The sequence below is a fragment of the Spermophilus citellus genome, assembly GCF_964194105.1.
Source record: "Spermophilus citellus genome assembly, contig: SCAFFOLD_238, whole genome shotgun sequence".
NCBI lineage: Eukaryota > Metazoa > Chordata > Mammalia > Rodentia > Sciuridae > Spermophilus > Spermophilus citellus.
The window spans coordinates 132,758-204,846 of NW_027672789.1; the positions used below are offsets into that span (position 1 = coordinate 132,758).

Below are 72,089 nucleotides of genomic sequence, written 5' to 3' on the forward strand. Positions count from 1 at the left end.
CATATAATTTAGTCTCCAGGTGTTGGAGAATCTTCTATTTTTATCATTGATTTGTAATTTCAATTCATTATGATCTTATAGAATGCAGGGTAGTATCCTTACTTTTCTGTACTTGCTTAGAGTTGCTTTGTGGCATAATATATGGTCTATTTTAGAGAAATATCCATTTGCTGCTGAGAAGAAAGTGTCTTCACCTGTTGAAAGATGAAATATTCTATGTATGTCAGTTAAATCTAAGTTATTCATTGTATTATTGAGTTCTATAATTTCTGTGTGGCTTTTGTTTGGAAGATCTATCCAGTGGTAAAAGAGGTGTGTTAAAGTCACCCAGCATTATGGTCTTGTAGTCTACTTGGACCTTGAACTTGAGAGGATTCTGTTTGAACATAGATGCTCCATTGTTTGGGACATAAATATTTATAATTGTTCTGTCTTGTTGGTGTATGGTTCCCTTAAGCAGTATGAAAGGTCCTCCTTTATGCCTTCTGATTAACTTTCACTTGAAGTCCACATTATTTGATAAAGTAAAGATATTGTGTCCATCTATAAAAAATAAATATTAAAAAACATACCACTCACATGGACTGTGAAAGCAAGCAGGGCTTTCCATCCTTATTTTATCTATTTATTTTTATGTGGTGCTGAGGATCGAACCCAGGGCCTCAAACATGCTAGGTGAGCACTCTACCACTGAGCTCCAGCCCCAGCCCAAGTGATATATATTTTTTCCAAACTGTCACTTTCAGTCTGTGGGTGTCTTCCTATGAGATGAGTCTCTTGGAGGCAGCATCTTATTGGGTCTTCTTTTTAAATCCAATCTGCCAGCCTTTTGATTGCTGAGTTTTAGAAATAAACATTCAGGGTTATTATTGATACATGATTTGTATTCTCAGTTATTTTTTGTTTATTTTTGGTATTTAACTTGCTCTTTGATAGGTTTTTCATTTATTTATTTTTTGTAGCATTTATTTTTATTTTTTTCATATTTCATAGATTAGAATCAATTGGGTTATGAACTCCCATTTTTTCCCCAAATACAGATTGCAGAATCACATCGGTTACACATCACATTTTTACATACTGCCATATTAGTGACTGTTGTATTCTGCTCCCTTTCCTATCCTCTACTATCTCCCCTCCCCTCCCCTCCCCTCTTCTCTCTCTACCCCATCTCCTGTAATTCATTTCCCTCCATGTTTGTTATCCCATTCCCCTCCTAAACTCTTATATGTAATTTTGTGTAACAATGAGGGTCTCCCTCCATTTCCATGTGATTACAATTTTTTTCTCCCTTTCCCTCCCGCCTCATGTCTCTGTTTAATGCTAATCTTTTCTTCCTGCTCATCCTCCCTGTTCTGTTCTTAGTTGCTCTCATTATATCAAAGAAGACATTTGGTATTTGCTTTTTAGGGATTGGCTAGCTTCACTAAGCATAATCTGCTCTAGTGCCATCCATTTCCCTGCAAATTCTGTGATTTTGTCATTTTTTAGTGCTGCGTAATACTCCATGGTGTATAAATGCCACATTTTTTTTAGCCATTCATCTATTGAAGGGCATCTGGGTTGATTCCACAGTCTAGCAATTGTGAATTGTGCTGCTATGAACATCGATGTGGCAGTATCCCTGTAGTGTGCTCTTGGGAATCAATCTAACAAAAGAGGTGAAAGACCTATACAATGATAACTACGGAACCCTAAAGAAAGAAATAGAAGAGGATCTTAGAAGATGGAAAAATATACCCTGTTCGTGGATAGGCAGAACTAACATCATCAAAATGGCGATATTACCAAAAGTTCTCTATAGGTTCAATGCAATGCCAATCAAAATCCCAATGGCGTTTCTTGTAGAAATAGATAAAGCAATCATGAAATTCATATGGAAAAATAAAAGACCCAGAATAGCAAAAACAATTCTAAGCAGGAAGTGTGAATCAGGTGGTATAGCGATACCAGATTTCAAACTATATTACAGAGCAATAGTAATAAAAACAGCATGGTACTGGTACCAGAACAGGCGGGTGGACCAATGGTACAGAATAGAGGACACAGAGACTAAACCACAAAGCTACAACTATCTTATATTTGATAAAGGAGCTAAAAACATGCAATGGAGAAAGGATAGCATCTTCAACAAACGGTGTTGGGAAAACTGGAAATCCATATGCAACAAAATGAAACTGAATCCCCTCCTCTCGCCATGCACAAAAGTCAACTCAAAGTGGATAAAGGAGCTAGATATCAAATCAGAGACTCTCCGTCTGATAGAAGAAAAAGTTGGCTCTGATCTACAGATTGTGGGGACGGGCTCAAAATTCCTCAAGAGGACACCCATAGCACAAGAGTTAATACAAGAATCAACAAATGGGACTTACTTAAACTAAAACGTTTTTTCTCAGCAAGAGAAACAATAAGAGAGGTAAATAGGGAGCCTACATCCTGGGAACAAATTTTTACTCCTCACACTTCAGATAGAGCCCTAATATTCAGAGTATACAAAGAACTCAAAAAATTAGACAATAAGAAAACAAACAACCCAATCAACAAATGGGCCAAGGACATGAACAAACACTTCACAGAGGAGGACATACAATCAATCAACAAGTACATGAAAAAATGCTCACCATCTCTAGAAGTCAAGGAAATGCAAATCAAAACCACCCTAAGATACCACCTCACCCCAGTAAGATTGGCAGCCATGATGAAGTCAAACAACAACAAGTGCTGGCGAGGATGTGGGGAAAAGGGTACTCTTGTACACTGCTGGTGGGACTGCAAATTGATGCAGCCAATTTGGAAAGCAGTATGGAGATTCCTGGGAAAGCTGGGAATGGAACCACCATTTGACCCAGCTATTGCCCTACTAGGTTTTTCATTTAGAGGGACACTTCCGTTTTCTAATTTTCATTGTTTTTCATTTCCTCCTCATGGAATGTTTTGCCAAGGATGTGCTGTAGTGCAGGCCTTCTAGTTGTAAATTCTTTCAAGTATTGTGTATCATGGAAGGTTGTTATTTTGTCAGAAAAATAACATCTATATCAAAATTCAATTGCTAATTAAATTTAATTTTGCTGGGTATGATTCTTGGTTGGCATCTGTTTCTTTCAGAGCTTGGTATATGTTGTTGCAGGATCTTGTAGCTTCCAGGGTCTTGGTTGAGAAATCAGAGATTCCAATTTGTTTCTCCCATATATAATCTGATTCCTTTTTCTTGTGGCTTTTAAAATACTCTGCTTCTCGTGCATGCTAGGTGTTTTCATTATGATGTGCGTTGGTGTTTATCTGTTGTGATTTTGTTCATTTGGTGTCCTTTATGCTGCTTGTATTTGATTTTCCAATTCACTCTACATGTTTGGAAATGTTTCTGATATTATTTCATTGAATAGATTGTCCATTTTTGTAGATGTCTATGCCTTCCTCTATCCCAATAGTTGTTAAATTTGGTCTTTTCGTGTTATCTCATTATTCTTGAATCTATGCTCCTGGTTTCTTACCATCTTCACTGGGGTCAACTTCATTTTTTCAAGATTATATATTTTGCCTTCAATGTTGGAGGTTCTGTATTCCAAGTGATCTATTCTGTTGGAGATGACGCCTATTGAGTTCTTAATTTGATTTACTGTTTCTTTGATTTCTTTTTTTTTTTTGAAATAGCAAAATACAGGATAATTTCTTTAGTTATTTATTTTTATTTTTTTATTGGTTGTTCACAACATTACAAAGTTCTTAACATTTCATATCCTTTCATTTCAAGGATATCTGTTTGTTTTTTCAGAATTTCTATCTCCTTATTGAAGGAATCTTTTGCTTTCTGTATTTGCTTATGTAGCTCTTTATCAAAATGATCCTCTGCTGCCTGTATTTGCTCTGATATCATCCTTTAATTCACAGAAAATTATGTACCTCCTCCACTCCTTCTCTGTTTTTTTCTCCTGATGTTCTGACCATGGATTCTAATAATGTAGCATCTTTGTTTGGGGCACATTCTTCTTGTTTTTTCATGTTGTTCATGCATCTTCTCTTCCATCTCTGTGTTTTCAAGGTTTTACAATCTTTACCCCATAGGCTTAGAGTGTCCCCAACGGGTTCCAATAACTTTCTTTTTTAAAAAGTTATTTATTTTTTAAATACATGACAACAGTGGAATGCATTACAATCCGTATTGCACACATAGCACAATTTTTCATATCTCTGCATAAAAAAGTATGTTCATGCTAATTCATGCCATTATACATGTACTTATTTCTTTCTCCATTACAACCCTTATATAACACAATTTTCATATCTGTTTGTATATAAGGTATGTTGGCATCAAATTCAAATTTTCATACATGTGTTTTTGAATAATGATGTTGATAATATTCCACCATCCTTGCTAATCCCCTTCCCCATCCATTTTCCTTTCACCGTCTTCCCTATCTAGAATTAATCTAATCCTCTCATGTTCTCTCTCCTTACCCCACTGTGAGTCACCCCACATATATCAGAGAAAATACATAGGATTTGTTTTTTGGAATTGGCTAACTTCACTTAACATAATATTCTCCAACTCCATTCCTTTACTGTCACACAATGTTTTTATTCATTTTTAGTGCTGAGTAATATTCCATTGTGTATATATACCACATATTCTTTATCCATTCATCCACTGAAGGGCATCTAGGTTGACTCCACAGTTTAGCTATTGTGAATTGTGCTGCTATAAACATTGATGTGACTGTGTCCCTGTAGTATGCTGTTTTTAAGCCCTTTGGGTATAGACTGAGGAGTGGGATAGCTGGGTCAAATGGTGGTTCCATTCCCAGATTTCCAAGGACTCTCCATACTGCTTTCCATATTGCCTGCACCAATTTGCATCCCCACCAGCAATGTATCAATGTGCCTTTTCCCCCACATCCTTGCCGACACTTATTGTTTATATGCATAAAAGCTGCAATTCTGGCTGGAGTGAGATGAAATCTTAGCTTTGATTTGCATTTCTCTAATTGCTGTGTTGAACTTTTCATATATATATTTGTTGCTCATTTGTATATCATATTCTGAGAAATGCTTGTTAAGTTCCTTGGTCCATTTATCCATTGGGTTATATGGTTGTGTGTGTGGGTTTTTTTTTTTTTTTTGGTGTCAAGATTGAGTTCTTCATATACCCTAGAGATGAGGGCTGTATCTGACATGTGAGTGGTAAGAATTTGCTCACAGGATGTAGGATGTCTCTTCACCTCACTGCTTGTTTCTTTTGCTTAAAAGCTGTTTACTTTTGATCCGTCCACTTATTGATTCCTGGTTTTAATTCTTATGCTATAATAGTCGTATTATGGATGTCGGGGCCTAATTGGACATGATGAAGTTTTGGATCTATATTTTCTTCTCTTAGGTGTAGGGTCTCTGGTTTAATTCCTAGGTCCTTGATCCACTTTGATTTGAGTTTTGTGCATGATAAAAGAGAGGGTCTTAAATTCATTTTGCTGCATATGGATTTGCACTTTCCCTAGTACCATTTGTTGAAAAGGCTATTTTTCCTCCAATATGTTTTGGGTACCTTTGTCTAGTATGATATGTCTGTATTTATATAGGTTATTCTCTGTGTTCTCTATTCTATACCATTGGTTTACTTGTCTATTTTGGTGCCAGTACCACACTGTTTTGTTACTATTCCTCTGAAGTATAGTTTAAGGTGTGGTATAGTGATGCCACCTGCCTTCCTCTTTGAAGGATTGCTTTGCGTCCTCTGGGTCTCTTTGTTTTTCCAGGATTAATTTTTATTTATTTTTCTATTTCCATGAGGAATGTCTTGGGATTTTGATTGGAATTGCATTAAATCTGTACAGTGCTTTTGGTAGCATGGTCATTTTGACAATATTACTTCTACCTATTTAAGAACAAGGTAGAACTTTCTATCTTCTAGGTCTTCTTTAATTCTTTTTCTTTAGCATGTTGCACTTTTCATTGTACAAGGCTTTCACCTCTTTTGTTAAATTAATTTAATCCCTTTCAATTCTCATTACCTTATTTTTTCCCTTCATTATTTTCCCCCAATATTCTCCTTCATCTATTTTATTAATCTATTTATTCATTTATGGTTGATGCTTTCTCCATATACAGGAAGGTGGAATTCACAGTGGTATGTGTGTATTACATTTGATATTCTCCTTTCCTGTCACTCCCACCCAATCTCCTTATACTCCACTAATCTTTCCTATATATTTATGATATCCAACTCTCCTTTCCCTTTTTTTTGCTGTAGATGCTGCATGTGAAAGAAAACATTTGACCCCTGATCAGTCTGATTTATTTCACATAGCATGATGTTGTTAATTTCTGTCCATTTAAATTGTGACATTTGTCAATAATATTATTGATAGCTGACTAAAACCTCCATTGTGTGTATCACATTTTATTACTCAATTCATCTATTGGGAACTGCATCCATAATGGGAAGTGCTTCCATAATTTGGCTATGGTGAATTGGGATGCTGGGAAAAAATGTGGCTCTATCTAAATAAACTATTAATTAAAATTACAGATAGCTAATATTCATGGCTACTCGGACAAGCTTTTCTGATACAGATATGTCAGGCATAAGAAAACAATCCACTGTTGATCATTATATATAGACAGTAGCATATTCAAATAAATGTTTCTCATTATGGAAATAGTGTTATTTATTGGGCAAATATCACTTGCATTTTTGTTTGCCTTTTGAAATCTTTTATTATTTTATAATTATTATTTTTGCTATGTTTTTGACATTTTTCTTGTTCCTCTTACAAAAACTTTTCTTTTCTTCTGGCAAAATATAATTAAGATCTAATTTACAATTTTTAAGGTTACAATCCCATAGCTTATACAGTAGTCACAATGTTGTAAAATGATCACCAGTGTTTAGTTTCTGATATTTTTATACATAAAAAATCAGTTCCTTCTAACACCTATTTACATTCTCCCAAAGAATTATTTTTAATTTTTGCATCCCTTGTCAATTTTAAATCTGCTTTCTTACATTTTTAGATTTGTGTAAATTTTAATACTGGTTTGTTCACTAGACAACAACCTTAGAAAGATAAAATGTATAACAATTTGTTCCTTATGGCTTTGACTTTTAAGAATGTACTGATACATGGGCTCATCCATGGCAGGGCTATCAGTCTAGATTCCCTAAGGGGGCAGTTTGTACATTTCAGCTACAGTTCTTGGAACCATGGTGTTTGAACAGGAGGAATAATTTGGGGACTTTATGAATTCCAAAGTAAAAAAGGCTGGGCACTAAGTAGAAACAAAGAAAAGTAAAAATGAAAATTTAAATAAAAATTATGCTTTAGGTACACGAGGATCATGATTGATTGTTTTAACTTAATGACATTAGAAATTAATGGGTGTTGGTAAAAATATTTCAAGTAGAAGTTTTCAGTCATTGAAGTTTCTACTACATATAGGAGACACAGAAACCCACTAAATTCTGTGGTTTTCCAAGAAAATGACTGAAATATCTGTCAAATGTCACTATGTTATAATGGCCTTAGTGGAAACTATTGCATTTGTTTTTGTGCTGCTGTAATCAAACCCAAGGTCTTGCACAAGTTGTACAAATTCTGCACCACTTAACTACAACCATAACTCCATAAAATATTATTGTGTAAATATCTCTAAGTGAAAACCTTACAAGTTATTCTGTATTTATTCATAAATTATATACAAGTTATTAGTGAATGAATTATAATAAAGGTTTTTTAAGATATATGCTTAAACTACGTAATTCTGTATTTATATATCAATAATTATAAATCTAAGTATGTACATATACAGAAGTCTATAGAAAAACAGATGTAAATAGATACACAAATCTCATCTCCATGGATCTGTATATATTTATTATGGTTTCTAATTATATTATTCTTACTATTGCTCCTTATGAGTTTCTAATATCATTATATGTGATAGTGCCATTTTGAAACTCATTGTTTTCTTGCTCAGTGTTTTTTAAAAATATTATTTAAAAATATTATTTAGTTATCAATGGACCTTTATTTGTTATTAGTTTATATGTGGTGCTGAAGATCAAACCCAGTGCTATATATAGCAAATACTTCATCTAGTTTCTTCTCATTCAGTTTATAGCATACTTCAAAATACAGAAAGTTTTCAACAGAATAAAAATTCATTAAGTTTCTCATTTATAAATGCTGCTTCTGGCTTTGAATGTTCATGTCAAGGACAAAGCCATATAGAATTTCTGCTCTGTTGTCTGACACAAGCTACAAATTTAACATTTTCTTTCAGATGAATGATTTCATTTTTTAAAAGTTGCAAGTTCTGTGTCAAATTCATTTCTTTGCAGACAGATGCCAAGTTATTCATAATTAATTAAAAATATTATATCATCTCCAGTGAAGTCCTCCCATTTTTTTGTATTTTTTTGAGTTTCTTTCTAGATTTTGTTCTATTCCACTAATATGTTTGTATACTCCTTGCCACATATCTCACCTTTTGGGTTACTTTAAGTTCATAGTACACCTCAGCATCCAATATTTCAGTCCTGTAAACTTATTCTACAGAATTGTTGACCACTCTATATGCCTGCCTTCTCCATATACCCTTTAGAAGCCAATTTTTCAATATTTATGCAAAAACTTGTTAGGATTTTATCATGGTTGTGTTTAATCATTTATTGGAGTTGTAGATAACTAACACTTAATATTGAATGCTCCTTTCTGTGTTTGGTAGTTGTAGGGTCCACCAACTTACAGGAAGTTGATCAGCAGTGTAGATGACATTCTGGGACTTATGAGTGACATCAGACTTATAAGTGACTTATAACTGACTGCAGCTATGTGTCTGTTAACTGGTGAGAATTGTGACTCTGGAAGACTAAGCATTTCCTTTCTTTGCCAAAGGTATCTGAGGTGTGTGGACTTTATTTTCTTAGCTGTCCAGAATTACCTCACTCATTTCTTAGGAATGAGCCACAGAAGGCTACAGTGTTACAGTGAGGGTGCTCCGCAGTTTTGAAAATATATTTATTCTAACATGTCAGGATTTTTATTTTTTGTGTTGTGTGAACAGTGACTCTAATCATCTACTAACCTGATTTGTCTTCTTGTTGTTGTTCTTTCATAAAATCTTGATACCATACAATTCCAATTCGCTCAGTTATTTAAACATTTTGCTATTGAAGATTTTTAATTAGTTATTTGTGTAGATGGGGTGACTATGCTCTGGTGTCAAGGTAATTGTTCCAATAAAGTAGCTATGTTTAAGTAATTAGGATGCATCCACATGCAGAAAACCCGTGTGGACACTTCTGGTGTGTCTTACTGATCTCATCTTCCTTTTGCACACACAGATGTTGACAGTCCTGTGCCTCTTATGACTAATAATTTTATTATGTATTTCTCAAAACCATCGTTTTCCTTGGTTATATTTACTTGGTTGTATGAGTCTTAAGTAACTTATTATTACTATTATTTTTCCATTACAATTATATCAAAAGGTATTTTTTCTTTTATTAACCATTTCTTTGCCTCAGTCTTTTGAACACTTATGCCCTGTTGTCTGGGCCTCTATTGTACCAATCTTATTCACTCATTGAACTGCTTATAGAACTTGAAATATTTCAAGTTTGTCTTTTCACGAGGTGGAAGTGTCACTTTACATGTCTCCAAACGTTAATATTATATGAATATTTTACACATTGGGAATATGTCATGGATGATACTTGAAACTAATTGTTTTGGGAGCTCAATCTATCTCATGGATATAAAGCAGAGAGAATAGGAACCAGACTGTTTTCAAAATCTTTTTTACAAGTCTTTTTGTCTCCCTTGTGCACAATCTCCTTATGAGAATATCTTTGACAAGTCTGATTTGCATCTGTAAAGTCCACCAAATTTCACATTCACTGATAGCAGGAAAGTTAGGAGTGGGGCTTTTATTCAGTGCTTGGATTATGGTATATATCCTTAACTTCACTCTGATATGGAATACACACACACACACACACACACACACACACACACACACACACACACTGTTTTGCACTTATGTATTTTCCTCTGAATTAGACAATGGAACGATAATGGAAAGTATATTTTTACATAAATAAAGTCATTCTCCTGCACAACAGTCAGTTCTACTAACTCTTAATTCAAACTAAAAAGTGAATAATGGTTTGGTCCATGTGCTATTGATCTACCAATTTTTATTTCAGGAGCCATTGACATTGGCGGATGTGGCCATTAATTTCTCTGAGGAGGAATGGGAATGCCTAGATCTTGCTCAGCAGAATTTATATAAAGATGTGATTTTGGAGACCTACAGCAACCTGCTCTTTGTGGGTGAGCATAACTTTACTTCAAAATTCCTAATTATCATTATTTAATTTTCTTCCCTTGAAGTATATATTTTGGGAACTTCTCCACAAGAATGAGTTTCACATTTATGCTATCAATAAAGAAGATGGGGTAGTTCTTGGTGCTGACAAAAAAATGTTAATGATGCTTCTTTTCATCCTTAATGTTTCCTTTGTTGGCATGATATATATCCTTCACTTGACATATGGTTTCCTTAGAGGAATGCAGTGATGTCAAATCCTGTGGCCCACATATAGCAGAGGACATAGTTGAGGTAGAGGAGGAAGCCTAAATTAAAAAAGGTTGATTGAGAAGTTACTCAACAGAAAAGAATTTTGAGAAGCCTTGATTTCTTTCTCTCGTTATCATAGAAAAACCTGTCCTGTGTTTTGTGCTTTAAAATTACCTAGTCTCCTGCTTTTCCTCCAGTAATGTATCAGAACATTCAAATTAACAGCAAAACACTCCCCTTGCCTTGTGAGTGTCAATATTATCTGACAGCACTTCCATAACTTTTTAAAATATTTTTTAGTTGTTAATGAATTTCCCATTTATTCATATATGGTGCTGAGGATCAAACCCAGGCAAGCACTCTACCACTAGTCAACAATGCCAACCCTTCTTGCATTATTTGCAGGAAATTTTTGCACATTTCTCAAGACCTCTAGGTCAACCCATTGTAATACATTAATAACACAAGTAAGTTACTCTAAACTTATTTGTACATTTTTTTCCACTAAAATTTCCTTATCAGAGTTCTTTCTGAATACGTTTAATGGATTTTCTGTGAAATTATCTGCCACAGAATGAATGTCAAGATGGACAAAGATTGCTCTTCTGAGAGATGGTGTAAGTTGTAGTTGAATAAGAGGATTTGTAAAATAATACATCTGTGGATATTTACAATTTGGTTGGTTAATATTTTCAATGTTTTTAATTGTGTACAGAGGGTTCCATGTTATAGACGGGGTTTCCTCATATGAGTTAATTGCTTTACAAATTAAGATATGCATGACTCTGGTTTGTATTGCCAATCATATTATATATGCTTTTGCTTGTATAAATATTAAGCCTCCTTTATCTATGACTTTTGTATTTTATCTTGATTGGCTTTTCATTCTGCTCATGTACTTAGAAATTGAAGTTTTATATATGTAAATGTAGATTTACATATAGGGATTGATGGGATTGATGGCAGTGATACTCGAATGCTGAACTACACCCCAAGCTCCTTTTCATTCATATTTGGAGAGAGGTTCTCACTAAGTTATTGAGGATGTCTTGAATTTGCAATTCTTCTGCCTCAGACTTCCTAATAGCTGAGATTACATGCATGGCCATCATTTGTATATTGATTAGTTTGTTGATTTTTATAGGATAAAGACCTTAATAAATAATAAAGACATTATTTTAAATGTAGCTTTTTGAGAAATGTTGCAATTATCTTTTATGAAAGTTTGTAATTATTATTATAATCAAAACTACAAAATAAAACTTACTGCCTCCAAAATTTTAAATATACAGTTAAGTAACATTAATTCAAATTGTTATGCAATATATCTTTAAAAAGTTTGCATCTCAAAAAAAAAAAAGTCTCCCCATCACAAAACCATTCTCTTTTGTTCAGAAAGCTGCTTCTTTAGTTTAGAGATGTTGTCATGTTCTACAATTCTGCAGTATTCTTTCTGTGACATTTCAGTTAACCAAGTGTACATACATTTTGTAAAATATATAATTAGAATAAATTTCTTAACTTCAAAGTTTTATTGTTTCTATATTTCAAATTGGCTCATCCATTCTTTTCAAGGGATATTTGGTTTGCATCCCCCATGATGGCTCTGTTGAATAACATTGTAACAAAACTGAAGTGTAATGTTTTTAATTTGCTATTGATGTGAGGGCTTATTGCCACACTCACTAAGAACTCCGTTTACCTAACTCCATGTCTGCATTTCCAATTGAATGCTGTAACTTTTAGTATATTTTTTAGCAGGGAAAAGTCTTCTTATTTGTATTTTGTGGGATATTCATATAATTTAACAGATTTCTCTGCAAAAAAAAAAAAACCTTTTTAACAATGCAAGTTTAATGAATATTACCTGGAGCCTCTAGTTAAATTTAAGTAGTATAAACATCTTTTAATTTTTATCTTTCAATTCTTGAACAACAGCATGCCCAAGACTGTTCAATCAACTGACACATATTGGGTGATTTTTGAAAATCCCTACCACTTTTGACTTCAAATATTTATTCAATGTTGGTTAAAAAATAACTATCACTAAAATATTTATTAACCTTTTTTTAATAGATAAAATTGGTCTATCCAGCATAATATCCCATTTGTGATTAAGAACAAAGATTCTATAAGTCTACAATAGTTTCAAAATATTTTCAAAGTCTTATGCTTTGTAATTACCATTTTGCTTCACTGTAATTCCCTTTCCAGTAAGTGGGGATTGATGTCTTTCAGTATGACAGTGATTCTTGGTTTACATTCAACTCTCTCAATGTTTTCTTTGTGTGTTTGGAAAGTAGGATGTTTGTTGTGAATGTATTTACTCTTAATTCAGAACCTAGGGAAAGGTTCCTTTCCTCTATTTTACCTCTTCTCAAAGGTTATTTTTAAATTTAAAACGTCTTCTATGTCCTATTACTGTCTTAAACTATGTTTTGTGTACAATAATTTGGACAGCCCAGATTGTGTTCAGTCACCTTTGTATGTGTCCTTCTTATATCCTCTTGCTTTCCGTGTATGTGTGTTTTTATTTATTCATTTATTTATTTATTTATTTATTTATTTATTTATTTATTTATTTATTTATTTATTTATTTGCCCTGAGCTGTCTCTGGACCTTGCATGTGTGTGGCTTTAGCTGGGTGATCATGTGAACAAAATCGGAAGGATCTGTGGGCAGCTCTGTTACTACTCCCACTCCAGTGATCCCATGCTCCCTTCAATGCTGACGGGTCAGTGTCACTCAAAACTCATATGTTTGGAACCCTCATCTCCAAGGTGAAGGTATTAGGAGATGTGGACTTTTGGGAGCCCCCATATAAATGAGACCTCAGAGAGCTTTTTTTTTCTTTAAATTGGTTGTTCACAACATTACAAAGCTCTTGACATATCATATTTCATACATTAGATTGAAGTGGGTTATGAACCCCCAATTTTACCCCAAATGCAGATTGCAGAATCACGTCGGTTACACATCCACAATTTTACATAATGCCCTATTAGTAATTGTTGTATTCTGCTACCTTTCCTATCCCCTACTATCCCACCTCCCCTCCCCTCCCATCTTCTCTCTCTACCCCATCTACTGTAATTCATTTCTCTCCTTGTTTATTTTCCCATTCCCCTCACAACCTCTTATATGTAATTTTGTATAGCAATGAGGGTCTCCCTTCATTTCCATGCAATTTCCCTTTTCTCTCCCTTTCCCTCCCATCTCATGTCTCTGTTTAATGTTAATCTTTTCTTCCTGCTCTTCCTCCCTGCTCTGTTCATAGTTGCTCTCATTATATCAAAGAAGACATTTTGTATTTGTTTTTTAGGGATTGGCTAGCTTCACTAAGCATAATATGCTCTAGTGCCATCCATTTCCCTGCAAATTCTATGATTTTGTCATTTTTTATTGCTGCATAGTACTCTATTGTGTATAGATGCCACATTTTTTTTTATCCATTCATCTATTGAAGGGCATCTGGGTTGGTTCCACAGTCTAGCTATTGTGAATTGTGCTGCTATGAACATCGATGTGGCAGTATCCCTGTAGCATGCTCTTTTAAGGTCTTCAGGGAATAGTCCGAGAAGGGCAATAGCAGGGTCAAATGGTGGTTCCATTCCCAGATTTCCCAGGAATCTCCAAACTGCTTTCCAAATTGGCCGCACCAATTTGCAGTCCCTCCAGCAATGTACAAGTGTACCCTTTTCTCCACATCCTCGCCAGCACTTGTTGTTGTTTGACTTCATAGTGGCTGCCAATCTTACTGGAGTGAGATGGTATCTTAGGGTGGTTTTGATTTGCATTTCTCTGACTGCTAGAGATGGTGAGCATTTTTTCATGTACTTGTTGATTGATTGTATATCCTCCTCTGAGAAGTGTCTGTTCAGGTCCTTTGCCCATTTGTTGATTGGGTTATTTGTTATCTTATTGTCTAATTTTTTGAGTTCTTTGTATACTCTGGATATTAGGGCTCTATCTGATGTGTGAGGAGTAAAAATTTGTTCCCAGGATGTAGGCTCCCTATTTACCTCTCTTATTGTTACTCTTGCTGAGAAAAAACTTTTTAGTTTAAGTAAGTCCCATTTGTTGATTCTTGTTATTAACTCTTGTGCTATGGGTGTCCTATTGAGGAATTTGGAGGAAAACCCCACAATATGTAGATCGGAGCCAACTTTTTCTTCTATCAGATGCAGAGTCTCTGATTTGATATAAAGCTCCTTGATCCATTTTGAGTTAACTTTTGTACATGGCGAGAGAAAGGGATTCAGTTTCATTTTGTTGCATATGGATTTCCAGTTTTCCCAACACCATTTGTTGAAGATGCTATCCTTCTTCCATTGCATGCTTTTAGCCCCTTTATCAAATATAAGATAGTTGTAACTTTGTGGATTAGTCTCTGTGTCCTCTATTCTATACCATTGGTCCACGCGCCTTTTTGGTACCAGTACCATGCTGTTTTTGTCACTATTGCTCTGTAATATAGTTTGAAATCTGGTATCGCTATACCGCCTGATTTACACTTCCTGCTTAGAATTGCTTTTGCTATTCTGGGTCTTTTATTTTTCCATATGAATTTCATGATTGCTTTATCTATTTCTACAAGAAATGCCGTTTGGATTTTAATTGGCATTGCATTAAACCTATAGAGAACTTTTGGTAATATCGCCATTTTGATAATGTTAGTTCTGCCTATCCATGAACAGGGTATATTTTTCCATCTTCTAAGATCTTCTTCTACTTCTCTCTTTAGGTTTCTGTAGTTTTCATTGTATAAATCTTTCACCTCTTTTGTTAGGTTGATTCCCAAGTATTTTTTTTTTTTTTGAGGATATTGTGAATGGAGTGTTTTTCCTCATTTCCGTTTCAGAAGTTTTGTTGCTGATATACAGAAATGCCTTTGATTTATGCGTGTTGATTTTATATCCTGCCACTTTGCTGAATTCATTTATTAGTTCTAGTAGTTTCTTTGTAGACCCTATTGGGTCTTCTAGGTATAGAATCATGTCATCCGCAAATAGAGATAATTTAAGTTCTTTTTTTCCTATTTTTATGCCTTTAATTTCTTTTGTCTGTCTAATTGCTCTGGCCAGTGTTTTGAGAACTATATTGAATAGAAGTGGTGATAGAGGGCATCCCTGTCTTGTTCCAGATTTTAGAGGGAATGCCTTTAACTTTTGTCCATTCAGAATGATGCTAGCCTGAGGCTTAGCATAGATAGCTTTTACAATGTCGAGGTAAGTTCCTGTTATCCCTAGTTTTTCTAATGTTTTGAACATAAAAGGATGCTGTACTTTGTCAAATGCTTTTGCTGCGTCTATCGAAATGATCATATGGTTCTTATCTTTAAGTCTATTGATGTGGTGAATAACATTTATTGATTTCCGTATGTTGAACCATCCTTGCATCACAGGGATGAATCCTACTTGATCATGGTGCACAATTTTTTTGATGTGTTTTTGTATTCGATTCACCAGAATTTTATTGAGGATTTTTGCATCTAGGTTCATTAGAGATATTGGTCTGTAGTTTTCTTTCTTTGAGGTGTCTTTGCCTGGTTTCGGAATCAGGGTGATGTTGGCCTCATAGAATGAATTTGGAAAAGCTCCCTCTTTTTCTCTTTCCTGAAATAACTTGAAAAGTATTGGTATTAATTCTTCTTTAAAGGTTTTGTAAAACTCCGCTGTATACCCATCCGGTCCTGGGCTTTTCTTGGTTGGTAGTCATTTGATGGCTTCTTCAATTTCATCCATTGATATTGGTCTATTCAAATTGTGTGTATCCTCCTGACTAAGTCTGGGCAAATCATATGACTTAAGAAATTCATCGATGTCTTCACAATCTTCTATTTTATTGGAATATAGGTTTTCAAAATAATTTCTAATTGTCTTCTGTATTTCTGTATCATCTGTTGTGATATTGCCTTTTTCATCCCGTATGTTAGTAATTTGAGTTCTCTCTCTTCTTCTCTTCATTAGCATGGCTAAATGTCTGTCGATCTTATTTATTTTTTTGAAGAACCAACTTTTAGTTTTGTTAATTTTTCAATAGTTTCTTTTGTTTCAATTTCATTGATTTCCGCTCTGATTTTAATTATTTCTTGCCATCTGCTACATTTGCTGTTTTTTGCTCTTCCTTTTCTAGGGCTTTGAGATGAAGTGTGAGCTCATTTATTTGTTGGATTTTTCTTTTTTTGAGGAATGACCACCAGGCGATGAATTTTCCTCTTAAAACTGCTTTCATTGTGTCCCATAGATTCCGATATGTTGTGTCTGTATTTTCATTTATCTCTAAGAATTTTTTGATTTCCTCCTTTATGTCTTCTGTAACCCCTTGATCATTCAGTAATATATTGTTCATTTTCCATGTGATGTAGTATTTTTCCTTCCTTCTTTTATCATTGATTTCCAGTTTCATTCCATTATGATCAGATAAAATGCATGGTATTATCTCCACCCCTTTATATTTACTGAGGGTTGCCCTATGGCATAATATATGGTCTATTTTTGAGAAGGATCCATGTGCTGCTGAGAAAAAAGTATATCCATTTGATGATAGTTGATATATTCTATATATGTCAGTTAAGTCTAGGTTATTGATTGTGATATTGAGTTCTATAGTTTCTTTATTCAAGTTTTGTTTGGAGGATCTGTCCAATGGTGAGAGAGGTGTGTTGAAGTCACCCATAATTATTGTGTTGTGGTCTATTTGATTCTTGAACTTAAGGAGAATTTGTTTTATGAATGTCGCAGCACCATTAGTTGGTGCATAAATATTGATAATTGTTATGTCTTGTTGGTGAATGGTTCCTTTTAACAGTATATAATGTCCTTCTTTATCCCTTTTGATTAACTTAGTCTTGAAGTCGATTTTATTCGATATGAGTATGGCCACCCCTGCTTGCTTATGAGGCCCGTGTTCGTGGTATATTTTTTCCCATCCTTTCACCTTCAGACTGTGTATGTCTTTTCCAATCAGATGTGTCTCCTGGAGGCAGCATATTGTTGGATTTGTTTTTTTAATCCATGACACCAGCCTATGTCACTTTATTGGAGAGTTTAAGCCATTAACATTCAGAGTTATTATTGATATATGGTTTGTACTTCCATCCATGTTTGATTATTTATCCTTTTTTAACAAAATTATTTTGTTTCTCCATGATTATCTTTCCCCTTGCCCTCTGTCTTTACTGAGGCACTTCCCACTGATGGTTTGGTTGTTGTTTTTCATTTCTTCCTTGTGTAGTGTTTTGCTCAAAATGCTTCTTTGCAATGCTGGTTTTATGGCTGCAAATTCTTTTAACTTTTGTTTATCATGTAAGATTTTTATTTCCTTGTCATACCTGAAGCTTAATTTTGCTGGATACAGAATTCTTGGTTGGCATCCATTGTCTTTCAGTGTTTGAAATACATTGTTCCATGACCTTCTTGCTTTCAGTGTCTGTGGTGAAAAATCCGTTGTTAACCTTATTGGTTTACCCCTGAATGTAATCTGTCTCCTTTCTCTTGTAGCTTTTAATGTTTTCTCTTTGTTCTGTATATTGGATATCTTCATAACAATGTGTCTTGGTGTTGGTCTACTGTGATTTTGTGTGCTCGGTGTCCTGTATGCATCTTCAATTTGTATATATCTTTCCTTTTTTATTTGTGGAAAGTTTTCTGTAATTATTTCATTCAGCAGGTTGCTCATTCCCTTGGTTTGAATCTCTGTACTTTCTTCTATCCCGATGACTCATAAGTTTTTTTTTTATGTTATCCCATAACTCTTGGATGTTTTTCTCGTGATTTTTTACCAGCCCCTCTGAGTTGGCTAGACTCTTTTCAAGATGGTATATTTTGTCTTCCTTATCTGACGTTCTGGCTTCTACTTGCTCCACTCTGTTAGTGATACTCTCAATTGAGTTTTTAATTTGGTTTATCGTTTCCTTCATTTCTAGAATTATTGTTTGATTATTTTTTATAATCTCTATCTCCTGATAAAGATGATTAACTTCTTCTTTTAGCTGTTTATGTAATTCATTCTCAATGTGTTCTTTCGCTGCTTGAATTTGCTGTCTTGTATCCTCCTTATGGTTCTATTCCATCTGTCTAAGGTGTTCCTTGAGTTCTTTATATGACCATTTTTCTGATGACTCTAGGTACTCCTGAATATTTAGGCTGTCCTGCATTGTTTGTACTCCTTTTCTTCCTTGCTTTTTGAAGCTGCTCATGTTACTTCTTGTTCTGTTTGACTGCTTAGTTACTGTTTACTCCTATAAATTAATTTGATGCTTGGGAGGAAAGGTATTAGAAGGGAAGGAAAGAAGTTACTAAAGAGAATGAGAGTAAGCAGGTAGAATTCAAGGAAGGGGGGATAAGATAATTGAAAAGAAATGAAAATACAAAAGAAGAAAAAAATAGGAGATAAAAAAGAAAAAAATTTAAAAAAAATAATAAAAAAATTAAAATTAAAATTAGAAGAAAGAAAAATTTAAAAAGAATTGTAAAAAAAATTAATAAAACAACAAGAAAGAAAAATGAAAATGAAAGAAAAACCCAAATCAAAAAAAAAGAGAAAGGAAAAAAAAGAAAAAATAATAATAAATGCAGTCTTAGTTTGATTAAATTCTTTTCCAGTAGGTGGCGCTGTGCCCACCAGGCCAAGTTTCTTCTGTCAATAAACAGGAACCAATCACTGTGAAGCAGCTCCTCCCAGACTGGGCAAGTCTCCAATCCTGAGTGCCTAGGGCCTCCTCTTGTGTCTAGTCACTTCCCACTTTTCCTCTAGCCAGGCCCCTCTCACGGGTGCCGCTCACCACAATGCTGGCTACACGCCAGGTCTGCTGCTCCCGGGAGCCCTGTTTTCATGAACGACTGGGCACACTCTCCCTGTTTGCCATTCCGCCAGACCCTAAGTTTGTAGAGCTTGGGGCTGAGATTCCTCAGTGAATTTTACTTGCCCTCCAGTAGCCACGCCCCCGGTAGCTTTTGCAAGAGACCTCAGCTGTCAGCCCTTGTGGGAGCGGTAGTTCCACGCTGCGGGTCCCGCGCCACCTCTGATTCCCTCGGGCTGGCTATCGCGCTCACGGGAGAGCCGGGAGGGGCCCTTACGGGAGAGCTGGGAGGGGCCCTTAAGGTTTCCCCGATGTGTGGAGAGGGAAGGCTAGGGAATTACACACCTGTAGCCACAGGTTTCAATGAAGTTATCTCCTCTGCCGCAGTCTGATGACGTCAGTTCTCTGCCATGGTGGTGTCTCTTGCAAATGGCGACAGTTCGTTTCCCTTTGCCGGGCAACCAATGCAACAGGTGGGTCCTTACTGTCTCTCCCAAGCCCCGTTTCAAACCTGTGGCCATTACCTATGAAGGCTCGGTAGGCATTTACCTCCGTAGGATGAGAAGGGCTGACCAGTTGTTTCAGCCGGATGGATTAGTGCTGAGTCACAGCTGTTTGTCTGCGGGAAGCAGGCGAACGGGAGCTTGAATTCAGCTGATCCGGGCTTAGTGTGTGCTCTGAGAGGCCCAGACTGATCACTCCAGATCCACGTCAGCTCAGCATTGCCTAGTGATCCTGAGCAAACAGATTTAGGTTGTTCACGACTCCCTATGCCTGCAAAGCTGAAGAGGTAAGGGACTTGATCTCTCTGCACCCGCCGCCATGTTGGAATCCTATGTGTGTGTTTTTTAGATTTAGAGTATCCTGCGGACTACCAACAGTTGTAATTTTTAGAGTTAATTCAGATAACCAAAGTTTGTTTTGATCAGAATTTTGTAATCTTGCATTGGGCAACTAAAAAAATCTTACAACTGAATTATCTCCTTCACATACTTTGTATGAGTTTCAACTTGACTTCACTTTATTAAAAAATTGAATATGTGTCCTTTCAAAATTATTGTTACAGATATATGTATGTATGTATGTGTGTGTGTGTGTATATATATATATATATATATATATATATATATATATATATACCTATTTACACTTTTGTTTCTATGCTTTTTTCTTTCAAATTCTATTGCAAACTTACATATTTTGTGAACCATCATTACGATACAGTAGAATTGTTTGTGCCAAGACATGTTTAAAATTTCATATGACTTGTGTTGCTGGGCACATTTACATTGTAGTATGAAGGATTACCTTTCGTACTTGTGGAGAACAGCTAGTGTTGATGAGTAGTGTGTGCATTTTTATATCTTTAAAGTCATTTTTTTCCTTCTCTTTTGAAATATAGTAGCTGTGAATATAATGTCTTGGGTGATAATTTTATTCTTTCATTTTTTTGAAAATAGCCCTGAATTGCTTTCTGTGTTGTGAAGTTTCAAGTAAGGATTTCACAATTATATAGTTACACATTTCTAGGTGACCCATCTTTTTCTCTTGGATGCTCTCAATATTCTGAGTTTAAAAACTTAGTTTAATACCTGCTTTGAGTCTTTACAACTTGGTGATAATTGAGTTGCTTGGATGTTTTATTTTTCCTATTTTCTGAGATGTGTTTATTAGTACTAGAAAGAAAACTTAAGGATTATTTCCCACTTTTTATTTTTTTTTTCATTTTACTTTGGCTGGCCTTAAAATTTTGATCCTTCTGGCTCAACCTCCTATGTTGCTGCGTCCTCCTTGACATTTTCAGACATTTTCTAAAGAAAATCTTTCAACACACATTTTCTGCTTATTACTATTAACAATTTTTGACTAATTTTTATTCTGTTTTTGTGTGTTGGTTTAGTTCAGTAAACTTCATTTAAATGATAATTTACTATTCCCTTGGATTAATTCATAACTTTTGTTACAGTTGACTTAGCTGTGTTTTTTTCTGGTGGTAAGCAGGAACCCCTTTTTTGAACAGTCCCCAAATATTTGCATGTTTCATATTTTTCTAATGAAGCAGAAGAAAGTTGGTAAATTTTTAAAATATATTGTGAAGGAGGAAAGGCATTGTGTAACACAATGCATTTTCCTCTACTGTATTACTCTTCACAGTAATGTACGCATCTTGGATACTGTGAACAGTAAGATGATTTGAAAATTTCTCAATGTATTTTTCTTGTAGATTTTTCTTTGATTCATATATATTTCTGCCGTAATGATGGACTTGGATTGAATAATTCACTCCCGTGCTGATGTTCCTTAATTGCTATAGTTTCCTATGTTTGCAAAATATACTCATCCCAGTACAGTAAGTAAACATGATTGTTTTTTATTTATTTTTTTATTTATTTCAGCCATGACTTCTCATCATCCTCAAGAAATTTTACCAGAGCAGGGAATAAAAGAGAGAGAGAGAAGTTATGGAAAGTGTGACCTTGACTATTTACAACTAAGGAAACAATGGGAAAATATAGGTGAGAGTAAAGTTCAAACATCGTATTATAATGGACAAAACCAATTATTAGTCTGTATTTGCAATAAAAATTTTATAGCCAAAATACACCATAAACAATTAATATCTGAAAAATTATTTAATGTATTCCTACTAGTATTGAGATTTATATATATACATACATATATACACACACACACACACACACACACACACACACACATAAATATATATATATACATATATCAAAGCATCAGCTTGCTCACCACCTTCTAAACACAGTAGATACTATGATAGTAGTAAACCCTATAAATTTAAAGAATGTGGAAAAACTTTGAGTGAAACGTTATAACTTGTTAAGCATCAGAGGATTTATACTGAAGAAAAGACCTGCAAATGTAAAACGTGTGGCAAAGCTTTAAAAAATTTTCAACTCTTACTCAACACCAAAAACTTATTCGGCAGAGAAGAACTACAAATGTGAAGAATGCAACACACTCAAAAACATTACTCAACATCACAGTGTTCATACAGGAGATATGCCATGCAAATGCAAAGAATGTAACAAAACTTCTAATAAAAGCTCCAATCTTATTTGTCACCAGTGGACACACACTGAAGAGATGCCCCACATATGTAAACAACTTTGCAAAACTTTTAGTCAAAAACCAAGCCTTAAAAATCACCAGAGAATTAATACTGGAGAGAATCCCTACAAATGTAAAGTGTGTGGCAAAAGTTTTAATACAAAGTCGAATCTTGATCGCTACAACAGAATTCATACTGGAGAGAAGCCCTACAAATGTAACATGTGTGGCAAGAGTTTTAATCAAAAATCATCACTTACTCAGCACCAGCGAATCCACACTGGAGAGAAGCCCTACAAATGTAAAGTGTGTGGCAAGAGTTTTAATAAAAAATCATCACTTACTCAGCACCAGCAAATTCACACTGGAGAGTAGCCCTACAGCTGTAAAGAATGTGGCAAAGCTTTTAATAGCATCTCACAGCGTAATTGGCACACAAGTATTCATACTGGAGAGAAGCCCTACAAATGTAAAGTGTGTGGCAAGAGTTTAAGTCAAAAATCATCACTTACTCAGCACCACCAAATCCACACTGGAGAGAAGTGCTACAAATATAAAGAATGTGGCAAAAGTTTTAATCAAAAAATAGTACTTACTCGGCACCTGAGAATCCACACTGGAGAGAAGCCCTACAAATGTAGAGAATGTGGCAAAGCTTTTAATAAAAAATCAATACTTACTCGACACCAGAGAACCCATACTAGAGAGAAGTCCTAAAAATGTGAATAATGGCAAACCTTTTCAAATTGAAGATCATATCTTACTAAACATTATAGATGTTATAATGGAGAGAAGCTTTACAAGTGAAAACGTTGCATCAGGGTCTTTAAGGATGAATCAACCCTTATTTCACAGTAGTTCAACACTGTCACACCAGAGATATGATAGCACAGAAATCATAAAAGTGTAAAATAGGTTTCAGAGTTTCCAACAGTTGTTCTCACTGTACTCAGCACCTCAGATTTCATACATGTAAGAGGACATGCAGAAAAATTTTTGCAAAGCTTTTGGCCATTGATCAAACATTTTTAAAACAGTGGAGGATTTATAGCATATAGAAACCCAAAGAATGTGTCCAAGACTGTATTCAAAATTCTGACATTTTTGAATTTCTGACCTCATATCTGTAGCAAATGTGGAATAGCATTTGTCCAAAGTGCATACCTTAGATAACAGCAAAATATTTACAAAAACACCTTGACAAATATAAAAATTGTAGTAAGTTTCTTATCTATAGCCCATCCTTGAAGTATTTGGGACCTAGGTGGAAAAAATCATTTAAATGTAGAAAATGGGTAATTGCTTTTGACATTTGCTGAAAAATTTCTTAACATCTTTAGCTGATATTGTAGAAATAAGGAAATACAAGTATAGAATTGTGTATCCCTAAAAGGAAATAATTTTAGTATAAATCAACAATTACTAAAGTCTCATTTTTCACAACTGGAGAAATACTAATAACACTCAGAGTTTATTATTTCAAAAGTCACTTAAGATTTATATGAAATTTAAAATTTAATTTTTAAGAGCCCCTTAATCTTAGGGGCACTTAATCAGTAAACCACATCCTCAGATTTTTTTTTTCTTTTTTATTTAGAGATAGGTTTTACTAAGTTGTGTAGGGCTTCACTAAGTTATGGAGCCTGACTTTGAACTTGCAATGCTTCTCACATCCCTAGGGTCACGGCATGGACCACCATACCCGTTTTACAGTGCATTTTTACTTATATTTCATTAAAGATGCAATTTGTTACTAAATAAAGTGTGAATTTCTTAATGTTAACCTTGTCATGCATTTAATGATGTTATTAGGTCACACATCTCCCACTATTCACTTTGCTAATGGATCGATGCAATGGTAAAACATTCTATTGGGTAAATAATGCTATAATGTCTCCATTAATTATTTCATATGTTTAATCAAGTATTATTTGGAGAATATTATTTATGTAAATTATATACTCTCTTGTTTGTAATTATGGGAAAATTAAGAGAGTTATAGGAAGGACCTAGGGATACTAAAATAATGCCCAGATATCCCTAGTTTGAATTATGTGTTTAACATTTCAGCTTATAGAGTAGCAGTACACCCTAAGGGATCTACAACTCTGGAGAGATATACAAGCTCCCAATCCGGGAGAGGAGAAAGACCCAAGAGTCTAGGAGCCAACGTGCATATTCAGACAATAAAGGAGGGTTGCTAAAGTGGGAAATGGTCTTAATGTTTCCTGGGGAATCCACATGGTCCATAGGCCCATCCTGACTCTTGGACTGAAGAAACCATGCAGTTCCTCATGAATTCTATGATGTTCATCACTGAGGTGACTATACTCACCTCTAGTGTAGGAAAAACATCACAATTTGGGACCACTTCTTTAGTTTTGGATACCCAGTAGAAAAGTGTAACTAGAAACATGTAAAATGATGAGTGTAGAAAGAAAGACATACTATAGGAGCATTTACATCCCCACATTTTTAATTTCATTATATATTTTGATTTTGTAGACCCTTTGGTTCTACTTAATAATTTACAATATAATGTTTGTTATACTTATTGGATTATACGATAGATAGCATGTGTCATGGTCTCCCAGAACCCTCTGCAACCCAGTAATTATAAGATACTATAAACTAACCATGTCCCTCCTCAGATCTTATAGCTCCAAGAGCCCATGACACCACAGAGAGAGAAACACAATTTTGATTGAAATAAACCTCTATACTCATCTACAAGTCCTGTTCAAAAAGTGAAAAAAAAAAATATTATCTTCATATGTGAGCCTTTTGGGTCAAAATACACGACCCACCAACATTTCATTTAACTTTATTTGGGAAAATAAATATTGAAATATAATGATTAGTTCTAGGAGAATAATATTCACACCATTCTTTATTCCAAAGGATAAATATCTAGGTTTCATGCTTATCTCCACATTATTTTATGCAGAAAACTGGCTTCATTTTACATATGAGAGTTTAAACTATTTATAAGGCCAGGAGGAAAGATTCAGTCCTATAGGTCTAAGGAAAAATACTAAAGATCTTCCCTTTTCTTGATTGAATGATGTCTGCAATCCTTGATGAAACAGCTAAAGAATGCTGATTTCTCAGTGCATCTGGCTGGGTGGCTCACTCATTGGAATCCCAATTTATTTAGTCATCTCAAGGCTCTCACTCCCTCCTCTAGTATCTGACCTGTTCTTGGGAGGACTTGGTGTTCTTCAGGGGATCACCAGGTCATGAAAGATGTTAGAATGAAGTTTTCTTTGTTCTAACTTGTATTTATTCGGCCTCACTTTCAATACAAGTTAGAACAAGACTTCAGACTCTCACCTGTGGAGAGGATGCTGTTCCCAGCACTTCCCAGTCAGGACCCTGAAAAGCTCTTTGGGACTCCCCAGTACATAGGTTCAGTGGTTGGGTTTTCCTAGTCTGGCAATACAGTTGCCTGTGTCTTTCAGGTTTGCTTTCTCTCTTGCTTTAATGGTATTACTCAAGGAAACATTGTCTTGTGTGAAGAGATTGTCTTCCTTATCTATTGGATCTGACCTGCGAAGTTGAGCAGCTGCCCACATACTGAATGTCACAAACACATGTATGTGTTATCTAATCAGTAACTAGTGTATCTTTCAACTGCATGATTTTTTTATTGCATGGGGGAGGAAATTGAGAATGCTTTGAGTGCACACTGCACTATTTATAGTATTCATAACACTGCTATGTAATGTTTCCTCTCTGCTCAACTTGTTAGTATTGTTCTTATGCTGCTTTGTAAAACAAATAGAAAAGAGTTGTAAACCAAAAATTTTGTGATAATTGATAGTTGCGCAGACTGACTTGGGCAACTCTATTTACAATTGTTGTTTTGTATGGGCTCAAGGTACTCTTTTATACTTTTATTTAACCTTAATGCCATTACCATTCATTGATGAGTTTTTAACACACAAACCTTCTCGGTATACAAATTTTCCCTTGTCATTTCTAAAATTTATTAGTCTTTTTATGTATACCTGATAGTAGAGCAAATTTTGACATACATGGAGTAAAACTCATTTTAGTTAGCATAACATTCTTGAGGTGTACATGGTGTGGACCTTCCCTGGTGGTGTATTTATATATAAACATTGAAACGTTGTGTCTGATTCATTCTACTGTCATTTGTATTCCCATTTTCCCTTTTCTTCCCTTCAATCCAACTTTGTCTAATCCACTGAATTTCTATTCTCTCCCCCTCCCTTGTTGAGTGCTTTAGCATCTCTATATATTATATGTAATGTCTGTTTCATTCTACTATCATTTCTATCCCCATATTCCTTCCCCTCCCTGCACTCCTCTCTACTTAATCAAAACAACTATTCTTCCCCACCCCCATTGTGAATTAGGATACACTTATTGCAGAGAACATTTGGCCTTTGTGTGTGTGGGGGGGCAGCTTATTTCACTTAGCGTGATATTCTTCAACTCTATCATTTTACCACCAAATGGCATAGTTTCATTCATCTTTAAAGCTAAGTAATATTCCATTGGTGGAAGAAATTATATATATATATATATATACATATATCACATTTTATTTATCCATTCATCTGTTGAAGGAAACATAGGTTGGTTCTATGGTTTATCTATTGTGAATCGTGCTGCTATAAACATTGGTTTAGCTGTTTCCCTGTAGTATGCTGTTTTTAAGTCCTTTGGGTATAGTCCAAAGAGAGGGATAGCTGGGTCAAATGATGTTTCCATTCTGGTTTTTCAAGGCGTCTCCTTACTGCTTTCCATGGTGGTTGCACCAATTTGGAGTCAATCTCATGAGCAATGTGTGAGTGTTCCTTTTTCCCCACAACCTCACCAACATTTATTGTTGCCTGTATTATTAATGATTGCCATTCTGACTGAAGTGAGATAAAATCTTAAAGTAATTTTGATTTACATTTTCCTAATTGCTAGATAGGTGGAGTGTTTTTTCATATATTTGCTAATGGATTATATTTCTTCTGTAAAGTGTCTGTTCAGTTACAGAGTCCATTTGTTTATTGGTTTTTGTTATTGTTGTTTGTGTTAATTTTGAGTTCTTTATCTATCCTAGACATTAGTGCTTTTTCTGAATTACGTGTGGTAAATATTTGTATAAAATCTGTAGGTTCTTTCTTCACATTATTGTTTCTTTTGCTGAGAAGCAGCTTTTTAGTTTGAATCTATCCCCTTGATTTATTCTTGATTTTTAAATTTTGTGCTGTAGCGGTCTTGTTATGGAAGTCAGATTATGGACCAACATTCACCTCAGATTTTTAAATGGCATCCCAAGTTCATGAATGTTTCAGTTTTATTGTTTCTCTTACTCTCTTGCCTTATAGATCTACATGTTCTAAAGAGTCATGAAATGATCTAGCTTCACATACATGATTTTCTGATGACTATTATTTTTCAATATGTAGCTGCAGATTATTTAAAATATAAATCTATTTCAGACTTTAAATAAAGCACATACATGCCTTGTGTAGGAAATATTCTATCAATAGATCAACCTCAAATCTATATATATATACACACACACACACACATATATGTATAAAAGCCTGGATTCAAATGCATGCACATCCAACCCAGAGCTTGGCCCATAACACTTATTCTATACTAGTTCTACACTTTAGAACCTCCATGAAAGCTGTTATAAATCCAAAGCCTGAGACTCACTCCCCAGACATTCTTCTTTTTGGGGGGTGTATGATGACGAAGATTGAACTCAGGGGCACTCAACCCCTGAACCACATGCCTATCCCTATTTTATGTAGAGACAGGATCTCACTGATCTGCTTAGTAAATTTTTTTCAATGAGGCTGGCTCTGAACTCATGACCCTCCTTCCTCAGCCTTCCAAGCTGCTGAGATTACAGGCAAATATCACCATGCCCAGCTCCCCAGAGAGCCTTTTTTAACTGGTTGGAACCCACTTGTTCAGTATGTTTTGGCCTAATCCTCACAATTAGTGATGAAATTAATTTCCTCTCTATGAAAAATCATGGCTACAAAGAAATTGGACTCAACAACACCTAATTAACAGCATGTCCACCTTACAACAAAGGTGTGGTATGCAATTCTCCACCTCTCCAAAGAGCTCTTCTTGGCTCCACTCAGTTGGGAGTACTGGCCAACCCTGTGCCATGGCTCATTCAGAAGCCTCCCAGGAAGTGAGTGTATATGAGGGACAGTATTGCAGGTGGCATCTTGGTGATTAATGGGCTATGCCAGTGAGTAAGGTGGAGCCTAATTCACCAAAGGCACAAAACTTTCATGTGGCTGGTCCAGGATGGGAGCTGCATGAGGAGATACTTTTCCTCTGCCCTTGATGTGTCTCTCCTAACTGTGCATGTGCTGAAATACTTGTTCAATGACGTGCACTCTTTTCCTGTTTTATGTTTCACTCTCATGTAGCTTTGGAGGTCTCATGCTTTGGCAATTATTGTGACTTTCTTCTTCAGTTTTCCAACCTCCCTCATCCCATCCATGTGAAATTTCTGTCTGTGGATATTAGTTTTCATTTTATATATTTCCATTTAGTCCAAGTTTCCATTACCTCTAGAAAAAAACAAATGTTTAATTCATTATCATGCTTGTACTTACCCTTCACTTGTTGATAATTGCAATGTTCAAGAACTATCTTCTGATTTCTACAACTGGAACATAAGTGGGTCTGCTTGAAATATATGTCCTTTCTTTTGACTCCAGATAATGGGAATCCTTTTTAATATAGCGTGTTAATGCTTTTATGTATATTTATATACAGTACACAGGATACTGAGCCTGCTTTTTACATGGTTTACTCTCAGAGAAGGTGGAGTTGATCATGTAGGTTTCTTAGAGTGGACTCCAGCTCGGACTCTGCCTCGGCTCTGACTAGATTCCATCTGCCTGTGATTTCTACAACATGTGACCTGTAGGTCTTCCTCTTCTTTTCTTAATTTTAATATTTCACTTAGAGCTTGAGCCACAGGACTGTCACTTTTGAAAGGATGACTTACCAAACCATCACTACCCCCAAGAATGTGTGCTCCATGTGCAAACTAGGAAAGAGGCGCCCATCACACATTTCAGGGCTTCAGGGAAATTATGGGGGTTCCAGGAGTCCCTCACAGCAAAGTAGAGGCATTATAGGTTGTGGGACAGGTTTGGACTAATTTGATTTTAGGACCAGAATTAGAGTAATTTAAGTTTCCTTATCAACATGAGAAAATAATCTCAATCAAGATCCTTTTCCAGATCTGTCCAGGAAACTTTAAGGGTTTGAAGCCCAGATCTCTTGGATTGCTGTTATCCATCAGAGAAGACAATAAAATTGAGAGAGATGACATGTCCCACTGGGGCAGCCACAGTTCTGTGTTCTCCAGTGGGAACTTCTTGCCTTTATATAGACATTAAAATTACAAATCTGCAGAGACAGAACTTAAACACATCCTTTCCATAAAACTTACAAGTGTTTGTGCTCTGCTCAGCTTATTCAGGTGACAAAGTACCTCTGTGTCCTCAGATGCAGAGTTAGTGTGGATTCTAAAAAAAAAAAAAAAAAAAAAAACTTTGGAGGAGGGAATTCAATCTACTAGTGAGCTTTTCCAGTAGCTTCTTTGCTTCTCAAAAAAGCAAACATCTTTAAAAGACAATATCCTCATTGCACCATACCGAACATCGTCCTCTGGGCTCATTAGAACTGTTGGAGCCCAGAGGACCATGTTCTGTATGGTGTAATGAGGATATTGTCTTCTAAAGATGTTTGCTTCTTTGAGATTCTGCTAAAATGAGTCAATTTTTCTTATAGGGAATGTCAGTTTTACTTCTTCAATTTTCAATTTAATAACTTCATGGGACATACATATGGTATGTCATGTAGAGATTTTAAATACTACTAATTTGTATACTTATTACCAGGGAATTAATAACTTTTAATATTTTGATTGATAATCTTGCTTTGGTCATCTTCATAACTCATAGAACAATTATTGTTTGAGTAATTGTACATTTTTAAATCTTTAGAGGGAAATGAGGTTCTACATTCAAAACCTCATTTTATAGAGTGGAATCTCACATGGTTAAGAACTTTCAGTTGGTAAATGTCAAACAAGGGACCGTGATCAAAAGGAAGTACATTAAGTCTTTTAGAAAATCAAATAAATGTGCTGGTAAGTTCCAATTCATGGTGGCAAATAATAGGCTTGTGAATATAATTCACAAGAATTTGGAAGAATATTTTTATGTATTATTTCATTCTGTTTTAATAACTAAAAACCTTTTGTAATATCTAATAATGGAAATGTGTAAATTTAATTTTGCTTAGAGGAACATTCAGGACACTTGAAATCCATCCTGCCCTGGTCACTTTTAGATTTTTTTCCAAAATTCAATATTTTATGTCATTAGCATGCACAGATAAATGTGACCCCAAGACACACAGAACAAGATAAAGCAGGACAGCTGAAAGAAGATCTTGACTCTTCCATCGAAATATCAGTCAGGGAAAATGGACCCTCCTGCAGGATCATATGGATTTCCCAGTAACGAGAGCTTGGGGTCTGCAGAGAAGTGCTTAAGCTCTCTCATCCCTGAAGATGTCCACAGAACAGAGTAGAGGAGTGTGTGGCTGTGGAGTCTCTAATCAAGTCCTCCAGAGACCAATCAGGAAGCAGACCTGATTTTATTGTGCAGTTACCATGTATATGTACCCAGGCAGTGCTGAAGCAAAATATAGACAGCCACCAATGTAATGTCTGCTAACTGTCTTTACAGTGAACAATCAATGAGTGGGACTGCAACACATGGCCTCGTGCCTAGAGTTGTGCCGATGGGGTAAGCAGTTTGCCACTCACACGCCTAGCATAGGGGGTGGCCTGCCACTCAGACACCCTTAACCTATGCCCTATAGGCAGTACTCCATGCACTTGTGCCCACAGAGAAGCACCTCTGGGGCTTCTTCTTTCTTGACTTTAAAGAACAATTTCTCTTTTAGTTGCTTTTCTCAGGAGAAATTTAAAATAATAGTAATATAAATATCATAGCTGTAAGTGTTAACCCTGAGCTGTATTTTCAAACCCTGACAATTTACAAAAGCAACCCATGGTTCCCATATCTACTTCTCACAAAGAGCTACCATTCAGTCAAGTCTTGCCCAGGGTTTGCTCATTGTGTTACTGGAGGGTGTGTTTTGCAGCATAGGGGCTGGGTGATGGTGTCACCCTCTCTGAGGTGTCAGTCATTTCTCCCTAGTGCTATTTATAGATTCCCAGCACACAAAGAGGCACAAGTAAGAGGTTTCTGCCAAGGCTGACATCAATCCCAAGCCCACTTGATTGAAGCAAGACCAGTCTCAATTCTCTATCTCCCTTTTGTCTGTTAGTTTACACAAAGAAGACATGGGGAGGGTTGGCAGTAGTGGTGAAGCTGAGCTGTGAGATGAGGACAACCCCAAGCTGTAAGTCTGCACATGTGTTGTTAGGGGTGACAGGTCCTATTTACTCTCCCGTTATGAACCGGATGGTGCTCACACTGCATATGGGAGAAGAGATGCTTCTTCCTCTCACTTTCACTCTTGAATGTGCCCACCCAGAGGGTCCAGATAACCCTAACTTGCAGCGGGGTATCCTTCTCCTGTAATTCTCCCTACTTCTGTCATGACCACCAGCTTGTGTCCACTGCCTGAGCAGTCCTCACTAGATGGTTGCAACACAGATGATGGTGCATGTATCATACAGCCTCCCCTGACTTTAGTGAGAGCACCATATCTAACATGACTCTTTCCTGGATCCAGATACTAGAGGGAGTCTTTACTATCAGCTCTAACAAACAAAACTTGTGATTTTATTTTATTGAAAATTTCTTTTTTAAATGTGATCTGCTTTTTCTCATCTCCTCACTTGGCCTTTCCTTCTTCTTACCATATGTGAATTCCTCAAATGTAACCTATTTCAGAAATCTGTGTTAGATTCCCTGTGATTTACATATCCTTCCACAAAGAATGCCCACTCTAGGGGGCAGCTTATTTATCCAGTACATAAAGGACATGAGTGCCCAGTACAATAGGGCATCCATGGACCAAGCTGGAAGTATCACTCCGTAGACCCTTGTTTGAGAGGTGTTTCTCAGATTACCTCCTTGATGTCAGAGAGTTTGTGTTATGTCTCATGATCTCCTGGACTATGTTGTGCCAGGCATAATGTGCACAGCTGGGAAGGTACATAGCTCAGGATTTCAGTCATCTATGAATCATTCCCATTCCCCAGGATTCTTCCTAACAACAATGGAGCCTCAGCAGGGACATTACTATAGATATTTCTTCACAACACTACCATGGTACATTTACACAATTTTAATTATACTTGATGCACATCATTTAGTGATGATTGTGGTTCAAAACTGGAGCTAGCAGAATGACCAGACTGTGCTTTCTACTGGCCATTACCTGTATGAAGATTAGTTCTCATTATTGCATGAAATTGTGTCCCTTTCTTTGAAGCATACTATCAGGAAAGGGTCTAAGTTCTTCCCAATACTGAAACAGAAATTTACCATCAGAAAACAATTTTCCAGCAGTTTCAAGGCAATGAACAATCCATCCATGAGTTCTTGACTATTACTGCAAATTCATGGCACCTGCACACTCCAGTTTGTATGACTGCATTTTCCTCAGCTACACTGATCTTAAATTCATCTAATGGCCTGGAGACACACGTGATTAAAACATGTCATTTATTGAGTGTTAGAAAACTTAGATTGTGTAAGATTCAAATGTTTAAAATGAATTGAAGCAGATTCTGTGTGTCACAAAAAAGTGATAGAATGCAGTTTTTGGTTTTTAAGTTCATATGTCTTTTTGTTGTTGAGACAAGGCAATTTTAAAACCCTCCTCCTTTCCTTTGTACCCCAGACTGAACCCAGGGCATTTAGTCATTAAACTATCTCAGCATCCATTTTTTTTATATTGGGAGAAAATCTTGCTAAGTTACTGAGCTTTGGCCTTGTAATCCTCTGACTCCTGAGCCAATTTGATTGCAGGCATTCAGCCTCACCTAAAAGCATTTTTAATTTATTTTTTTACATGCTAATATACATCAATTTAAGCTTATACTATAAAAATATTTATATTATATTTGACTTACATAAAATAAATTCATAAGAATTGGCATATGCCATTTATATATAGATCTCACCAAAAAATAACTAAGGCCAAGTGACTAAACGTGAACCCTAATATATTTTGGGGGGTACCAGGGATTAAACTCATGGGCACTCAACCAGTGAGCCACGTCTCCACTCCTATTTTGTATTTTATTTAGAGACAGCATCTCACCGAGTTGCTCAGGGTCTTGCTGTTGCTGGATTTGAACTCACCATCCTCCTGTCTTAGCCTCCCAAGGCACCAGATTATAGTCTACAATTTTTAAATTTATATTCTTTTTTTCTGGATTTACCATGGGAGACTGTCTTTTTCTAGTGATTTTTCATATTTCACAAATCCTGTATGTTTTCACTCATATGTTGAAGCTGAAAAAGTTGATCACAGAGAACCACAAATGAGAAAAGCTTTTTATATCTGTTTTAAGAGACAGTTGGCAAGGAGTGTCAAAAAGCAGTTAAGAGGGAAAAGTAACTCTTAGGTTTTATAGCCCATAGTTTGAATTGTATAAGTAATTATTAGACTCTGGACATTCTAAGAAGACTTCACAGGTTTCAAAAATCAAATGATATTTTAGAAGGTAGAAATTGCACTGATTTGAACACTACACATATTCAATTAAAATGTTGGATCCTATATGTAGATACCAATTAAAAATTAAAGAATAATTAACACTTCAAGTCAAGTAGCAAAAATAAAGAAGGATGGCTGGAAATACAAACCATGCCTCAATAGAAACCTTTAATGTTACTGGCTTAAACACACCAATCAAAAGACATAGGCTAGTAGCCTGGATTTAAAAAAAAAATCCAACCATATTCTGCCTCCAGGAGACTCAGGAAAAGACGGACTGAAGGTGAAAGATTGGGGAAAAAACATACCCCTCACATGAACCTTGACAGCAAGCAGAGGTCTCCATACTTATATTAAATAAAGTAGACTTCAAGCCAAAGTTAATCAAAATAAATAAACAAGAACATCTCATACTGCTCAAGGGAACCATATGCCAACAAGACATAACAATCATAAATATATATGCCCCAAACAATGGGGCACCTATGTTCAAACAAACTCTTCTCAAGTTCAAGAGTCAAATTGACCACAATGTGATCTGGGCTGACTTTAACACACCTCTCTCACCGCTGGATAGATCTTCCAAACAAAAGTTGAATAAAGAAACTATAGAGCTGAATAACACAATTAATAACTTAACTCATATATATATATATAGAATACATATCAGATTGGAGGAGGAAGCCTGGCCCCACCCCACACACTAATCTGGAGGAAGCCTATCAACCCTTAAAACCCCAAATCAAACTTTTAATTATTGAATATTAACAGTTTTCCCATTTTGTTTCCATGATCTCTTTTGCATTTTAATTTCACCTTAATTTTTTACTTTGCAGTGAACAATTCTTTTGTTAATACTTTCATTTAGATTGTTTTCCCTATATTTGTGAATGGATTGTGCCTCGATTTTAACACTGCTCATTGCTACTGTATATAATTTAAATGATTTAATGTTGACCATTTAACCCATGACATTATTCAAGTAATTCTTATGTTTCATTAGTTCATGGAAATTGCTTAGAAACATTATAGAAATAATAGTATCATCTGCATATGCTATTTGATTTTTGATGTATAAAATACCATTTAATATTCTCAAACAATATTTATAAGTTAGAAAAGCATACTTTTTTTTCTTTTCCTAAAAATAAATTGATAAATACTTCAGTTCACACCATGAAGTATGAAAACAGTTCATAGCTGCCGTTAAGTGGATTGAAAAAGAATTTTCCTCTGGTCATAATTGGCCATAGGTTTTACAGTAATTTAGAAAGTGATTTGCCAGAGCTTTGCTGTATCAAAATGATTTTTGGAAACTTCCCATATGACACTGTCCCTCTTGGTCATGAAGTCCAATCATTCTTTTTGTTGTTCTCAGTTTGCTAAGGGTTTTGAATATCTGCGTCAACATCTATAAAAAGATGGTCTGCAATTTCCATTCTTATGCTGTGTTAGCTGGTATTTCTGGCCTTACAGAAAGAATTAGTCAATTTTCTTCTTCTACATTTAGACGTGATCATGAATTATTGTTACTGATCCTAATTACATGTTTCATAGAAATCACCCGTGAAGGCTCCTTTTTAAAAATGTGATTACTGTTTGGTTTTTTGGTGGGTCAATTTTTAGAGCTAGGTTTTTGCCATTTTGGCCTCAAATTTCTTAGCCTAAATCCTCCTCCTTCTGTGGCCTCAAGGTAGTCAAGATTAGTGGCATGTGCTCCCATATCAGCATAACTGCATGTATTTTTTGAGCAGCTGTAAAGTTAAATGTTGATTTGTAGGTCTATTTTACATTTCTTCACATCTGGGTCTACTAATGTATTCTATTGATTTCTGAAGTAATTTTCAAAGTTGATGATTATCTAGCAATTTATCTATATTTTGTTGTTTTCCAGGCTCGAGGTTTTCTTGGCAATTAACATGGAATAATGAGGAAGCACTATGTGGGAAAATGAGAACCTGGCATTTTGCTAATTGATCTCAAATGCCCCGTGAAGGATGGAGAGTGTGTACTCATAATCCTGTGAGACAAATAAAGCAGAAAAACTAAATTATCATTTTATGTAGCCTAATACATGATCTTGAGTAACTTTCATATGTCTTTACACACTTGTTTAATTTTAGGGCATAATCTAAATATTTTAGCATATTTAAATTAGGTTATGAGAGGTTTATATTAAATTTTGGTGAGTTGTGTAAGTTTCTTATATTTTGGATGTTGAGCTTTCTCAGACATGGGGCTAGAATTGGTTTTCTTTAACCCAGTCTACTTTACATTTCATTGATTGATTCCTGTGCTGTATAGAAGCATTTTTAACTTTATATAGTCTCAGCCGTTTTTCCTTGTACAGTCTCTGCGTATTCTATCCAAAACTATTGCCAACACAAATGGCAAAAAAATGTCTCATTTTCTTCTGGAATTTTAATGCTTTCAGGTTATATCACAATGAGATATAACCACACGCTTATGGGCACAATCCTCAAAATGTTGGTAGGTAACACATACTGCAGAGGATATGCAGAAAAGGAAACATTTGGACATCCTTGCCAGGAATATAAATTTGAATAGACATTAAAAATACTATAAGGGGGGTTTTTCAAAAAATTAGAACTAGAGATGCCATATGACCCAGACATTGAGAATATGCCTGTATTTTTAGGATTCTTCAGAAAATTAGAATATACAAAAAATGTACATGTGTATACATAAGGGAGCTTATTATATTTACTCACATAATCATGGGAGTAATAGTCACCAAATGTTTGCCTACAGGATGGCAACACTGTGAAACTGGTAACAGCTCAGTCCAAGAAGCTGGAAGCTTCACAATATGAGGAAGCAAATGAAGCAGCTGTGGTCCAGGACAGAGGACTTAAATGATCCTGGTAGATGAAAAAACAAATAACCTGATCAAAGTGGGCTAAAGACCTGAACAGATACTTGTCAGGATAGGATATACAATCAATAAATATATGAAAAAAATGCTCATTATCTCTAGGAATCAGAGAAATCCAAATAGAAACTACTCTAAGATATCATCTCACTGCAGTCAGAATGGCAGCTATTATGAAGACAACAATAAGTATTGGTGAGGATGTGGGGAAAAGGTACACTTATACACTGCTGGTGGGACTGCAAATTGATGCATCCAATTTGGAAAGTAGTATGGAGATTCCTTGGAAATATGGGAATGGAACCTCCATTTGACCCACCTATCCCTCTCCTCAGTCTAAGCATAAAGGTTTAAAAACATCATACTACAGGGACACAGCCAGATCAATGTTTATGGCACCACAACTCACAATAGCTAAACTATGGAGCCAACATAGATGCCCTTCAGTGGATGAATAGATTAAAAAATGTGGCATATATACACAATGGAATTTTACTCAGCAATACAAGAATAAAATCGTGGCATTTGCATGTAAATGGATGGAGTTTGAGAAGATAATAAGTGGAGTTAGCCAATGCCCCCCCCTAAAAACAAAAAAAAAAACAAATGCTGAATATTTCCCTGAAATAAGGGGGCTGACTTACAGTGGAGTATGCAGGGGGAGCATAGGAGGAATATATGAATTCTAGATAGGGCAGAGCGGTGGGAGGAAAAGGGAGGGGGACGGGGTTTAGCAAGGATGTTAGAATGTGTCATACATCCAAAATACATGTATGAAGACTTGAATTGGGTGTCAACATATGTTACATAAAAAAGATACAAAAAATGTGGTATATATGTGTATTAAGAATTGTAATGCAAAAGAAAAAAAGAATCACATTAACTTACATTAGGTAGAGGAAAGTGAAAGGAGGGGAAGGCAGGGGATGTGGGAATAAGAGAGAATGAAACAGACATTACTGCTTTATGTACATATGTATGTGACTGTATGACCCATGTGATTCTACAATATGTATACTCAGAAAAATGAGAAATTATATCCCATCTATGTATGATATATCAAAGTATATAAATGCATTCTACTGTCATGGATAACTAATTAAAACAAATAAAAAATTTTAAAAAGACCCAGGTAGAGCCAATGGTGCAAGTCCCCAAAGGGGACTTCAAGAAGCTTGGAGCATAAGTGAGTGACTGCTTCTCTTACTTTTTTAAAATCAAACCTATTGAACACCAATATATATGTTCATTACAGGTATTCCCCATGCTTTCTGACTCCGCCTTCTGGAAGCACACTCACAGACACCTGCAGAGATCGTCCACACAAATTCTATGGGTATCTCAATCCACTCAAATGGACAGCTGACATTAACCACTTCAACAACTGAAGGAAATAAAGTCCATCTTTAGGAATATCTACCCTCCCAAGTTAACTGCAATACTATCACAACCTAAATTTCCAAAGAGTAACTCAGGAAGAAGAACCTATGGTATATTACAGACAATAGCAAAAGAGAGATTTATCATTCTGTTTACACATAAATGTATCAACATACATATATAACCTTTTCAATTTTTAAAAAATTATTTTGCGACAAGGTCTTTTAAGGTGCAGTGGGTGTCAACAAGATGTGAAGCTGGCTCCAAGATCATGATTCTCCCTCAGCCTATCAAGTCCCTAGCATGACAAAAAAAATGTGCCTCCAAACCTCACTTATTACTCAACTTTAAAATAAGGATGGTGTATATGGCAGTGTTGCCAAAATTTGAAGGCTAGCCTTAGTAGTTTGGTAACATTCTGTCTTAAAACTGAAAAAAGATAATGATGGTGGATCTCTGTCACAGGTAAGGCAACCCTGGGTCCAAACCCCAGAAACAAAAGAATATTCTCCAATAACACAGACAAACTGGAGGACTTTAGGCTAAGTGAGATTATTCAGGTGCAGAAATAAATTGTATACTCTATGTTCAGAGCCTGGAATAAAATAGAATAGATGTGTAGGAAGAGCCTGGTTGTTATCAGGGAGCTTCATCAATAATATTGCATCATATAATGGAAATTCCAAAAGACAGCAGGATTGTGTTCTTAGTGCAGAATTTGATAATTATGAGAGATGATGGTTTTTATCATCACATAGCAATTGCAAATACTTATGGGATTCAGTGTGATGTTTATATATATGTATATACATGTATTCATAATATCCCAACATCCTCTTCTGCCCTTGATGCCCCCCCACGCACTCCTCAGCCATACTAATCATTATTGTACTGCACATGATATTATATTAGTTAACATATGAGATGTGACACTATTGTGTATTTCTTCACTTAGCATGACATCATCCAATTTAATCTATTTTGCTGACCATTAGAGGAGTTTGTATTGATGGTTGAGTAATACACCATGGTGAATATATAATATACTTTCTGGTTGATATATTCAATTGCTTACCTACACCACTGGCTTTTCTCTATATCTGTATTGTTAAACATAATGTTATTCAACTTGAATTTATGTAACAAAAGAAAGCAACAACTACAAAAGAATGAAGAAACTGGGAGTGGGGGCACATCCCTGCAATCCCAATGGCTTGGGCGGCTGAGGCAGGAAATTCACGAGTTCAAAGACAGACTCAGTAAATTAATAGGGACCTATACAACTCAGTGAGACCCTGTGTCTAAAAAAAAATTAAACATGACTGGGGAAGTGGCTTTGTGGTTGAGTGATACTTGGACCGATCCCTATTATACCCCCCCCCCCAAAAAAAAGAATAAAGAAACTAGAAAACTATGTCCTAACCTGATTTTATCAAGTGAAAAGAAGCCAAGGCATAAGAAAAACATATTCTTTAAGTTTGTTAATATAAAGGTAATACGTTGTCTCTTTGAATTTTTCACAAAATGCAATATTTTGAGAGCATTCAGTAGGTTATATTACATGAAAAACTAGTCTTGTGCAAATAATGAAATAAAACATTAACAAGGTGTGGTGGTGCATGACTGTAATTCCAGTGTCTCTGGAGGCTGATACAAAGCCAGCCTCAACAACTTAGGAAAGGACTAAGCAATTCAGTGAAACCCTGTCTCTAACTAAGTTACAAAAAAATCAGGAATGTTGCTGAGAAGTTGAGTGCCCCTGGGCTCAATCCACAGCATTAAAAACAAAAACAAAGATAAAAAAGAAATAAGACATCAAGGCTGCTGAACTTTTATATTTTCAGTGTTCCAAATATTTGACCCAATACTCCCAATTTCACTTCATCCATCAATTTATAGTTGAAATCTCTAGTTATTTGTTTGTGAGAGAAAGGAGACAGAGATGTTCATGAACTCTGCCATTCCTTTGCTGGTTTCTGCCATAAGCTGGGCAAAGATGTACCCATTGTGATCCCCAGGGTACTGTGGCTCAGTCCTTTCTCTTCATGCAAGGATGCACCTTGAGGAGTGGATGTTGACTTGACTGCTAAAGAGGGGAAGAGGTAAAAGAAAGTAATGTGTGTGGGCATGTGGGTAGGGTGTGATAATGATGACTTCTAACCAAGTCCTACCCATGATCATCTTTTTAAAATGTACCCAGTAAATGGTTTGTTTTCTTATATATCTTCTGGGATCCTGATCCTACAGTTAAATGGGAGGGACTCTATTCTCCATACCCAGCTACCTTAGTATTGTTTTTCTCAGTTTGATGCCTCACAATTTGAAATACTTAGTCCCCCTTCCTCAGACCTCATGTCTCTTTTGCTTATATTTTTAATATTTGGGAAATCCTCTAATACTAAGTTGCAGGTGAATCCACAGTTGATGTTCCTCTTCCAAGGATAAGGATAGATATTTTCTCTCATTGTGGCCTCTACCTTCTACTCACAAAATGGGGACATTATACACGTTTGCAAACCTAGATATTATCCTGAGCCAACCTATAATATTAAAGTCAAGAATTTAATCCCTGGGTCTGGGGTCAGGGTTAGAGCACCTGCCTAGCACATGTGAGGCACTGGGTTCAATCCTCAGCACCATATAAAAATAAATATATAAAATAAGTTACTCTGTCCACTATGACTAAAGAAAACAAAAAAGACTAATTCCTACCAGGGTTGTGATGGCACATACATGTAACCCGAGCTGCCCTGGAAGTCGAGCCTTGAGGGTCACAACTTTGAGTCTAGCCTCACTAACTTGGCAAGACCATATCTCAAAGAAAAAGAAAAATGGGATGATGCTAGAGCTCACTGGTAGACCATACCTAACTCCTGTCCTCAGGATCAAAGGGGGAAGTTTTTAATTCCTATCTTTTTTCTATGAGTTAAGGTCACCACAAAAAAGAAGGTGGCTTAGGGATTATGGTATATTTTCTAAAAACAAGCCATGTTAAATGTTCAAGTGTTCACATTTCTTGAAAAATTCCCAAGTATTTTGCTTTTGATATTATGGTCATTAGAACTGTTTTTAATTTTATGTTTGCGACTTATTTTCTTATGCACATAAATAACTGATGATATTAAATTTTATTACTGTTCTGAGCTCATCTGATGCTTCTAATAGTAATTAGTGAACTCCTACATTAAAAATATCCACTTAAAATCCACTTCAACCTCATAACTCATATGGGAAAACCACAAAAGTTAGACAGCAAGAAACAGAAGTAAGTTGCAATAACCCTTTGACAAAGGCAAAGATACTGGTGAGAATCTCAGAAAAACTCTATTCCCTAAAATTCAGAAAACAAGAGAACAAACCATAATCTTTCCCCCACACACATGATTTTATTCTTTTATTGCTGAATAAAATTCCATTGTGTATATATAATGCAATTTGTTTTTATCCATTCATCCACTGAAGGGCATCTAGGTTGGCTCCACAGGATATCTGGTTAAAATGGTGTTTCCATTCTCAGATTTCCAAGGAATCTCCATACTGCTTTCCATATAGGCTGCACCAATTTGCAGTCCCACCAGCAGTGTATGAGTGTGCTTTTTCCTCACATCCTCGCCAACACTTGTTGTTGTTTGTTTTCATAATAGCTGCCATAATAAAATTTTTCTTATAGTAAAATTCACAAACACACACACACACACACACACACACACACACACACACTTGGGTTTTGCTTTGTTGTCTCTGGACAAGACCATGTGGAGTAGGAACCTACAAACACAATATCATCCTACTGCCAGTTAAGAGTAGGAATTGGTCCATGGGAAGAATTCTGGAATCACCCACAGCATCTCCCATAAACTTCAGGATCAAAGGGGTGTGAGGCCTAGAGATGTCAGAGAAGCCTCACTGTTTTCCTCCCCATTTCTTGATAGTGATTTCTGGGCCAATAAGCTTTGCTCTACTTTGATTACATTTTATGTATTATCTAAAATCCTCTCTTGCAAGAACACAAGAGACAAGAAACACAACATAACATCCATATCCCTGGGATCACAACCAGCTACAGTGTCAGATCTTTTATTGCTTTAGTTATTTACTCACTTCATTTGATCTATTTATTAATACAGATAGACACCAACAACCACTCTAGGTCCTGTTGGAAGGTAACAGGCACACACCTACACACAGCATACTAAAGGGAGACTGTTGAAACAGGAATTCTGACCCTTCATTGTTCATGAAGACTCACCCAATATCAGAACTTTGAATACTTTATTTTGAGGCAGGGTCTTGCTAAGAGGCCAACTGTGGCCTCTGACTTGAGATGCTCCTGAAGCAGCCTCCCAAATGCCTGGCCTTACAGACATGTGCTACCAAACCTTGTCCATTGCTTATTTTAAAAAGTGCATAGCTGCTGGTTACCATCCTCCAGTGATATATGTGATATCACACCCCAAACAATAAAAAACCCACACAATTCCAAAGCTCAAGTCTGACTCTGGCTGTGTGAGGTTGTGTAATGGGAAGGGACTCCAGGGAGAGACAGGGACAACAGCTCAGAAAAAGTTGGTTTTCATGGCAGAAAAGAACTTCATTTGTCAGGTGCATGGATACACCTATTTAGAAAAGCAGATACACATTCAGGAAAGAATGTGAGGGGCCGGAAATTCAGTGAAGTCGGTAGCATGCTTGCCCTTCATGCACAAGGTCCCAGGTTCAATCCCCAGCACCACAAGAAGAAAGAAAGAAAAAAAAATGTGAGAAAGCCCTAAAGAGAGAGACAGAAAACACGTGGTCTGAGGTGTTGCTATTTGGAGAGGGACATTTAAGTGGGGCTAGACTAGAGATGGGGCCAGAGCAGACTTCTATAATTTCTCACCCATTTTTCTAAGCTTGCTTACATCATGCTCGTATTTGGGGGTACAGGAAGCTTTTCTAGGAGAAATGCTGCATTGCAGGGAGTTTCTTTTTTTATTAATCTGATCTTTATCTTTTAAAATAGTTTTTAGTTGGACAGTATACCTTTATTTTATATATTTCTATTTAATGTGGTGCTGAGGACTGAACCCAGTGCCTCCCAGGTGCTAGGAAGGTGCTCTGTCACTGAGCCCAAACCCCAGTCCCTTGTGTTTAATTTCAAATATTTTGTGGGCATTCCTGCATTCTGGTGATTTATGAATCTTTTCCTTTGAGGTTCAGAGTAACTTTCTTCTTGGTATCCCAGCTTTGCTGTCCCAACCAGACGTGTTCCACAATTCTTTATGGACCTCAAGTGTTGCTAGAGGAATGATTAAGTGATCATTTAGTTATCAAAGCACATAGGGCAGTATTTTCAGGACAGAAGTCTTAAGAAAATGCTCATTATTAGATTTCTATTTTTACTTATGTATTTAGCCATGGACTCATATGGATTTGCAGTGATCCACAAACCAGCAGATTTATGAAACTTTTCATGTTGACAACTCTTTTCAAATGGTTTCACTCGGATTGAGGCAAATTTGACCGAGTGTAAACATTAAGATGCTTTTAAAGTGCTCATGAATTTTCCTGGCTAGAATATTGCAGAGGGTTTTCCCAGTTTTCTTGCCACTTTGTTTATCTCATTGGTGTTGAAAAACCTCCCAGATGCAAGGAATGCACCCAGAGGCAAGCTCCTGCAGCTGGCTACCCACAGACTCCCACACCCACTTATCCAATTCTCCGTCCCCTGTTAATTGGGTTTCAGGTGCTGTTGGATTGTTAATTATTGGGTAAAACCCAGTATTTTGCCCCCAAGGAGCCCAAGTTCTAGCTTGTTGGTTAATGGAACCACTGGGTTGTTTATTCACTTTTCCTTGCCTCTCAAGACAAATCTGAGCTCCATCCAGGGACCTATACCTAGTGGCACTGGTAGCTTAGGAAAATTTTTAATTTTGTTTAAGAAAACTAACAGCAAGAATAATATCCCTCATGGGGGAAGGAGGGGTTCTGGTGCCAAGGTGTCCCCTGCTGTTTCCTTCTTCTCACCCACATAATCTTCTCATCATGGGCCAGACAACCGGGTACTGCTCATCCCTAGAATCCTGGGCATGTGCCTTGACCTTCTCAGTCTTCCTTCAAGAGAAATGTTCACTGCTGGTAGCAGGCCCACCCTGGCCCCTGGGGACTCAACCCCCAGTTCTTTGTTCTGCATGTCAATGCGGCCAGCTCACAAGGCCATGACGCAGGCTTGCGGTTTCCTGTTTATCTGCCTCGAGCACATGTGTCTTACGGGAACATCTTGACTTGTTTGAGCCTCCTGATAGGGAACGGTGACGGTGGTGGTAATCCAAGGATGCAGTTATTACTCGTCCCTCCTCGCTTTTGAGTGATTTCCCACAGCTGTTACAATAGATATATAAGGGGAACAAAATTTGGCAATAAAGCGCACTCACGCTTCCTCCTGGATGAAGAACCTTGGTGTCCTGTGTATTTCTTAACCCCGCCGTCCCTCGCCAGACTCGGCTCCTCTTAGACGGACGCGGCATCTAGAGGTACCCACCAAGATCCGGAAAGCAGGGGTAAGTGGACAGGGCTCACCTTCTAAGGAAGAAGGGGGAGGATTGGTTTAAAGATAATTCAAGAGAGACAGAGTACGTACCATGGGTAATTCAACAGCAAAGGTTCGTCGGGCCAACAAACTAAAAGAGCTATTAAATAGACAAGGAACAGGAATAAAAACCAAGACAGCAACCGAATTCGTTGAAATTATCGCCCAGGCTTGTCCTTGGTTTCTGACAGGAGGATTTCTCAATAATAGTGACTGAGACCTAATGAGACATGACCTCCAGAAATCATTGAGCCATGTTTTTTTCTGTTGGTAAGCAGGAACCCTTTTTGAACAGTCCCCAAATATTTGCATGTTTCATATCTACCCTCCCAACTTAACTGCCATACTATCCACAACCTAAATTTCCAAAGAGTAACTCAGGAAGAAGAACCTATGGTATATTACAGATAATAGAGAAACAGAGATTTTTCATTGCGTTTACACATAAATGTATCAACATACATATATAACCTTTTCAGTTTTTTTACAATTATTTTGAGACAAGGTCTTTTAAGGTGCAGAGGGTGTCACCAAGATGCGAGGCTGGCTCAAGATAGTGATTCTCCTCCCTCAGCCTATCGAGTCCCTAGCATGACACAAGAAATGTGCCTCCACACCTCACTTATTACTCAACTTTAAAATAAGGATGATGTATATGGCAGTGTTGCCAAAATTTGAAGGCCAGCCTTAGTAGTTTGGTAACATTCTGTCTTAAAACTGCAAAAGAAAATGATGGTGGATCTCTGATGTTCCTTCATTGCTGTAATTTCCTATGTTTGCAAAATATACTCAGCCCAGTTCAGTAAGTAAACATGATTATTATTTTTATTTCAGCCATGACTTCTCATCATCCTCGAGAAATTTTACCAGAGCAGGGAATAAAAGAGAGAGAGGGAAGATATGGAAAGTATGACCTTGACCATTTACAACTAAGAAAATAATGGGAAAACATAGGTGAGAGTAAAGTTCAAAAATCGTATTATAATGGACAAAACCAATTAGTAGTCCCTATATATGATAAAAATTTTATGGTCAAAAGACACCAGAAACAATTAATATCTGAAAAAAATTCAATTTATTTCACTTAGTTTTGAGGAGCTGTGTGTCTGTACGAATATATCCACAGCCATTTTTGAAGTGAAAGTAAATGTGGAAAATTTTAAATCTGGTCCATGCATCAGTTTTTAACTTGGCCAATTATAAATGTACCACTGAGTTAAATTTCCAATCAAACATTTGCACATAGAAGATATTTTTAAGTGATAATTTGAGAGTTTTTTTTTTACAAAATGTCAATTTTTCTGCAACAAAGCAGTAATTTGTCCTTTTTCCAAAACAGACAATATTAAGAATTGTAGAAAGGTTTCTACTACCCCACTATTGCTCAATGATAATTCTGATACAGAATTCTGGAAAGCACACTATATAGATAATGCTATAAGTAACACCATTAGCCATGTCTGTACCCTGAGTAATTACCAGTATATTTACATTGGTGATAAGAATTATGAATCTAGAGAAACTCCTAGTCATTTTCTAAAGGAAATTTACTAAGATGAAAAATGTGGGAAAGTTTGCCTCAGTGCTCAAAAACTGTTACTCATCCAAATATTCATAGTCAAGACAAAACTTGGAAGTGTAAAGTATGTGAAGGGCTCTTAATCAAAGTGCAGAGCTTGCTCAACACAAGATAATTAATAGAGAAAGAGAGCCCTATATGTTTAAAGAATATATCAAAGCATCAGCTTGCTCAGCATCTTCTAAACACAGTAGATAATATGACAGTGATAAACCCTATAAATTTAAAGAATGCAAAAAAAAAACTTTTAGTGAAAGGTTCCAACTTGTTAAGCATCAGAGGATTTATACTGAAGAAAAGACCTGTAAATATAAAAAGTGTGGCAAAGCTTTAAAAAAATTTTCAACTCTTACTCAACACCAAAAAATTTATTCTGCAGAGAAGACCTACCAATGTGAAGAATGCAATGCACTCAAGAACTTTACTCAACACCACAGTGTTCATACAGGAGATGTGCAATGCAAATGCAAAGAATGTGACAAAACTTCTAATAAAATTTTTAATCTTATTTGTCACCAGTGGACACACACTGGGGAGATGCCCCATATATGTAAACAATTTTGTGAATCTTTTAGTCAAAAACCAAGCCTTAAAAATCACAAGAGAATTCATACTGGAGAAAAGCTCTACAAATGTAAAGTGTGTGGCAAGAGTTTTAATGCAAACTCACATCTTGATCACCACAGCAGAATTCATATTGGAGAAAAGCCCTACAAATGTAAAGTGTGTGGCAAGAATTTTAATACAAACTCGAATCTTGATCACCACTACAGGATTCATACAGGAGAGAAGCCCTACAAATGTAAAGTGTGTGGCAAGAATTTTAATACAAACTCGAATCTTGATCGCCACTACAGGATTCATAGAGGAGAGAAGCCCTAGAAATGTAAAGTGTGTGGCAAGAATTTTAATACAAACTTGAATCTTGATTGCCACTGCAGGATTCATACTGGAGAGAAGCCCTACAAATGTAAAGTGTGTGGCAAGAGTTTTAATCAAAACTCATCACTTACTCAGCACCAGCGAATCCACACTGGAGAGAAGCCCTACAAATGTAAAGAATGTGGCAAAGCTTTTAATAGCATCTCACAGCTTAATTGTCACAAAAGGATTCATACTGGAGAGAAGCCCTACAAATGTAAAGTGTGTGGCAAGAGTTTTAATCGAAAATCATCACTTACTCGGCACCAGAAAATCCACACTGGAGAGAAGCCCTACAATTGTAAAGAATGTGGCAAAGCTTTTAATAGCATCTCACAGTGTAATTGGCACAAAAGTATTCATACCAGAGAGAAGCCCTACAAATGTAAAGTGTGTTACAAAAGTTTTAATACAAACTCACAGCTCAATTGCCACAACAGGATTCATACTGGAGAGAAGCCCTACAAATGTAAAGAATGTGGCAAAAATTTTCATTACAAAGCATCACTTACTCAGCACTAGAGAATCCACACTGGAGAGAAGCCCTACAAATGTAGAGAACGTGGCAAAGATTTTAATCAACAATCATCACTTACTCAACACCAGAGAACCCATACTAGAGAGAAGTCCTATATATATGAAGAATGGTAGAGCTTTTAAAATTGAAGATCACATCTTATGAAACATTTAGATTTTATACTGCAGAGAAGTTTTACATGTGAAAACCTCGCATCAGTGTCTTTAAGGATAAATCAACCCTTATTTCACAGTAGTTCAACACTATGTCATACCAGATATATGATAGCACAAAAATTGTACTAGTGTAAAATAGGTGACAGAGTCTCCAAAAGTTGTTCACACCCTACTCAATACCTCAGAATTCATACAAGTGAGAGGACATGTGGAAAATTTTTTGAAAGCTTTTGGCTGTTGATCAAACATTTTTAAAACAGTGGAGGATTTATAGCATATAGAAACCCAAAGAATGTGTCCAAGACTGTATTCAAAATTCAGACTTTTTACAATTCTGACGTCATATCTCTAGCAAGCATGGAATAGCATTTGTCCAAAGTGTGTACCTTAGATAACAGCAAACTATTTACAAGAACACCTTGACCAATATAAAGATTGAAGTAAGTTTATTATGTATAGCCTATCCCTTGAAGTATTTGGGACCTAGGAGTGAAAAACATCATTTAAATGTAGAAAATGGATAATTGCTTTTGACATTTGCTGAAAATTTTCTTAACATCTTGAGGTGATATTGTAGAAATAAGGACATAAAATTATAGAATAGTGCATCCCTAAAATGATATAATTTTAGTGTAATTCTACAATTACTAAAGAGTCTCATTTTTCACAACTGGAGAAATTATAATACTCAGAGTTGATTATTTCAGAAGTCTCATGATTTATATGAAATTTAAATTTTTTTTGTTTTTATTTTTGTACTTAAACTTAGGGGCAAGTAATCAGTAAACTGCATCCCCAGATTTTATTTTCATTTTTTTAGAGAGAGGGTTTGCTAAGTTGCATAGGGCCTCACTAAGTTATGAACCCTGGCTTTTAACTTGCTAAGCTTCTCACGTCCCTAGGATCACAGGCATGGACCACCATGCCCGTTTTACAGAGCATTTTTACTTATATTTCATTATGGATGCAATTTGTTACTAAATAAAGTGTGAATTTCTTAAAGTTAACCTTGTCATGAATTTAATGATGTTATTAGGTCACACGTCTTCCACTATTCACTTTGCTAATGGATTGATGCAATAGTAAAACATTCTATTGGATAAATAAAGCTCTGATGTCTCCATTAATTATTTCATATGTTTAATCAAGTTTTATTTGGGGAATATTATTTATGTAAATTATATACTTTCTTGTTTGTAATTATGGAAAAATTAAGACAGTTATAGGAAGGACCTAGGGATACTAAAATAATGCCCAGATATCCCTAGTTTGAATTAGGACTTTAACATTTCACCTTATAGAGGTGCAGTACACCCTAAGGGATCTACAAATTTAGAGAGTTATACAAGCTTCCAATCAGGGAGAGGAGAAAGAACCAAGAGACTAGGAGCCAACGTGCATATTCAGGTAAAAAAGGAGGGCTGCTGAAGGAGAAATAGTCTCAATGTTTCCTGTAGAAACCACGTGGTCCACAGGCCCATCCTGACTGTTGAACTGAGGAAACCATGCAGTTCCTCATGAATCCATGACATTCATCACTGAGGAGACTGAACTGACCTCAAGTGTAGGAAAAACATCCCCATATGGGACCACCTCTTTAGTCTTGGATACCCAGTAAAAATGTGTAACCAGAAACATGTAAAATGATGAAGGTAAAAAGAGACAGACATACTATAGGAGCATTTATGCCCTACATTTTTATTTCAGTATATATTTGATTTTATAGATTTTTGTTCTACGTAATAACTTACATTATAATGTTTGTTATACTTATTGGATTATATGGTAGATAGCATGTGTCATGGTCTTCAAGACCACTCTGCAATCCAGTAATTATAAGATATTAAAAACTAACCCTGTCCCTTTTCAGATCTTACAGCTCCAGGAGCCCATGACATCACAGAGAGAGAAACACAATTTTGATTGAAATAAACCTCTAGACTCTCATCTACAAGTCCTGTTCAAAAAGTTAAAACACAATATACTCTTCATATGTGAGCTCTTTGGGTCAACAAAACACCACCTACAAATATTTCATTTAACTTTATTTTGGAAAATAAATATGGAAATATAATGATTAAATTCTAGGAGAATAATATTCACACTATTTATTATTCCAAAGGGTAAATCTCTAGGCTTCATGCTTATCTCCATTGCATGTTATTTCACACAGAAAATGGCTTCATTTTACATATGAGAGTTCTAACTATTTATAAGGCCCAGACAGAAGATTCAGTATGAGAGATCTAAAAAAAAAATACTAAAGATCTTTCCTTTCCATGGGCCTGCATGATGTCTGCATATCCTTGATGAAACAGCTAAAGAATGCTGATTTCTCAATGTATTTGGGTTGGTGGCTCTCTCATTGGAACTTCAATTTATTTAGTCATCTCAAGGCTATCAGTCCCTACTCTGGGATCTGACCTGTTCTTGGGAGGATGTAGTGTTCTTCATGGGATCACTAGGTCATGCAAGCTGTTAGGATGAAGTTTTCTTTGTTCTAACTTGTATTTATTCAGCCCCACTTTAAATACAATTTATAACAAGACGTCAGACCCTCACCTGTGGAGAGGATGCTCTGCCCAGGACTTCCCAGTCAGGACCCTGAAAAGCTGTTTTGGACTCTCTAGTACATAGGTTCAGTGTTGCGGTTTTCTTAGTCTGGCAATACAGTTACCTGAGTCTATTTCTTTTGCTTTCTCTCTTACTTTCATAATAATACTGAAAGAAACACTGTCTTGTGTGAAGAGAGTGTCTTCCTTATCTATTGGATCTGACCTGCCAAGTTGAGCAGCTGCCCACATACTTAATGTAACAAACACATGTATGTGTTATCTAAGCCGTAACTAGCATATTTTTCAACTGCATGATTTTTTATTACATGGGGAAGGAAGTTGAGAATGCTTTCTTTGAGTGCACACAGCACTATTAATAGTATTCATAACACTGCTATGTAATGTTTCCTCTCTGCTCAACTTGTAAGTATTGTTGTTGTGCTGCTTTTAAAACAAATAGAAGAGTTACAAATCAAAAAGTTGGGGATTATAGATAGTTGCACAGACTGACTTGGAAACTCTATTTACCATTGTTTATTATTTTGTATGGGCTCAAGGTAGTCTTTTATAATTTTATTTAACCTTAATGACATTAGAATTTATTGAAGAGTTTTTCACTCACAATCCTTCTCTGTATACAAATTTTCCCTTATCATTTTTAACATCTCTTACTCTTTTTAAGTATACATGACAGTAGACAAATTTTGACATATTATATATGGAGTAAAACTAATTTTAGTTAGCATTCCATTCTTGAGGTGTACATGGTGCAAACCTTCACTGGTGCTGTAGTTATATATGAACACAGAAAAGTAGTGTCTGATTCATCCTACTGTCAGTTGTATTCCTATTTCCCTTTTCTTCCCTTCATTCCAACTGCTTCTAATCCACTGAATTTCTATTCTCTCCCTCTCCCTTGTTGAGTGGTTTAGCACCCATATATATTATGTGTTATAAGTAATGTCTGTTTCATTCTACTATCCTTTCCATCCCCATATTCCCTCCTCTCCCTGCACTCCTCTCTACTTAATCTAAAGTCACTATTTTTCCCACCCCCCATTATGAATTAGCATATACTTATAAGAGAGAACACTTGACTTTTGTGTTTGTGTGTGTGTATGTGTGTGGGGGGGGCTTATTTCACTTACCATGATATTCTTCAACTCCATCCATTTACCACCGAATGCCATAGTTTCATTCATCTTTAAATCTAAGTAATATTCAATTGGTGGGGGATATATATATATATATATATCACATTTTATTGATCCATTTATCTGTTGAAGGACACCTAGGTTGGTTCTATGGTTCAGCTATTGTTAATTGTGCTGCTATAAACATTGGTGTGGCTCAGTCCCTGTAGTATGCTCTTTTTAAGTCCTCTGGGTATAGTCAGAGGAGAGGGATAGCTGGGTCAAATGGTGATTTCATGCTGGTTTTGCAAGGAGTGTCCATACTTATTGACATCCTGACCTTCAGCGAAGGTGGCATTCAGAAAGGTGGCATTCAGAAAGATGTTTGGTGCTTAATTGCTGCCTCAGAATTCTTACATTTTACTGACAAAACTGTACCAGACTTTGTAAGCAAGTACTAGAAGGAGGGTTCTTGCTATGACTTATGGGTCTGGTTCAATCTCTTTATGCTTTAATTACTGGAAATGTAAAAGTCAAAAGGGAAGATGATAGATATCTTGTAACATGTAGTAAATGTAATTTAACTAATTGTAATACCAGAAATAATAGAGAAAAAGGAATGATGATACTTCATCAGCCCTCTTTTGTCTTATTAACAGGAAATATTTCAACGCCATGGTAGGTTGATGCTGGTTTTCAAGTCTTACAACAAATACATGCCCAGCTAGCAAGATCTAAATGTGCTCTTGGACTCACAATAGTGGGAGTTGTTCCCTTGGTTTCTTTTATTGCTTCCATGGTCACAGTTTTGGTGGCCATATCTCAAATATTCAACATGCAAATTTTCTTAATATTTTGGCTCAGAATACCTCCAAGGGTCTTCACAATCAAATAAATGTTGATGAATGGATTGAGACCAAATTAAATGCCTTAGAGGCTGCTGTCATGAATATAGGTAATGAACTTTCCACTTTGAAATTCAAGGGGAGACTTAAATGTCATGCTAGCTATAAGTATGTGTGTGTTACTGCTGCCAAATACAATGCTTCTTAATGGTATTGGGAGAAGGTTCAAAACCATTTGTTGGATATTTGGCAGAATAATGATAACAGCTTGGATCTTTTGGAGCTGCATCATCAGATTCAAGATATACAGAAAAGTAAGATTGATTTTTCAGATCCTACTTCTTTAGCTGATCAAACACTTAAAGAATTAAACAGCTTTAACCCTGGAAACATTCTTAAACACTCTGCATGGTATATCCTTGTATTGTTCTCATTGCTAGTTATTCTCTCTTGTGTTGTAATTGTAGGATGTCATGTTCCCAGCACAAGAATTTAGGGACTTGAAATAATGACCCATCACCTGCTTTTTCAAAGAAAGAAGGACAGATATGTGGGAAGCCCCTCTGAATGACCCATGCCTTCCAGTCCTGAAGCAGGAGGCTCTAACCAGTCACTACATTTGTGGTGACTTGGGCATTGTCCCAGCTAAGATAGAGGGGGTGGTCTTCAGATGTAGGTGTTATGCATGAGGGTTGAGTTATACTCATGTGTCTCTTGTAACCCTGCCCCTCTGGCCATTTTTGAATAGAACTTTCTAAGAACAAGGATCCCCCAATAAAAGCTCTCTTCTGAATTTGGTCACCCTCTCACAGCCTGTCATGACTTTCTCTTGCCATCCCTTTTGGGGAGCCTGAGGCCAAAGCAGAGAAGCCGTCCTGAAGCTTGTGTAAAGGTAAAGTGTATCTGTGTATTATTTGGTGCCCCTGGAATTTCACACAAGTGAACATAAGTTCAGCTGTCTGTGCAGGTCGGGGGTGGCAATTTGTAACTGTGTGGTCAGCAATTTGCCTGACCTGCCTGGGCAGCAATTTGTAATTGGTGTTCAGAGGGATTACACACACACACACACACACACACACACACACACACACACACACAAGGCTTATATTTTTCAAGAGTAAAAGCAAAAGAAAAATGGCCCTGGGAGACTAGATATCCACAAGAAAAAAAATGTATTTGAATACATACCTCACATCATATAGAAAAATAAATTAAAAAAAAAACAGATCAAAGGACTTTGTGTAACAACTGGAAGCAAAAAAAAAAAAAACTCATAAAAAACAGTTGAGAAAATTTTCATTACTTTGGATGTGGTGATGGCTATTTAATATTTGTATCTATTTTAATCATGTCACTCTTCTCATTTAGAATAACCGCCTTCTAAAAGTGGTATGATTTGATGTCCAAATAAACCCTAATGTGATGTTTAGTTAAAATTCAGTATAAAAAAATAAAATTTAAAAGTGTACAAAGGTACTGGAGATGTAGCTCAGGGGTAAAGCACCCCTGTGTTTAATTTTCAGTACCAACAAATAATTATTAAAGAAACAAGACATTTCCGAATGTAATAGGCTTAATCTTGACTCTGTTGACACTTCTGTGGGCTTGGAGAAAATGAGAACCTTTTTCATGATAATTCATAATTTGTTAAAAAATATGCCCATAAAATTATAAGATTTTTCTTTTTTGCGACTCTTAACAATACATTCATGACTACATGAAGAAGCCACAAGTATAGAGATGTTAGTTTGGGGTCAGAAATTTATTAGTTAATGTTATTTGTTTGGCAGCCCTTCAGCTAATATGACTCCACACAATGCTAGGAATCATTTGGCTCCAGAGGAATAATCTTTACTCTTGAGAAATTTCAATTTTATTTAAGTCTATAGATTAAGAAAAAATGGATGTCCAGGTTTGACATATACAAGTTAAATGTGGTGGGAGTTTTCCAGATAGAAGTCCCCACTGGGGACAGTGAAATTTCAAATAGCATATACAGAAGCCTAGATGAAGTCTATAGCTTAAAAACATAGTGACTAAATTGTAAATAAGTTTATTATAACATTCAAAAATTTATTATGCCACATTATAAGCCTCATATCTAAAATCCTGTAAATATTTTCCAAATATATGGTAATATAAGAAGTATCATTTGGCATATGCTTATAATGCCAGCAGTTTGGGAGGCTGAGGCAGGAGGATCACATATTCAAAGCCAGCCTTAGTAATTGGTCTCTAAATATAATTGTTAGAAAGGCTGGGAATATTTCTCAGTGGTTAAGCTCTGCTGGGTTCAATCCCTGGTACCAAAATGAAAAAAATAAAAATTGTCTTTTCTAAGAATCTATTGTCCAATGCAGGGTCATGAGATTTACATGTTTTCTGCTAAGAATTTTGTAGTTCCAATTCTCATTTACACCTTTCTTCCATTTAAAATTAATTGTGTAGAGTGTGAGATAGTGTTTGAGATCGTGTTCCAAGTGTTATATGGATAGTTGTTCCAGATGTTTTGAAAACATTTTTTCCTATAATATCTTGGCATTCACCTTGAAAAATAATTGACCATAAATATAAGGATTTATTTCTAAATTCTATTCTTTACTTATTTCTTTTTGCAGTAATGAGTTTGAATCTAGGAACACTCTACCACTGAGATTTATCCCCAGTTCATTTTTTTTTTTTTTTTGGTTTTGAGACAAGGTCTTGCTACTTTCCTGAGGGTGACCTCAAGGTGTCAATTCTCCTGCCTCAGTCATCTGAGTTGCAGGTACTGTAGGCATCCACAAACACACCTGGCAATATTATTCCACTTAATCATTTTGTAAGTATGACTCAGTACTGATTACAGTAACATTCTAAAAATAGTTCTGATGAAGATGTACTAAATATACACAATAAAGGGTCTCTTGGTATTTTAACACATACACCACATCCACTGATGAAATCCCATTCTCATTTCCCACCACCACTCTTTAACTTTTAGAAATCACCAACCTAAATTCAGGTTTAGCCTCCTCACATGAGGGACAGCATGCAGTGTTTGTATGTCTGTGTCTGGTTTTGTTTCATTTCACCACTCTATTCTCTAATTTCACCCAAATGGTTGCAGATGGCAGGATTTGATTTTTATGGATGTATGCCTACATATATGCCATATTTTATTTATTCATCTGTCCCAGAATTCCTATGCGATTCCATATCTTTTCAACTGGGAAGTGCCTCAATAATCATGGATGTCCAGGTATCAGATGAGGGTTTCATTCTTTTTTATTACATACCCCCAAGTGGGATACCTGAATCACAAGGTAATTCTATTTTAGTATTATTTAGTTGAGATAATGAAGACTTAACTAAAGCCTCATGTGCTTGGCAAATATTTGACCATTAGACTACATCACAGTGCCTTACTTATTATTATTATTATTATTAATTTATTTTGGGAGAGCATTACATTAAGTTTTCTATCCTCACGGCAAAGTCAGGATCCTCCTACTGTGGTCTCCCAAGTTGCCTATTTTACAGGCATTTATCACCATTCCTGGCCTCCAGCATATTTCTTTTTTATTGGAGACAAGTTTTTGCGCTGTTTTACCTTGAACTTGCACAAGCTGGCCTTAAACTTGTAATCCTCCTTTTTTAGCTTCTGAAATATATGGGATTAGTCATGTGCCATGATTCCAGCTATTGTTAATTTTTTGAGTAATATGCACAGTTTTTCATATCAGCTACCCAATTTACTTGCACACACCCATACATAAGTGTTGATTTTTCTCCACATCCACATTGATGTTTGTCACTTTTCTAATTTATCCATTCTGACTGGTGTAAGGTGCTACCTAATGTGTTTTTTTGTGGTGCTGGGGACTGAACTCAGGGCCTTGTGCATGCAAGGCAAGCACTCTACCAACTGAGCTATTTCCCCAGCCCTCCTAATTATATTTTTGATTTGCATTTTCCTGAAGGATAATTATATGGAACATTTTTTCTATATGTTTACTGAAACATTTTGTTTCTTTTGAAAACTGTTTACTTTGTTTGCCCACTTGAATGGCATTAGTTAGTTTTTGATTGTTTGGTGTTATTATTATTTTTTTCTTTACATATTCTAAATATGAAACTAGTATCAAATGTATACTGGGCAAAGATATTCTCCCATTTTATAGAGATTCCACATTTTTTTCTTTGCTCCACATCAGAATTTTAGTTTAATGCTATTTTTATTGTGTGTGTGTGTGTGTGTGTGTGTGTGTGATTTTGAAATTCTGTCGAAAACATTTTTTTGTCCTTACCAGAGTCTTAAATTTCTTTCCCTTGTTTATTTTGTAGTTTTACAGTCAGGTCTTTTACTCCTTTTGAATGATTTTGAACAGTGTGAGAAATAGGGATCCTTGAGTACTGAAACTATACTGAGCTTTAAAATTGGGATGTGTGAGTCTTCCAATTTTGTTCTTTATATTTTTCTTGAAAAAACAACCTGTATTTGGTATTTAGGGTGACTGAACTTTCATATTCTCCTTAGGCTTACTATTACATCTTTTTCAAAAATGGCATGTGGGAATTTTGGTAAGGTTTACATTGGTATGTAAATCAACTTACATTTTACCATTTCAGCAACATTAAATCTTATCAATAAATAGTGGATGCCTACTTAGTCTTCTAAACATTTTGTATAGTATTTTCTGCTTACAAGACATTTTTGTGAATTTTTTGCTATGTATTTAATGTTTGATGCTACCATAAATGAAATATTTTTAATAATTTTGCTTTGAATATTTATTGTTCTGCTACAAAAATTGTATGAATATATCGGTGCTATATCCTGCATAAATGCTGAAATGTTTCATTCAAATAGTTCTTTGGTAGAGACCTTAAGATTTAATTCACATAAAGCCATATATCTACTTTTAGAGTTAGATATAGTTTGATAGTTTCACTTCACATTTCTAGTAGGATTTTTGTTGTTGTTGTTTGGTACCAGATATTGAACTCAGGGCCTTTGACCACAGAGCAACATCCCCAGCACTATTTTGTATTTTGTTTAGAGACAGGATCTCACTGAGTTGCTTAGCGCCTTGCCTTTGCTGAGGCTGGCTTTGAACTCATGGTCCTCCTGCCTCAGCCTCCCAAGTCACTGGGATACAGGTATGCGCCAACCATGCTAAGCTCTGACGTGGATGTTTTTATTGTGTTTTTTAATGATTAAATCTCTTATTAATTCTTTTTAGACTTTTTATGTCTAAGTCAGTTTTGATGAATGTTTTATAGAAATTTGTTCACATTCAGTTGATCATAATATGCCCTTAAATTGTCTAAATTTTTTGTGGAGTCTGTTTTGATGGTCTCACCTTTATTTTTGATATTTATTAACTTGATCTCTCTCTCTCTCTCTCTCTCTCTCTCTCTCTCTCTCTCTCTTAATTGAACAATGAATTTTGTAAATCTTTTGAACAATCAAGTTTATTTTCTTAATTCTTTTGTCTATTTATTTTCTTCTTGCTCTACTCTTTATTAATTTATCTTTTGTGCAATTTAATTACAGCTTGCTTCTATTTGTCTAGTTACTGCATAAATTTAGGTTTTTGTTTGGGCAGTTTTTCTTTTAGAATGTAGGCTTTTGTCGTTTTGAATTTTCTTCTGAGGGCTACTTTAGCTGCACCTCATAAGTTTTGGCATGCTTGCTTTCATTTTTATCCATGTAAACTATTTTCTATTTTTTTCTTTATCTTCTTCCTAAAGAGAACACTAATTGCTACATGTTTGCAAATTTTTAAATTTTCTGTTTTTTTTTAAACTTAATTGCATTTTACTTATAAAAGGTACTTGTCCTGATTTCAGTGCTTTTAAATTTATTGACATTTTTATGGCTTTAAAATGGCAAGTCCTGCACAATGTATCCAACACACTGGAGTAAAATGTGTATTCTACTCTTTGGGGCAGAATATTCTATATATTCCTCTAGAGCTATTGTTGTGCAAGTTGTTTTGTTTTACAGGGACTTTTTGCTAGTCATTTCATTATTTCCTGAAAGTGGAATATCACAAGTTATCCACCTCTTTTTGGATAAATTTTTCTTTCTTTAATCCTGATAGTTTTTAATTCACATATTTTGGAACACTGTTTTTAGACATGTATACATTTATAACTTAGTTTGTGAGACTTCCCACTCTATTGATATGTATTATATATTTTAATCTTTATTATAAATATGCATATATATTTAATATATAATTTAATATATGTAACTACAAGTATATATCATGTTCTTGCCTCTATCTAACAATTTCTGTTTCAGCTGATTTTGTCTGACATTTGCATAGCTCTCCAGCTGTTTTCTTTATTGTTTTTATTTGCTTCTTTTGTCTTGTATTTCGGATTTTACCCAGGAGCACTTTACCACTAAGACCTATTCCAAGCCATTTTTCTGTTTTATGTTGAGGTAGGGCCTCACTAAGTTGCAAGGAACCACCCATGAACTACTTGGGGGGTCTTCTCTCGGTATAGAACCATGGGGATTTAGATTTAACTTTGGGAACTATGGGCAGCTCCCCCAAGCACATTAGATTGCCCAAGGCACATGACTTCTAAAAGTTACTAGGTGATATTCATTGGCTGTGACCAACTTTAAATCTAGCCACTGCAGATTTGTGTCCTTTGTTTCAGATTGTACAGGGGGATCCTTCTCTACCTTCTCATCAACTTATGGCAGAAGAAAGGATTGCCATAACAAGGGTTGAATCTGCCATGAAGACTGCACAGCTTACTAGAATTAATCCACAAGAGCCTGTATATTGTTTAACATTTCCCAATGTTCATACTCCTACAGGAGCAATGTGGCGATTATTGGGAATTATTGAGTGGCCTTGCCTACCTCATTCTCCTCAAAAGTCATCAACTCCATTCCATGGCTTTATTGCTCAGTGAGTTATTAAAGGAAGAACACAAGTTTTGCAGAGAGTTGGGTCATAGTCTAGTATTATTGTTGCCCCCTTTTCTACTGAAGTGCATGACTGGCTTTGGCAATCTTCTTATACTTGGCAGAAAGCTTTTGCTAATTTCCCTGGTCAAATGGAAAGCTATTACCTTGAGGATATAATTATTCAGTTTGCTCTTGTGACTACATTTATTTTTCCCACAATTGTACGTGCTTAACCAATAGTTGGAGCACTAACAGTATTTACTGATGGATCGAGTTCAGGAAAGGCAAGTTTCTATAGCCATGCTCATACAGAGATGGTACAGCAGATCTTCAAGCTCTCATTTGTGCTTTAATTCATTTTGCAAATGAGCCAATCAATATTTATTCAGACAGTTTACATGCAGTTCGTGTTACAAAAAATATTGAAACATCAACTACTGGGAACACACCATTGCAAGAGTTACTTAATGTGTTTCAGACCTTACAAAAGACAAGTCAAATGTGTTACCACCCATGTTTCATTAGCCATAGAAGGGCACATTCTAATCTTCCAGGTCCTTTAGCATCAGGTAATGATAAGATTGATAAACTTGTTGCTGTTTGTGAATAAATATCTTTATATGATTGTGCACAAGCCTCACATTCTTTAAATCTTCAGAATGCTTCTACCTTACATAAAAATTTAATATTCCTGGGAAAAAAACTTGTCAAATTTTTCATCAAATCTCACAATGTTTTATACATATTTTATCTTCACCAACTGGGATAATACCATGCTTTATGACCAAATCAGTTATGGCAAATGGATGTAACTCACATCCCTCAATTTGGCAAACAGTGTTAAGTTCATGTTATTGTTGACACTTACTCTAGATTTATTTTTCACATTGCCTGTGTAAGAGAAAATACTCAACATGTTAGTTCTCACTTTCTAGCTACTTTTGCAGCATTAGGAGGTCCTTTACAGATTGAAATTTACAATACTCCAGCTTATATTAATTTTTTTTCTTTTCAGCAGTTTTGCCATCAATTTTGTACTGATCATAAAACAGGTATTCCATAGAAGCCTCAAGGTCAAACCATTGTAGAATGAGCTCATTTATCTATGAAGCTACAATTACAAAAAAAGGAGGGGAATAAGACCTCACAATATAACCTTAATCATGATTTGTTTTACTTTTTTTTTTAAATTGTGACTCTGAAAGTCACACTGCAGCCAAAGGACACATTTCTTCTACTGCAGCTGGTCCCTTGAGCCAAGGTTGGTGGAAAGATTTACAAACATAGCAACATAAAGGATCAGATCCAGTGATAACATGGGGTAGAGGTCATGCTTGTGTTTTCCCAGAAGGTGCCTCTCATCCTATTGGGGTACCTGAACATGCTATCAGACATGGAGGACCTAGAACTGAGGTTCAGATACTGAAGATTGATCCAGAGATGTCAGCCCTGACCCCCAGCAGGAAGTGAGAGCTACAAAGAAGGAAGAGGATGAAGAAGGCCCAGAGAGACTGAATGTTGAATCTACCATCATGGAGGCAACTGTAGAATCTAGCGCTATAGTCTGAACAGGTACTTTGACACAAGGAGGAACTAACTCTGCAGCCACAATGTTTGTGGCCATGTTAGCTCTGTTGAGTATCCAGTAAATGGGGTCCAGAGAGAAACCAATTGGACATATTTTCCATATCCACCTTTGGTACACCCAGTAGTGTGGACCGGAGAATCCATCCCAGTATTTACCAATGATACTCATGTACTGTGTGGTTTTACAGATACTCAGATTACACCCATCCCTGTGACGGGATTTAATTATACTGGTTACAGTGGACACTATGTATATATTGGTCCCATGATAAGCACGCTGGCTATTTAGGGGTATCTTTTGAAAAAAAAATACAGCCTATGGGGAGTCTAGACGAGCCAATCATCCTGGACCCTGGGACTCTAAGGAATATGTCCAAACAGTTATTAAAATGGGACTTTCTCATAACAAGCCAGTCATTGCCACAGAACGCCTGCCAATACCTTACTTTCCTAATCAGTCTGCAATAGAATTTGGCACCTTTCCTAAATGGATAGACTGTGCAGATGTCTTGCCAGTAAAACAAAAATGTTCTAGATATAGTGGATATATTTTAGACTGGTCTCCAAGAATTGACAAAAGACAATCACATAAGGATGCCAGGATCCCTGGAGGTTTTGTTGGTAATATCCTAACCTTCAGTGAAGGCGGTATCCAGAAAGATGTTTGGAGCTTAATTGCAGCCTCAGATTTCCTATATTGCACTGACAGCCCTATCCCTGACTTTGTAGGCAAGGGGTGTAAAGAGGGTTACTGGTATGGCCTGCAGGCATGGTTCAGTCCCTTATGGTTTAATTACTGGAAATGTGAGAGTTAAGAGAAAGGATGATAAATATCTTTTAGCCTGTAAAAAGTGCAATTTACCTAATTGCATTTCTAGATATAACAAGGGAAAGGAACATTAGTCCTTCCCAAGTCTTCCATTTTCTTACTACCAGCCAACATTTGAGAGCTATGGCATGCTGATGCTGGTGTTCAGGTTTTACAACAGACCCATGCTCAGGTGACCAGACTTAAGTGAGCTCTTGGACTCATAATTCTTGGTTATGATTTTTCAAATTTTATGTAATCTCATTCATCACTCTACAGTTACAGCTTTAGTGGCTAGATCTCAGAACATTCAACATGCAAATTTTCTTAATAATTTGGCTCAAAATACTTCCAAGGGCTTCAATAATCACAAATATTGATGAAAGTATTGAAGCTAACTTGAATGCCTTAGAAACTTCTGTCATAAATATTGGTAATGAGCTTTCTGCTCTTTCATTTAAGGAAAGGTTTAAATGCCATCTGACTATGAAGGTCTCTGTTACTGTAGCCAAATACAAGGCTTCCCAATGGGATTTGGAGAAGGTTAAATAATCTAATGGGCATTTGGCATAGCCTGGATCTTATGGAGTCACATCACAACATCCAGGATATTCAAAAAAGCAAAATTGATCTTTTGGATCCTACTTCTCTAACTGGAAATACTTCAAGAATGGAATGGCTTTAACCCTAGAAACATGCTGAAACACTCTGCATGGTATATTACTGGAATGAGATGTTTGCTATTAGTTCTTTATTTATTTATTTTTTTTGTATTGTGATAATAGGTTATCACACCCTCAGAACACGAATCTAGGAACTTAAAATAATGGCTCATAATTTTCTATTGCAAAGTAAAAAGGGGGAATATTCAAGGTGCCACCCGTGAATTACTTGAGGGTATTCTCTGGGTATGGAGCTATGGAGATTTAGGTCTAACCGTGGGAACTATCCACAGCTCCCCAGAGTGCAGTAGATTGCCCAAGGCACATGACTCTATCTCTGCTCTACCAGGAAGACCCCTCTTCTAGCTCTGAAGTTGGGCATAACCCAATGGGAACTGCAAAGCCCACTTTCTACCTTATTTGGCAAAAAACATTACATGGAAAACATTTGATATTCCCTGATATAAATAAAGCAAACATAGGCTCCATTTTGCTCTTTTGAGTTTGGAAACTTCACTCCTAAGATTGGGTAGCCCATCCCAACCCTGCTTTTAAAACTACTTTCTGTATCCTGTGGGGTATTTTTGTCCCCTGCTTTACCTTTCTTAGCTTTTATTTTGCAGCTAGACCATTTCACCAAGAGGAACTCTATTTTTACCACCTGCAGTTTTGAATTCATGATCCTCTTGCCTCAGCCTCCCAAGTAACTGAACTACTGTGGTGGGGTCTTGATTACTATTTTTATATTTATTTTTATTCTCATCCCATCTTTGTTTTGGAATCTAAAGTGAATCTGATGTAGACAGCAGAACAATTTTATTTTATTCTAGGTCTTTTACCCAAGGGTGCCTCAATACTGGGCTACATCTGCAGCGACTTTTTAATATTATTATATTTTATTTTCAGACAGTGTTACTCTAAGTTGCTGATGCCAGCATCAAACTTGTGATACCCTAGCCTCAGTCTCACAAGTAGCTTAGTGACAGCATTGAGCCACTGTGCCCAGATGATGATATCTTAGACAGGCTCTACATAAGTCACCGAGTTTGCCCTCAAACTTTCAATCCTCTTACCTCAACCTCCTGAGTTTCTAGAGTCACATATGTGTGCTGCATGCCCAACTTGATCAATATGTTTTCTAAAATTGGAACAAATTGAATCAATATGCCTTAATAGTAATGAAAATAATATTAATGAACAAAATGCTTCTTCTCTGTTGCCACTTGTTTTCTTCCTGTATGTTTTTGGTTCATCAATTTTTCCATTATTGCATATTAATGATTCATTTTTCTTGTGTACAATTTTTATTTTATTTTCTTCTTTTGGCACATGTTTTAGTTTTTCCTTAGTGATTGTTTTGGGAGCTCTAACATCTTAAATTTATGGCAATCAGTTTTTATTCATGCCAAATTACTTTCAGTATAGAAAATTTTTGCTGATCTTACAGATTTGACCCTCAGTCCTGGCTTTTATCTTTGTCATAGACTATAAATTCATGCATCATGTTTCTTCTATGGCTTGGATTGCATTTGTCCACAAACAAGCTTAGGATTTGGACACTTGGTCCTCATTATGGTGGCACTGAGGTAGAAGGGCCTTACAAATGTGCTGTCTACTGGGTGTTAATTGAGTCATTGGGGACACCACCCTCAGGAAGAATGGACGCTAGTCCCTTGGAATGAGTTTTTGAGGAAACGAGTTGTTATGAAAAATCAAGACTGCCCCTCTCTGCTCTGTGGCTCCTATTGGTCCTTATGATTTTTCCTCTTCCACTTGTCCACACTCTGATGACAGCCACCATGCTGGAATAGAACAAAGTTGGTACTCCCCAGAAGTCACGTGAATGGCAACGCTTTATCTTGGATTCTCAGACTCTAAAATTATGACCTAAATGACTTTCTAATCACAAACTACTCATCCTTAAGTATTTCCTGATAGCAATAAGAAATGGAGTCTTGTAGTTATTCAGCATCAATGTTTGTTTGGTTCTAAGTGTTACTTTTGTGTTCTAAGTATTATTTTTGCACTCATTTATTTTTTAAACTTTTAAAATTTTATTTTTTAATACACAATAGTGGAATGCATTGCAATTCTTATTATGCATATAGAGTACATTTTTTATACTTATATATTTAAAACAAATAGAAAAGAGTTAGAAACTAAATACTCCATGGCACTGGCTACATTTAGCTACCATATTGAGCTACTGAGCTACATCTACCATTATTTCTCATTATTTTATGTGGGCTCAAGGTTCTATCTTTTATCATTTCCTTTAACCTTGATGGCTCTATTGGCATTTCTGGAAGAGTTGTTTACTCACCCCAAACATTTCCTTGTACATATCTCCCCTTATCTTTTGAAGCACAGTTTAGCAAGGTATAAAATTATTGATGGTTAAACAACAAGTTTCATCATGTCCTCCCACTACCTTCCAGCTTCTTGTACTCTCTAGGGAAACCCAATAATGCTGTCTTGTACCTGAACAACTGTTTCTCTCTGACCACTCATGAGATTTCATCTTGGTATTTGTTTAACAGCAATTTGACTCTCATAGCTCCTCTTATCCATGAATTCCCTTTCTGTAAGCTATAGAAAATTTAGAATGAGCAACTCATGAGTTTTAAATTGCAAAGTGTTCTGAGGAGCATGATGCAATCTCCCCCCACCCCACCCCAGCCCTCCAGGGGCACAAGACTCTGCCATCTCCAGCAGTTTCCCAGTTGATATACTGTTTCTTGAAGAACTTCCTGTTAGTGTCCAGTTGCCATCTTTGTTGAGAGACTGACTGTCATGATAGTGCTCCACTTATGTAGAAGAGAACATCACTCCAATTACTCATGCCCCACATTCTGATTGTGTCCATGTTGCATTGTTAGCACTTGGAGCCTAAGAATAGAAGACACACCTTGACCCTCTTCTAATGGAAAACATGATTTCCCATGAGACTATGACCCAAGAAGTTGAGATGTGTTTAAAAAGTTTAGGACAAACCTATTTCACAAATAACCTTAAGATAAAGTACCAGTGACTAGGAAGTCTATTCTACTTCATTGTAATGGTAAAATGTCCACCAGGAAGGAAGTTTAACCTCATTTCCATAGCATATGGTTGTATGCCAAAATGTCCTTAAGAATGGCCTGTGTGTAAACAAGGCAATCTGGTGCATGCCTAACTCCCAGGATGGAACCTGATTTTATCTGACAATGCAAGGTAACCCTCCACCCCCAATTCCACCATGATCTGAGGGATGAGGTATCACTCCCTGGGCATAATGAGGAGCCACTGGAGTACCTTGTTCTCTCCAATAGGAAAATGCTATAGTCATCATCCATGGAAGAATACTTCATCATTTGTCAGGCACACGGACAAACCTATTTAGAAAAGCAGATACACATTCAGGAAAGAACGTGAGAGGCCTGGGATACAGTGAGGTCGGTAGTGAACTTGCCTCGCATGCACAAGGTCCCAGGTTCAATCCCCAGCATCACAAGAAGAAAAAAAAATGTGAGAAACTCTAAAGGGAGAGACAGCAAATACAAGGTCGGAGGGATATTTAAGTGGGGCTGGACTAGAGATGGGGCCAGAGCAGACTTCTGTAATTTCTCACCCATTTTTCAAAGCTTGTTCATGTCATGCTAGTAATTTAGGGCCCAGGAAACTGGTCTAGGAGAAATGCTGCATTGCAGGGAGTTGCTTTAAAAAATAATCTGATCTTTATTTTTTTAAATATTTTTTAGTTGTACAGGATACCTTTATTTTATATATTTCTTTTTAATGTGGTGCTGAGGATCAAACCCTATGGCTCACAGGTGCTAGGCAGGTGCTCTGTAACTGAGCCACAACCCCAGTCCCTTGTTTTTCATTTGAAATTTTTTTTGTGTGCTTTCCTGCATTCTGGTGATTTATGAACCTTCTCCTTTGAGGTTCAGTGTAACTTTCTTCTTGGTATCCCAACATTTCTGCTCCAACTAGATGTGTTCCACAGTTCTTTGTGGACCTCAAGTGTTGCTAGAGGAATGACTAACTGATCATTTAGTTATCAAAGCAAATAGGGCAGTGTTTTCAGGATGGAAATCTTAAGAGAATGCTCATTATTAGATTTCTATTTTTACTTATGTATTTAGCCATGGACTCATATGGTTTTTGCAGTCATGCACAAATGTGGTCCACAAACCAGCAGATTTCAGAAACTTTTCATGTTGACAGCTATTTTCAAATGGTGGCATTCTGATTGAGGCACATTCGACCAAGGGTAAATATTAAAATGCTTTTAAAGTGCTCATGAATTTTCCTGGCTAGAATATTGCAGAGGGTTTTGCCAGTTTTCTCACCACTTTGTTTATCTCATTGTGTTGAAAATCCTCTCACATGCAAGGAATGCACCCCAGAGGCAAGCTCCTGCAGCTGGCCACCAACAGACCCCCACACCCATTGATCCAATTCTCCATTCCCTGTTAATTGGGTGTCAGGTGCTGTTGGATTGTTAATTATTGGGTAAAACCCAGTGTTTTGCCCCCAAGTAGCCCAAGGTCTAGCTTGTTGGTTATTGGAACCACTGGGTTGGTTATTTACTTTTCTTTGCCTCTCAAGACAAATCTGAGCTCCATCAGGGAACTATATCTAGTGGAACTGGTAGCTTAGGAAAATCTCTCATTTTGGTTAAGAAAACTAAAAGCAAGAATAATTTCCCTCAGGCTGGGGATGTGGCTCAAGCAATAGCGCGCTTGCCTGGCATGCGTGCAGCCCGGGTTCGATCCTCAGCACCACATACAAACAAAGATGTTGTGTCCGCCGATAACTAAAAAATAAAATATTAAAATTCTCTCTATCTCTCTCGCTCTCTCTTAAAAAAAAAAAAAGAATAATTTCTGTCATGGGGGAAGGAGACGTTTTGGCCCAAAGGTGTCCCCAGCTCTTTCCCTCTTCTCACCCACATAATCTTATCCTCATCCTGGTCAAGACAACCATATACTGCTCATCCCTGGAATCCTGGGCATGTGTCTTGACCTTCTCAGTCTTTCTTCAAGAGAAATGTTCCCAATTCACAAATGCAGCAAAACTGGTTCCCCAAAGACCTGGTCATCTGTTACTGAGAAACAAAAGTAAAAATATACTGAAAATGGGGGCTGGGACTGGGGCTCAGCCATAGAGTGCTCACCTAGCACGTGCAAGGTACTGGGTTCCATCGTCAGCACCACAGATAAATAAATGGATAGATTAAAAGTATTGGGTCCAACTCCAACTAGAAAATATATTTTAAAAAAATAAATACCAAAAAGGCAATGTATCTAGCAATTAGGGAAATGCAAGTTAAAACTGCACTGAGATTCCCTTTCACTCAAGTCAAAATGGCATTTATCCAGAATACAGTAACAATCATGCTCACCCACATGAATGGGGTCCTAAAAAGAATAAGGTATATTTTATATTTGGATAATTTTACCAAAATGGACTCTATGGTCATGTATAACTAAGAAGAACCAATAAAATAGAAAAAAAAAAACATAAAACATACTAAACAGGACCATAGGACCAAATTGATAGCATCACACTCGGATGAGGCAATGTCTTTAGGTACATTACAGAATTTTCTAAATCACTCCCCCATTGGATGCTGCCAAAGGTGTTGGAGTCTGAAGGGAAGGTGGAGGTTCAGGGTGATGCATGGAGAACAAAGGACCCCCCCCCCGCTTTCATCTGCAGGAGCTGGGGTCCCAGGTGGCAGGTAACCTCGAGGCCTCTATGATTAATTAAGGCAGAGAGGAGCAGGGTGCATTCAAATCTATGGAGTTATTTACCAAATTAGGAAACCCTGGAATTGGCTTTCCTGGACTCCCAATCAAACCCAAATTGTTTTTCATTAAGATACAAACCCTGGAGCCCCCCTTAACGAGAAGTCTTCTCTGTATTATGTGACTTTTTGCACCACTGAATTGGGGGGACAAGACGAGAGCTCGCTTTGGAAACACATTGGCTTTGTTTGCATCAAGACAAGCAGGTATGGTCTGTCTTTTTTTATTTTTTTTATATTTAAAAGCAATTCTGTTATTTATTTTTATTAATAAATAAAAATTGTATATATTTGTGGTGTACCACATGATATTTTAAAATACATAATAATTTTTTTAAAAAATTAACTTTTTCGTTATAGGTAGACAAAATATCTTCATTTTTTTATTGGTTGTTCACAACATTACAAAGCTCTTGATATATCATATTTCATACATTAGATTGAAGTGGGTTATGAACCCCCAATTTTACCCCAAATGCACATTGCAGAATCACGTCGGTTACACATCCACAATTTTACATAATGCCCTATTAGTAATTGTTGTATTCTGCTACCTTTCCTATTCCCTACTATCCCCCTCCCCTCCCTTCCCATCTTCTCTCTCTACCCCATCTACTGTAATTCATTTCTCTCCTTGTTTATTTTCTCATTCCCCTCACAACCTCTTATATGTAATTTTGTATAGCAATGAGGGTCTCCCTTCATTTCCATGCAATTTCCCTTTTCTATCCCTTTCCCTCCAATCTCATGTCTCTGTTTAATGTGAGTCTTTTCTTCCTGCTCTTCCTCCCTGCTCTGTTCATAGTTGCTCTCATTATATCAAAGAAGACATTTGGTATTTGTTTTTTAGGGATTGACTAGCTTCACTAAGCATAATCTGCTCTAGTGCCATCCATTTCCCTGCAAATTCTATGATTTTGTCATTTTTATTGCTGCATAGTACTCCATTGTGTATAGATGCCACATTTATTTTTATCCATTCATCTATTGAAGAGCATCTTGGTTGGTTCCACAGTCTAGCTATTGTGAATTGTGCTGCTATGAACATCGATGTGGCAGTATCCCTGTAGCATGCTCTTTTAAGGTCTTCAGGGAATAGTCCGAGAAGGGCAATAGCAGGGTCAAATGGTGGTTCCATTAGCAAGAAGTTCACTAGGACCACTATAGTTGTATATGGGTTGAAATATTTTCCTCAAGAAATTCAGCATCAACTAGCACAGTAGTAATCTCATCACACATGCAATTAACAATTTGTATTTACATATGAACACTATCTGAAATAAACCATCCATACTTTTAAACCATCATTCTTAGGTCTGCATAAGAGCTTGTAGAACAGTTGCACCATAGATACCCAGCCATATTGCTATATTGGGTGATTGGGTTTCTTATAGTTTTTAGCCATTCTAAAAATAATCATAATAAACATCTTACAGTAAATAATGAAACAAGAAGTGAGTGCAGAGTAAGTATTCTTGATTGGCAAATTATTTCTTTCCTCTCCCTTTCCTTTTCATAGGACCACACTTTCTTGGAAGTCTAGGCTTTGGGGATAATATCTGTCCTTAAATTGTTGGGACCTCAACTCGTAGACTCTTTGTGTCTCTCACCCATACTCAGCTATCTTTCTGGTGTAGTTGTACAGATTTTGAGCAGGTGGGATTCATTGACCTCCTAAGGATGACCCTTACCAGCACTGAGAGAGGAGCCAGACTGAACAGACTGAAACCCAGTTGTGAAACAGGGCTGAGCAGAAGGGAGCTGACTGGCCAACTGTGAGAGAAAAGAGTTCAAGCCACAATGACTTCATATTGCTTTCTGAGAGGAAATGTACTTTATGTGCAGCCTTCTGGTTTATGCAATCACATGAAGCCTTCTCCATCCACAGGATGAAATGTCTTGGAGTCTTCAGGATGAGGGTAAGGTGTGGTGGGGCTCTCTATATCCGTTTGTTTTTCCAAGTTTTTTTTTTAAATTTCTATTTCTATAGGATCATTAGCTTCTAGGAGGCCACGTGGTTCATCTCCTAGGTGAGAGAAAGTCATTATGACTACATGGCCGTTCCACAGACTAGACAATTTTAGAATGAGAAGTTTGCACACTCTGTCCTTAGAGAAAGGAGATCAATGTCATTTGTGATAGAAATAATCTCAGTTGAATAAAAAAAAACTTTGTGCAAGGAATCAGGAAATATTGATCAAATACAGCTCTGTCCTAGCTGTTTGTGCAAGATAGTTAGACCAGGTCCCTGAGGACTGACTTTTTTCTCTTCACAGTGACTGGTATTTGTTCTTACTCTCAAAGGCCCTTTTTTATTCTGGGGTTGGTATCCTCTGTGTCTTTCCCCTGAAAATTGGTCTAAGTCAGACATCTGTGCAGCAGATAGGCAGAAGAAAAGTGGGAAAAGATGTGCAAGGCCTAGCACTGCCTGGCTCCCTGGATACACAATGCAATCCTTTTGACTTCTTCCAATGACACTTAAAGCAATAATCACACTAAAGGTAAAATGGGAGTTACAACACGATACAGTGTTCACACAAAATAGTGCTGGAAGAAACCAAGGCCCCTGAATAAATTTATACACCTATAAAAGTATGTGTTCAGAAATTAGGGGGTGCAGTGGCCAGGATCTAGTGCCTGAGGAAAGGTTTGGAGACTTGGCCACATTTGGGGTAGGATAACCTGGAATCCTGGTTTAGAGGACCTGGTACTTCCTATGACTTGCTCTTAGAGTGCAGAGGAAATTAAAGGAATGGAAAACTGCATGTGGAGAAGAAGCGTAGTGGTCATTTGTGTTCTTCTGTGACCTGGTAGCTCTAATTATTCAAATTGATTCAGAAGACCCTACCTCAGTTGTGGGATGATATTAAATGGTGAACAGATGGCTAGCCTTTTATTAAATTCTTTCATGGAATTTTAATGTAATTTTTATTTGAGGCAAGCATTACTCATTTGGGTTTAAAACTGCCACAAACACTTAAGATTTTGAGGACATTTCTGTAAATATACAAGGGAAGTTGACTTAAGAAAAATAAGTGAACAAAAAAACAATATGAATGCCAAAATTAGAAAGATGATGTGGAAATATGTTTATCAACCACTAGAAGATATTAGTAGGCAGGAAACCTCCCAAACTCAGGAACAAACTTACCAGTACAGGGTCTATGTGAAGTTCTATCAGGGGATCTTTATCTTTCCTGCCTCCCCTCTTCCTCCTCTATGTCAATGATAATCTTCTTGTACTTGATGGAGAGTAGCCTTGAGCTGGGAGGTCAACACTGATTCAAAACAGTCTGGATTTGTCTTCATATTCAGGTCTACCACTTTCAAGGCCAATGGCTTTTGACAGGAAGTTTAAACTCCCTGTGAGCTCTAGTCTCCTCATCTATAAAGTGGAGATGTTCTGAGCCCTGAGTGCTTGGACAGTGTCATGAACTAACTTAGATTCTCAGCTTTACAGTATAGACAATGGCTTCCCTGGATATCAGAAGGGAGTCTGATGTGTTATTTATCACCAGTATCTATTTTCTCTTCTTCCAGAAGTTGCTTGTGTTTTTTTCCTGGGAAT

General features: G+C 36.4%; 1 long non-coding RNA gene across 1 annotated transcript; it reads left to right on the top strand.

Moving 5' to 3' along the window:
- Nucleotides 1-10,207: 10,207 nt before the first annotated feature.
- Nucleotides 10,208-22,473, top strand: LOC308640617. Its single transcript, XR_014020315.1, has 3 exons — nucleotides 10,208-10,328; nucleotides 21,776-21,895; nucleotides 22,339-22,473. It is a non-coding gene; the product is annotated as an uncharacterized lncRNA (long non-coding RNA).
- The last annotated feature ends 49,616 nt before the right edge of the window (nucleotides 22,474-72,089 follow it).